The 72,089-nt window shown below is 39.8% G+C and overlaps 1 protein-coding gene across 1 annotated transcript; it reads right to left on the bottom strand.

Annotated features, from left to right (window-relative positions):
- Positions 1-22,704: 22,704 nt before the first annotated feature.
- On the bottom strand, positions 22,705-60,813 carry LOC120524040 (cysteinyl leukotriene receptor 2-like). The gene is given in 3 exon segments (XM_039745856.1): positions 22,705-23,809; positions 23,812-24,364; positions 60,721-60,813. Coding segments are annotated over 2 exon segments (963 nt in total). The 5' UTR covers positions 24,333-24,364; positions 60,721-60,813; the 3' UTR covers positions 22,705-23,367.
- Positions 60,814-72,089: the final 11,276 nt, after the last annotated feature.

Genomic DNA, 72,089 nt, shown 5'->3' with positions numbered 1-72,089 from the left:
AATAATTTAGAAAATCCTTCCCCAGTGGAGTTTAGACACTCAATTGATAATCCGGGGGTTGGGATACCCTACAAAGCATCAAGCAGCACAAAGTAATGACACACCATCAATGATCGAGGGGTTTAAGGTATTAGAGACCCCCATGAAGCAACAGGATGCGGTACACAGCTAAACCCCCTAGCGAAAATGTCAATCAAACCTCGAAACTGGTGGCGTTTCATGATCAGGGTTTGCACAGAAATCATTTTGGATTCAGTTGTTGATTTAAATTTTCTTGATCATTGAGCTTCTTTTTATCTGTTGTGAACACTAGGGGGTGCTACTAGCCTCAAACACCAGACACAACTCTGCCAAGCACCTTTCTAGGTTCAGATAAATGATATTTATTTAATAATAACCCCTCGACAGACTTACTTCAGTCCATTACAGTATAATTAATCTGATAAGCACTCTCCATCTCCGTCCAATCCTCCTTTGCGATTGTCTACCTCCTGACTCTTTCTGAAATGAAGGAGACAGAGCAGCTATTTTTAGATGGGACCCGGGAGTACTTCCAGCACCATTGTATTACACAGTGAAAGCACTTTGGGGCCACACAGAAGCTGCACGAAGCAGGAAAATTCTACAATACAATACAATTTATTTTTGCATAGCCAAAAATCACACAAGAAGTATCATAATGGTAGTTCACAGGCCTTGCCTTTTGACAGTCCCCCAGCCTTGACTCTCTGAGAAGACAAGGAAAAACTCCCAAAAAACCCTTGTAAGGAAAAAAAATGGAAGAAACCTTGGGAAAGGCAGTTCAAAGAGAGACCCCTTTCCATGTTGGTTGGGTATGCAGTGGGTGCCAGAAGGGGGCCAACACAATACAATACACAGAACAGAACACAAGCAATCCTCAATACAATAGAATAGTGCAATAGTAATACTACAAGTACAGAGCAGAATTCAACAGTAGGTGATATCACATAATACAATTTGGATTTGTTCAGAGTCCTGGAGACCTAAGCCAGCAAGCTGCCTCCCCCAATTGGTCATTCCACAGCTGAGACAGCACTGGGCCAGCCAATCTGAAGAAAGAACCCCTCTACCCAATGATTCATGTGATCCTTCATCAGAGATGACTTTACTTTAGGCAGGCAGAACAACTTGGCAGATGGGCAGTGGTGCCAAGTGCCACATTTGAGTACCGAGAAGAGAAGCAGAATAGGTGAGGGTTAGTAAGAAATTCTAACTATCATATTACTTGTGTTTTAGTGCTAATGACTGACAACAGAGAAGCAGTCTGTACAGTTAATCAGCAGCTCTAGTCAGGGTGTGCTAAACTGAAGTAGTGAGTCTTCAGCCGAAAGCTGAGACTGAAGGGGCATCTCTTATAGTAGCAGGCAGACCATTCCACGGTTTAGGGGCCCTGTAACTAAACGCTCAACCTCCCAATGTTATTTTATTAATCTTTGGAATCATAAGCAGAGCGGCATCTTGAGATTTTAATGTGCACTCTGGTTTGTAAGTCATGATAGGTTCAGCCGGACCTTGGCCATTTAAGGCTTTATATGTTTAAATTAGGATTTTGAAATCTGCCCTAAACTTAACTGGGAGCCAGTGTAAGGATTTAAGAACTGCAGTTATCTGTTCATAAGTTATGTGTTTTCTTCCCACTGCACCCCCATGGGGCCCAAGAGCCTCAACAGGGTCTCCCTTCCACACTACAATTCTTAGGCAACCCCCCTGTTGAAATCCAAATTCGGAGCAAGCCAGAGGAATACTGACACCTCTCGTACTGGGGGATGAATTGTTCACAATATTCAACCTCCCTCTGTCCATTCATTCATTACTTGTTCATCCTGACTGGGATAGAAATCAAAGATCATCCTAGCCAGGCTGCACCTCCATTCCTGTTGTTCTTCCATTATGGCCTTCTGGCCAGGTAGAGGTGCCTCCTCCACCCCATTTGGGATATCTGTCCACCCTTTCCAGCACTTACACTATGTATCTTTGTTTAAATTCCGTGTGTTTTGTGGGCGGTCACCCAAATGGCAGGGTCACCTGCCTATCTCCATCAAGGCACTGCCCTCAGTCCTATAAAGGTGGGGACACCTCACAGCTCCTTGCAGGTCACTGTGAATTAACTTTGGAGCTGGTATGTTTTGTTGATTTCTGTGCTTTTAATTACTGGATTTTTGTGATCTTTTGCTATATTTTTGACTTTGTCTTTGATTTCATATTGGAACTTTCCTTGCCTTGGATTTCCTTTATTGTTTCAGGCAACAGATTTTGCCCTTTTGCAAAATTTTTATTTATAAAGATTTTACATGGCCTTTTATGTAACTAGCCAGGTTTTTGATGGTATTTCCCCCTCTAGTGGACATTTTTGGTATTTTACGAGACTTTGTAGGCTTGAGAATTCTCAAGTTCATAAAGCTATAAAATGATCACATTCTTGTCATTTGACTCTAACAGCTGTTTCTAGTGTTCCAGGGTCAGATTTATACAACTTACGTACACACAAAATGAGGCTTAAAATGTGTGTATGTAGCCTTCCACGCATAACTTGAGATTTATAAAAGAAAGCTTGACAGGAAAGCTTGCATGTATTTTTAGCAACTCCGTCCCATCCATAAAAGACATTTTGGAGAATTGAGTTTTCCTAATGTAATTAAAGCAATTGACAGCACTTTGTGACAGTCTAGGTCATCTCCCCAGTGTGATGGTGCGGGTCCTGCTCCATGCTCCCTCTTACAGTTTTGGGAACGTCTTGAACCAGAATGAGATGGACAAATGAGGACACCACATGAAGCCAGGGGAAGATGAAAAAATGTACAGTGCTTCTATTAAAATAAAACAGTGACAGACAGTGTCCAAATAAACAGTGCAGTGCTCAAAGATAATCCATAAATAAATAATCCATAACATCAGGTGAAAAGTGGAGGTTAAAATCCAATAAGTATTTCCAATTTTAACAAGGGTCAACAGGCTGGCCTTCTCCTTTTAACTGGCGGCTCCTGTGCTTCTCCCATATGGGCCTTGCAACAGGGGAGTTGCCCTGTCCACAGGTGCAGTGAACTTTCAACTGGTGTGGCAGCCTTCCATCCCTTGGCTGCGTAAAGCTCCCTAGCCAGACCAAGACTCGGGTCCCCAGCAACCAGGACACTCACACTGAAGCTCTCCCTCCCAAGTCTCCTCGACTTCCCCTGCCTTCCGCAGAGTGCTGTCCATAATTCTGGTCACTCTTGCTCCTCCGAAATGCTCAGCATGAGCGACCCAATCCATCAGTCCAGAGTGTTGGCCATGCACTCCTCCATGGCTCTCCTCCCAGCTGCTTGCATTTGCTCCAGTGAGCCTGCTTGCTCACTTACTCACTTGCTCACTCCCTTGCTCACTCCCTCCCTCACTCATGCACCGGCTTTTACGGCCTCCTGCCTTCTTCTCTCCTTAACCTCCGTCCTTTTTCTCTCTTTTTCTTCCTCATCCACACCCATGCTTCTCATTTTTATATGGGGACGTGGCACAGGTGTGGTGGTTAGCAGCTCTCAAAATCAATTACGGCCACAGGCGACTCCGCACCTTTGCACTTGAGTGTGGAAACGCCCGTGTTGCATTGCGCCTGCCACGCTTCCACACCCCCCTTAAAGCCATGAGTGCTGCGATTATTTATTTAAAAATTGGCCATCAGCCACAGACCTCACTTTACCACACCTGGTCCCTAACATCTTGAACCCGGAAACGCAGATAATGAAACCGAGGATGATCCGGACAATCAGGACATACACAGTTAACAAGAGGTGGTGCAATGTGCTTTAGTGCTTTTACTAATGACAAACAAGGGAGCAAAAACAAGCTGGCTTGTTTTTAAGGTAACTGGCTGAACCCTCAGTTTTTCATGTGGCCTGTATTATTCATAGTAACAGCAATCATGTAATTACACAGGCCAGGTGATACCAGTGGATACCCACTCAAATGCCGGCATCTTATGCCTTTCCTTGATCCTTAGAGTGCAGAGGAGAACTGCTTCAATACAGTGCAGAGTGCACCATAGACCTCTTCAAATGCATTTGGCATTGGCTGGATTTGTCAGATGGGCGGCTGCTCTACCAGCCAATTAAAGCCTGCAGCATCGTGATTGTATACAGTAAACATATTTATGTGACAGATGTCAGGTCTCACTTACAGGTAATCTAACCTAGTGTGGTGGGGTACAAAATCTGTATATTTTGGTTTATATTTCCTTTATATTTTGTTTAAGACAAACCAACAAATGAACAAAATTCAGGACATATCAAAGCATATCCTCTTCCAAGTTGTACCTCACTTTTAAAACAACTGTTCCAATAAAGAAAGGAAGACATGCTGGTCCCTAAAGCTATTGATTAGTTTATAACCTGGGCATCTGGGACAAAAGTAGCTAAATTATTTTACAGCCTGGGAAAGGAAGACATGGCGATACCTCAGGCAACATCAAAAAAGTTTTATTGTTTGGGAAAATGGACAGTGAATTCATTCATCATATTGACAGCCATCCAATTAGAATATCTAACAATCACATCTTGCAAAACCCCCCTGTAGAAGTTTATAAAAAATATGTCTCGTCTAAAGAGTGACATAGGAGGGAGGAAGAAGAAGGGACAAAGACGTCAGGGGAAGGGAACAGAGCGACATCATAAGAGTGTGCCGGCAACGTGCGGCCGTTTCCATCTGATCATCAGAAAAGCATCTCATGAACAACTACAAGTTCTAGATCACAAGCCACCAGTGACATTCATCTGTACTTTTTCGTAAGCTTTTTCTAACATATATTTAGACTTTCCTATCTGTTCTATTTTCTATTATTCTTTGTTCTACTGGTATTCGCATTCCTGTAATAAATACTATACTGCTTTTAACTTTCTAGATAGATAGATAGATAGATAGATAGATAGATAGATAGATAGATAGATAGATAGATAGATAGATAGATAGATAGATAGATAGATAGTGTGATATATGGCCGGTCATTCATTCCGGCCAATACCAACAGGCCGCCAGATGAAGCCCTTCCTACAGCAGGGAGGTGCCCCAAATTCCAGCAGGGCATCATGGACATTGGAGTTTTCCTGTACTGCCCTCCTGGATAACATCGGGGCTGCCAGGGGACGCTGCAGGGAGGTCCAGAGACTTGTATTTTCCCTACAGCCCGGAAATACGTCCCAGTGACATGGACAGAGGAAATGACGTGTTTCCGGGTTGAAGAAGAGGAGTTTTTACCTGACCCAAAAGTGCTGGATAATCACATGGACTGAGGGATCAGAAGCACTTCCGGGTCATGGACTATAAAGGACTCTGGGAAATCCCAGATGGACGAGCTGAGTCGGGAGGAAGGGTGACAATGCGTCTGGGAGAGTGGAGGATTTATTGTTATTGGTTATTAATTTATATGAGTATTGTGGAATGGAGGGTGCTTTGTGCACATTATTACTTTAATAAAGTCAATTATTAGACTTTTATCTGGTGTCTGGCGTCTGGTCTGAGGGTTCAAGGGGATGACAGTGCCCCCTATCTGTCACAATAGATAGATAGATAGATAGATAGATAGATAGATAGATAGATACTTTACTAATCCCAAGGGGGAATTCACATACGCCAGTAGCAACATACTGATAAAAAAATATTAAATTAAAGAGTAATAAAAATGTAGGTAAAACAGACAGTAACTTTGTATAATGTTAACGTTGCTAATGTTAATGCTAACTATGCTTTGTCTTAATGTTAATACAGTGACTGAAGTAATAAGGTAGATTTCTTTAAGTACCTGGTGCAGCCAGAGATTTGCCATACACTCTGTGCTGCAAGGTTTATTAAGACTGAAGGTCAGAGCTTCACCCAATAGTAGGGAACAGTATGTAAAGTAAGGCATTCTTGCCTGATAAATGTCCTATAGTCAAGAGTGCTGAGCCTTTGTATGTTTAAATGTATTCCTGGAGACCAAAATGAATATTTAGGTTTGAGATATCTTTAAAACATTGTTATGTTGTTTGTGCCGATAATAAGTAAGTCTCTTGAATTGCTGAGGGAGTGACAGGTTGTGTTATTCCTAAGGCACTTGTGTGGTTTAAAGTGCTAGTGATTAAAAAAGCTGTGTGTTTGTCATTCATAGGGCACTGTTGAGTTTCTGTGTGTGTGCATATAGTTATGTATGCGTGTGATAATCTTAAGGTGTAACAGTAACAGTAGATCAACACGGTAACGAATCTGACAGTACACTTACCGTTGAAGAAAACAGGTAAAGGGTAAGTAGAGGGAAATACTATGATAATGCACCGTTTATCACTGTAATAGACACTGTTAAAATATTCTACTATGCCACCCAGTTTTTATTAAGAGACTAGGAATTCTGGAAATTTACAGATAATAGCGCACAGGATTCTTTAAATTGACTGGTGAGTAAGCACAGAATGAAATACACAACGGTAATTTCAGGAAAATCTACAGTAACTTCTATTATCCAAGACAATATAAAGTACATAAAAAATCTAACAGAACAAAATTCCTTTTTTTAAAAAGGAAAGTACACAGTCCACACTCTAAAAGTCCGTTAAAAACATGAAGTGGAGGATATAACCTTGAGTAGTGCAGAGTCCGGTTTTGCGCACTGCGTTACCCCAACAATTAATTGTCCAACTGTCCATGGATGCACTCTGTTCACCAGACGCTTGTTTCCCAACAGAAGTTTTGTCAAATCCCCGTCAGCGAGGTTATCAGAAATAAACTTAATGCACTAGGATTAAAAGTTAAGACGGAAGTAAAAAATTTAGGGGTAACCGTTGACTGTAATCTGAATTTTAAATCGCATATTCATCAGACCACTAGGACAGCATTTTTTCACTTAAGAAACATAGCTAAAGTTAGACCTCTTATATCATTGAAAGATGCAGAGAAATTAATTCACGCTTTTGTTTTCAGTAGACTAGATTACTGTAACGCACTCCTCTCAGGACTACCCAAAAAAGACATAAATCATTTGCAACGAGTGCAGAATGCAGCTGCTAGAATCCTAACTGGGAAAAGAAAATCTTTTCATTTCTCCAGTTTTGATGTCACTACACTGGTTGCCTGTGTCATTCAGGATTGACTTTAAAATACAGCTTATGGTTTATAAAGCCTTAAATAATCTCGCTCCATCTTATATATCGGAATGCCTGACACGTTATATTCCAAATCGTAACCTTAGATCATCAAATGAGTGTCTCTTTATAATTCTAAAAGCTAAACTTAAAAGAAGTGGTGAGGCGGCCTTCTGCTGTTATGCACCCAAAATCTGGAATAGCCTGCCAATAGGAATTCGCCAGGCAAATACAGTAGAGCACTTTAAAAAACTGCTGAAAACACATTACTTTAACATGGCCTTTTTATAACTTCACTTTAACTTAATACTGATACTCTGTATGTTCAATTCTTCATAATAACTATTCATGGTGGCTCTAAAATCCGTACTGACCCCAACTCTTCTCTTCTCAAAGCATCATGATGCACCAACATTGATGGACTGAAAGCCAGAAGTCTACGTGACCATCATCATCAGGTCCTTCTATGAAAACGCTAAATACAAAGAGGACTGTTTGATTTATGTTAGGTAGATTGCCTAGAGGGGACTGGGCGGTCTCTTGGTCTGGAACCCCTACAGATTTTATTTTTTTTCTCCAGCCTTTGGAGTTTTTTTGTTTTTTCTGTCCACCCTGGCCATCGGACCTTACTCTTATTCTATGTTAATTAATGTTGACTTATGTTTATCTTTTATTGTGTCTTCTATTTCTCTATTCATTTTGTAAAGCACTTTGAGCTACATTTTTTTGTATGAATATGTGCTATATAAATAAATGTTGATTGATTGATTGATTGATTGAACGTCTCTTTATCATCCTTTTTTTTCCACTCTGGGCTCCTTGTGTTGCTGCAACCCAGTAACGCCTTGCTTCTCGTCTGACAGCTTCGCTCGGTACTTCCATGCGGCTTCCCTTTCTCTCTGGACCCACAGCCAGCATTTTCTTGTGGAGCTGTCTCTTCCTCAGAGGTAGGTGTTGCTGTCCTTGTGCCTCACGTCATACCAGCCACGTACCCTGGACGATGGATTAAACAATGGCACATACCAAATTTCCTGGGCTTAACAAATAATGTAAACACAGATAAATAAAAAGTATTGTTGCCAGCTATCAATGAGTACAAATATGCTGATTAGAACCCAATATCCCCAGACATGTTCATTTCCAAGTCAGGTAAATACAAACATTTTTCGAGGAAGGAGCAGTTCTGTTATTAAAATTTTGTGTTTGTATATTTAAGCAGTTTAAACTTCAAAGTGGGTGATTCTTTTGCAAGAAAGCAAATGCCTATATCCTGTAGACAGCCATCACAATAATCAGTAACAATATTCAGGAAATTTGCCTTTCAACTTATCACCCCAGTCCCAACAATGGTTGCCTATTGCCCCTCCATCTACTGTCATTTAAATTTACATGTTTCTTTGCCTAAGAGAAAAAAGAAACCACCCAGTGTACAAAAAAAATATCCCCCTCTGATACAAGGTTCATTAGCATAGTCCATATATAGGGTGGTCCAAATCTAATTATGCAATTTTCCATCCATCCATTATCCAACCCACTATACCCTTACTACAGGGTCACGGGGGTCTGCTGGAGCGCAAGGCAGGAAACAAACCCCGGGCAGGGCGCAGGGCGTGCACACACACACACTAGGGACAATTTAGAATCGCCAATGCACCTAGCCTGCATGTCTTTGGACTGTGGGAGGAAGCCGGAGCATCCCCACACAGACTCGGGGACAACATGCAAACTCCACACAGGGAGGACCTGGGAAGCGAACCTGGGTCTCCTAACTGCAAAGCAGCAGCGCTACCCACTGTGCCACCGTATGCAATTTTCATTACGCTATAACTTATTAAGTTTATTACATAGAAAATCACCTGAAAAATCCTGGACCATCGAGAAGTGTGACAACTGACAACATGAAGAATTGTCTTCACGCAATCATCCCCGGATAAATCAGAGTCATCCAGACGATCTGGATCTGCATAATTAGATCTGGACCACCCTGTATACTGTAATTGTTTCAGGCTGGCAACCAGGCAAGGTTCACATACGCACATTTATAAGATGAATGTGAATTATAAAGGGTAAATTGTGTATGCCTGTGTTTTGGTTTTTTTGCCATGAATATTTTCCTCTTTATTACATGCAGTTTCTGAATGGTTTGGATATACATGTCAACATAAAAAGGCTATTTAAAAAAATATATATACTATATATATATTTACAGTATGTACAGTGCAGCACACAACCCCAAAGTCCCCAAAGTCCAGGCCAACACACAATGGCACTTCCAGTCTTCAGGCCGCCTCCTTATATATATATATAAAGGCTATTCAACACATATTTTCACGCCTGAATTGACTCAAAATTTTGGAAATTAGACCTGTGGTGACAGTTTTTAAATATGTCATTATCTGTGCAGGGTTTCCCATGTACTATGGTTTTCCTCACAATGTGTGATTGTTAGGTTAATTGTTGGTTCTAAATTAGCCCAGTGCCAGTGATTGTGGGTTATGGATTGACATTATATTCAAGGTTAATTCAACTTTGTGCGTAATGCTTTGTGCCTCCCAATATGGTCTCAATTTTATGAGTGCAGGTTTCTGTAGATCTTTAACCAAAGAAATTCATCATAGTCATTAACTTTTAATTATCCTGACTGGTGTATGGTTCTCGGGCACATGAATCAGCCCCCTGATTTGGATGGCAGTCTAAGGCAGTTCAATATTTCTAGCTCTGCTGATCAGGGTTGTCGTTGTCTGAGGAAGCTGGCAAGCAAGATCCTGGAGAGGGGCTCACCTCTGCTTTCATCTTTATCATGCCAGACATTGTAAGACAAAGAAAACACCACAATAAAGAATTGGTGGTGACCCCGTGTAATTAATAGAATGAAAGCAAAAGAAAAGGAAAGGTCTTTTGAGACATGAGTACAGGGCAGAACTAATCTAAGATGGCAGATCTTCTGGCTTTGAGGACTTCCAACATGAAAAGGCAGGTCCTGGTTGATGGACACCAAATGTGACATTGGTGGTGGTAAAGCCATCAATCTCCCAGTCTGCAGAAAGATGAAAAGAAGAGACATCATTACACAGTGTCAACCGCTGGAGTGGTGGGTTATTATAATTACCAGAGCCATTCAGCTGTCCCCTAATCACATGCACATGTCAATGTATAATACATACTCCTGGAGACAACCAGAAATGAATTGTGCTTAAAAGTGGGTCAGAACAATTAGACAGCTCACTGGGAGTCATATTTCTAAAATAAAAAATCCAACGCCTCATAATGGCGGCGCTCAAAGTAGGGGTGGTGATTTTGAACTGCAAAGTTCATAGTTGCTCTTGTTGACATAAGATTATACCTTGGCATTCAAAGACGTCAATGGAGGATTCTTGACAGACACCTGGGCGACATTTTCCAGTTCACCACCAACCAATATGGTTTCATCAAGGGCTGTAGTGCCACAGATGTGATCTTTGTTGCACAAATGCTAGTAGAAAGGCACCGGGAAAAAAGGAAGCTGTTGCATATAGCCCTTCTTGACCTCGAGAAGGCCTTTGACTGGGTACCACATCAGTTGATCTGGTACACGTTATGGGACAACGGAGTGTCTGAACAGGTCATCATCTGGCTCTAAATGCTCGATACGAGTGGCAGTAGTTTTTTGGCATTTCTGACAGCTTTCCTGTGATGGTTGGAATATGCCAAGGCGCAGTATTGTCACTGATACTCTTCATTCTGGTTATGGACACCATCACGCAAGACCTGTAACACAGTGTCTTTTGGGCCCTGCTGTATACCATTGGCATCATGCTTGCTGCCACCAATAGGGAAAAATTGGAACACCAAGTCCAGATATGTAGCGATTTCTTTAGTCAATATGGTCTCTGCCTCAACATGAACAAAACTGTATACCTGGAGACCATCTCAAACAACTGTATTATCCTGGTCAATGGTGAAGGCCTGATAAAGTCCAGTAGCTTCAAGTACCTAGGATCACGTGTGCAAAGCGATGGTGGTATCAATGACAAAGTGTGGGGAAGGGTGAACACGGCCTGGATGTGTTGGAAAGAAATAATCAGAGTCTTATGTGATAAATGCATAACGTGGACGGTATACTAGAAGGTACTCTGCCCAGTTGTGCTTTATGGAGTTGAATGCTAGCCAAACATCAAGAGTACAGAGGGCCCCATCCAAGCTATGGACATGTGCATGATCTGCGGGATTGTTGGCGTGACTCTCCTCGACCGCTACCATAATGATCCAATTTAGCAGCAAAGAGGGGTTGTGCCAATTGTAGAGAAAATGCAATATGTTCTACAAAGAGCAATCAGAACTGTTGCTGACATTACCTACCAGTTCACAGTTGTTGGCCAACACCCACGAGAACAGTCAATGCATAGATGGCAGGAGAAGATCAGAGCAAACATAAAGATTGCTCAACTACATCTGAGCCATGCACTTGATCGCACAAAATGGCATACTGCAATCTAAAAAGTGGACCCCCACACCAGTGGGACAATAAATAAGAAGAAAATTCAAAGACAAAAATAAACGACTGGTGAACGCAAACGATATGTTTTCTGGTATAGCAGGTGCTCTCTCCTCTTCACCATTACGACAGTAGTATCAGAGTTGATGTGAGTTTGAAAGAATTTGCAGTTATGCTTGTGAAAGTATGAACTGCAAAGTATGCATCTATACTAATAAAAGGCAAAGCCCTCACTGACTGACTGACTGACTGACTGACTGACTGACTGACTGACTCACTCACTCACTCACTCACTCACTCACTGACTCATCACTAATTCTCCAAGATCCCCGTGTAGGTAGAAGGCTGAAATTTGGCAGGCTCATTTCTTACAGCTTACTTACAAAAGTTGGGCAGGTTTCATTTCAAAATTCTACGCATAACGGTCTGTAATAGAGTTGAGCTGGATGGCCGTGGGGGGCGGAGTTTCGTGTGACATCATCACGCCTTCCACGTAATCACGTGAACTGACTATCAACATAGTACGTAGAAAACCAGGAAGAGCTCAAAAAAGAGCTGAAGAAAACATGCATTATATAATTGAGAAGGCATCGAAACAATAAGAAGCGAGCGAGTGACATATACAACCATATTCATGAGTGCTGCTACTTCAGAAACAAAGCACGATGTAAACCTAAAGTTTAAATTAAGTTCATAGACAGGCTGCCGCTGGCGTTTGTAATTTAGTGCCTGCCATATAAGGCCGTCTGTCAGCGGCAATCCAATAGAAACACTGCTGCTAAATATTCACGGGTGAAGGACTGTGCTTATGGAGAGGGAGATGAGATGGTCAGGGTGGTGTTTGGCACAAACTCAGCGAAACTGCGAGAGAAACTTTTAAGTGCCGGGTCTTAGCTAACTTTACATACAGCCGTGGACATCGCACGACATGGCACCAGCACAGCTGGGAAACTTCGATGCATGTACACCAAGCGGCTCACGTGAACTGACGCAGTGCACAGACAAAAAGCAACAGTTCCAAAGAGTGCTGAACAAAAACCGAATTACACAATTGAGAAGGCAGCAAAAAAATATAAAGCGTCTGATACATACAGGCATATTCATAAGTGCAGCTACTGCGGAAACAAAGCACACGGTGGAAAAAGTCAATGTCCCGCTAAAGGAAGACAGTGTAAAAAAAACCCATGCATGCAGTGTGTCACATCTCAGATAAAGAAGACGACGAGCTGTTTATTGATGCAGTAAGAAAAGAATCGATGAATGAAACCTGTTATCTTTACAACGATTGACAAACACGGAATGTAACTTGAACACAGCACATCTTACAAATACGACCCTGATTGAAAGAAATAATGATAATCAAATCCTTGATGACAGCAACACTCAATAACACTCACAAAACAATTACTGTATATTGACAATCATGTTACGTTATTTTTTAAAATGTTCCCTTTTCTTTTTCATAACTTCTTTAACACACTACTTCTCCGCTGCGAATATATATATATACCTCGATCTACATAATCTCAAATAGACAAGCCACACGCTGTGGCGCAATTGTAGAGGCTTCGCCTCTAGCACTGACATCCGAGGTTCGATTCCCGAGAGGGAATGCACTGAGTATGTACGCGCGCTTCCTGTTTCATTTTACCCTTGCATCTCCTTGGTTTGAAAAATATGCGGTTAACGCAGAATCATGTTACGTTATTTTTAAAATGTTTCCTTTTCTTAGCACAAGCACAGCTGAGAAGCTTCGATGCATGTACTCCATAACAAAAAATAACGCATTTAATCACACTTTCAATTCCAAGCAAAGGGGAACTTTTGTCAATGCATGATTTCCTGGTACATCGATTACACTGATGCACACATCACAGCTACAAAAATGTTAGAGTCGGAATAAAGAGCGTTTCATGACTGATTGGAGGAAAATTTCATTTCAAAAGACTACCCGAGCGAAGCCTTTATAAAAGCGTGGTTTTGTGCACAATGAAAAGCAAGCAAAATTAGATGCATTACAGAAAGCGGACTTTGTGGCTCTTACTGGGGATCATTGGACTTCCGTGACCGTTAGTAATTCTAATTACATCTAATTACAAAATGTTCAATGATCACACTGTTTTAGCCTAATGTACAAAATCATTTTGGCTAAGGTTACTCAGAGTTTAAAGATTAAGTTGGTCAAATTAACTTTTATGTTTCTGACTTATTTTTTTTATTTTTTTTTTTATTTATTAATTTTATTACAATCAATACATAGCAATCAAGTTTTTACAAAAAAAAGAATTATGTTAAGAACAGATCGATCCCCACCCCTGAGAGAGAGAGCAAGCCAAACGGTGTAAAATTTAAGGCTTGTAAAAATACCTAAATTAATAAATTCTCTGTGCTTTATAAACTTATTTTAAAATATTACTGATTAGATCCTGCCATGTTTTGAAAAAGTCTGCACAGATCCTCTAACTGAGTATTTGATTTTTTCCAATTTCAAATAATATAACACATCGGTTTCCCACTGACTTAAAAGAGGAGAGTTTGGGTTCTTCCAGTTTATCAGAATAAGTCTGCGTGCCAACAGTGTAGTCTTATTCTTAGTCTGACTTATTTTTTTAAGAAGAAAAACTGCACTTTATGTTGAAATTTTGGTTATTATTATTTAAAGACAATACCATTCTGAAAATGTACTTAAAGTACTTAAACTACCACTTTATTTTTAAGTCTGCCCAATTTTAAACAGGGATGATGTTTTTGTTTCTGTTTTGAATTCAAATGCATTTTAAAAGCATTTTTTTTTTCAGAAATTAAAACAGCTTGAGTTTACAATATTCATGTCCATGTCTATTATTTGATTCTGTTGCCCACTAAAACTCTTTTAAATTAAAAAAACATTTGCGATTTGGGGCAAATTTACGTGTGCGATTACATACGATTAATCAAGATTAATTATTACACAGCCTCTAATTAATTGGATTAATTTTTTTAATCGAGTCCCACCCCTAATATATATATATGTATATATATATGTAGATTTGTAAATATATGTGTATATACAGTATATATGTAGATATGTATATGTGTATATATGTATATATATATGTCTATATTTGTATGTGTGTATATGTATATATATATGATGTGTATATATATATGTTTATTTATGTGTGTGTGTTTCTGTGTGTATATATATAAATATATATATATATATATTTGCAGCAACACTCATGACAATGACAAAACAATTACATTGTCAATCATGTTATGTTATTATTAAAATGTTTCCTTTTCTTTTTACTTATCCGCTGCCAAGCGGGTATTTTGCTATATATATATATATATATATATATATATATATATATATATATATATATAGATAGATAGATAGATAGATATGACAACAACACTCATATCAATGACAAAACAATTACATTAACAATCATCTTACGTTATTTTTAAAATGTTTCCTTTTCTTTTTCATAACTTCTTTAACACACTACTTCTCCGCTGCGAAGCGCGGGTTTTCTGCTAGTTTGAAATAAACGGTGTGTCACACTCCGTCAAAAGGACTGCCGTTAAGAGAGTTGATAAGAAAAGCCAAAGGAGGTGTAGATTTCATACTCAGAACACCCGAATCAACAAATCTGCTTAGCAGAGCATAGACGAGGCTACACAACATTCACCTTCTGACTGTACCTCTAAACAATTAACTAAAATAAGTTAACATTAGTGTTTAATTTGAAATACAAACATGGCATGTGTGACAGATAGGGGGCGCTATCGCTCCCTTGAACCCCCTTGTCCAAGACACCAGACACCAGGAAAAAGTCCACAAGTTGACTTTATTTATATGCCACAGTGCACAAAGCACCCTCTCCTCCACTATACTCATTAAATACACAATCACAATAACAATAAACAATCCTCCACTCCCAGACGCGTTGCCACCCTTCCACCCAGCTCAGCTCTCCGTCTGGGAGCTCCCACAGTCCTTTTATACTTCATGACCCGGAAGTGTTCCCAATCCCCAGTCCATGTGATTCTTTATCACTTCCAGGTCAGGTACAAGTCCTTTTCTTCACCCCGGAAGTACGTCACTTCTGTCGTCGTTCCTCCTATGACGCACTTCCGGGTTATAGGGCACATATGAGTCTTTGGTCCTCCCTGCAGCTCCCTCTTGCGGCCCCCGTGGTATCCAGCAGGGCTGTGTATAAAAACTTCATTGTCCGTGATTCCCTGCTGGTCTTCGGGGCACCTCCATACTGCAGGGTGGGCTCCATCTGGCAGCCTGGGGGTATTGGCCGGTATGACAAGCTGGCCATATACCACACATGATAAAATAGGCACAGTATTTTAACATGTTGTAAATCCATAGACCGCAATGCTTATCTTAACTCTGTTTGCTGTTGTTATGTCATATGATGCAATAGTTAAAATGACAGAAGGATACCGTAGCAGAGAGATGCACTTTTCAAATGTGTGGTGGTCTACATGTTTGTGGGTCTACAGCATGTCTGCCTGTCTCCTCTGTCATCACAACATACAATCTAATCATTGAGCCTCAATTACCTTGTGCTGTTGAGTTCTTCATTAGATAACAGCGGTTTTAGCTTTTTATTTCCTTCCAGTGTCAAGTCTTTAATTCAGTTTTTCTAACTCTCTCCCTGAACCCCAATGGTTTAGTTTATTGCACGGACTGAAAGATGTAGTGGCGGTGTTCATTACACACTTTATAATAGGTTGTCCCCTTTTCCACATAATCAGGGTGTGTTTATGAAACATTATCTGGTTTTTGGAAATATTTATCTGCATATCTCATGACAGAACACATAATACAATACAATACAATACAGTTTATTTTTGTATAGCCCAAAGTCACACAGGAAGTGCCGCAATAGGCTTTAACAGGCCCTGCCTCTTGACAGCCCCCCAGCCTTGACTCTCTGAGAAGACAAGGAAAAACTGCCAAAAAAAACCTTGTAGGGAAAAATGGAAGAAACCTTGGGAAAGGCAATACAAAGAGAGACCCCTTTCCAGGTAAGTTGGGTGTGCCAAAAGAAGGGGGTCAATACAATACAATACAATACAATACACAGAACAGAACAAATCCTCAATACAGCATAAAAATAAAAATTTTAGAAGTACGGAGCAGAATTTAACAGTAGATGATATCACATAATACAATTTGGATATTTTTAGAGTTCTGGAGACCTCATCCATCAAGCTGCCTCCCCCATTTGGCCATTCCACAGCTGAAACAGTGCTGGGCCATCCAGTTCAATGAAAGGACCCCTCTTTCCCATGATTTCTGTGATCCTCCATCAGTGATGACTTTACCTTAAGCAGGCAAAACAACTTGGCAGGTGGGCCGTGGCACCAAGTGCCACATTTGAGTACCGAGAACAGAAACAGAATAGGTGAGGGTTAGTATTCAATTATAACCATCATGTTACTCATGTTTTAGTGCTAATGACTGACAACAGAGATGCAGTCTGTACAGTTAATCAGCAGCTCTAGTCAGGGTGTGCTAAACTGAAGTAGTGAGTCTTCAGCTGGGATTTAAAAGCTGAGACCGAAGGGGCATCTCTTATAGTAGCAGGCAGACTATTCCACAGTTTAGGGGCCCTGTAACTAAAAGCTCGACCTCCCACTGTTATTTTATTAATCCTTCAAATCCTAAGCAGACCAGCATCTTGAGATCTTAATGTGCGCTCAGGTTTGTAAGTCATGATAAGTTCAGACAAGTAAGCCGGACCTTGGCCATTTAATGCTTTATATGTCAAAAGGAGGATTTTGAAATCTGCCCTAAACTTAACCGGTAGCCAGTGTAAGGATTTAAGAACTGGAGTTATGTGTTCATATTTTCTTGTTCTTGTAATAATTCTTGCAGCCGCATTTTGGATTAACTGGAGGCTGTATAAAGAACAGTTTGAACAGCCAGTGAACACCGCATTGCAGTAGTCAATCCTACTAGAAATAAAGGCATGAATTAAGCAGCTGTGCTGATGGAGGAAAGCACATTAAACAAAATAGTTTGTGGTCTATTTGCTTCTTTGAGGCTCCTGAATTGATGTGTTTTAATCATGTCTGCTCTGCTGCTGTCACTCTCAGATCATCTGCGGTCACACGTGCGTGCTTAGGGAAGGGCTGGAGTGATTGTAATTTTCCACTGAGACATGAGGTGGCACTGTCTAAAAGCGACCTCTCTTCAGAAAGGAAGATCGACACCTTTCCATCAATGACATCACTTCTGGGGTCTGACCACCTGGACCCGCCTTTTACCTTCCAGAATCCTTGTTAAACAAAAGAACCATCATCTTGGGCAGTCTGAACGATACGTTTTACCACGTGCTTTAATTTCATACATCCGTTGAATTATATGTGGTCAGCCTTAAGGTGTCCCAAAAAATGTTATCATTCCTGCCTTTTGTTTTACAGTGTCTTCTTTACAAATATACTGTTGTAGCTCTTTGTGTCAAATCCTCCAGTTCAATACTCCAGGAATCATGGTAAGTGATGGTCATTTTCTACACCAGTAGAATGAGTAATAACACCCACATCACTGTCTGAGCTTTCTGGAATAACAGATTATTAGGCAACAATAGCAAATCTTTCCCAGCTTTCACAAAAGCGTGCATCAAATCCTTGGAACCTGCTGTAGCTTGTGTGGTCTTCATTGGCAGCTTTCTGTAGATGTATAGATGGATAGAACACAAACATCTAAGAAAGACTAACAGCTGAGGGCTTGAACATACCATGTGTCTCATTAATAGCTGAAAATTCGGAATATCTTGTGAGGATCTTGTCTTGTATTTACAGCTCCAAACCTTCAGATTACGAATGTTAGAGATGAATGCCTACATTCAATAATAATAATAATACATTTTACTTATATAGCGCCTTTCCCATTTTCACCTCGGAAATTCAAAGGATTTTTAAAGGAACTGAAAAGGAGACATCATAAGTGCCAGGAAGAGAGAAGACAACTGTTTTCGCTTTCTACCATCCCATCACTCATCAGCGTCACCGCTGAAGAAGACAAAGACCATAAAAGTTAAAGCTTTATTATACAGCACTTTGAGCACAGGAAAGGCACTACAGTATACAGGATGTCCATAAAGTCTGTGTGCAATTTAAAATAGTTGTGACTTTTAAGTATAAGTGATAGAATTAACTCGTAAAAAAGATTAGAAAGCTTGATGTATCTAGTTTTTTTTGTCTTTAGAAGTTTCATTTTTGCCATATTTGGGGAACTGAAAATCCACATGAGTCTGTTGAACATGAAAGAGATGTTCAACTCCCAAAGTTAATGTGTGGTGTGCTTTGGGAACAAAATCGAGTCATAGGGCCATTCTTTTTTGAAGGGTGTGTTGTTAATGGTGAAAGCTATATAGAAATGCTACAAAATGACTTTATTCCTCAACTTGAACAGTTAGGACTGATTGAGAATACAGTGTTTCAACAAGATGGTGCTCCTTGTCACTTTGCTTTGCATGTTCTACAGTTTCTGCTGTACATAAGAAATTTCCTAACAGATGCATTGGAAGAGGTGGACCATTTTCTTGGCCTTCATGATCACTGGATTTGACTCCATTGGATTTTTTTTGAGGGGACATGTAAAAACAAATGTTTATTCAACCAAACCTCGATCTTTAGAAGACTTGCAAGTGAGGATAACTGATGTGTTTGCTGGTATTACTGAAAATTTTTTCAGAGAACTACAGAATCGTATTACCCTTTGTATTAGTAATGATGGTGGACATGTTGATGTAAGTGTTTCTTCTTTCTAATCGTTTTTACAGATTTTTTCTATCACATTAACTTACAAAGTTACTATTTTAAATTGCACACAGACTTTATGGACACCCTGTATAAATAAAATGCATTACGATGATGATGATGATTATTATTATTAGGGGAGCAAGTCCCCCTGGCGCCTTCAGTACTCAACCCCCAGTTGAGGCCAGAATATAAGTAAAATCTGTAAATGTACAAAAGAAAAATGATTATTTATTGGAGTCAAAATCATGAAATTCTATAAATATGTAAAAGAAAAATTAACTATTATTTAACAGAGTAAAGATCACGAAATGAGAATAAAATATTTCCTCTCTTACCGATTGAAGTATTCCTGTTAAACTGAGGTCCATTATGCTAGATGAGTATTTATAAGAGACTAAATAAATGATCCATTCGCTTAACTGACAAAAACCACAACTTTCTTGATATTTATATATTTGTTTATAAATTAAAAACGGAATCTAACAACATCAGATTAAAGTACGATAAATTCTGAAAAGAATGATACCAAACATATATGTGTAGGTTTTAAAATAAGCCTGATTTAAAGCGTGACAAAAAACGGGTTTCGGAGGAGCAGCCGCGTCTCCTTTGGGTGCATTCAGCCCCCACTTCACAACAGCGCATAGCGCTGGCAGGGGAGAAGGGGTTGGTGAGTGAATCAAGCAGGGGGAGAAGCCCCCAAGTAATAAACAACAATTTTGATTTAAATCAACATGTTTAGTCAGGCAAGCATGTCATTTTGAGTGTTTTTCAAAGGAAATGTCCATCCATCCACTCTAGCCAGACAGGCATTGCCACATGGAAAGGCAGTGTTCAGTGTTGTAAGTTTCACTGTGTTTATCCAGCTGGTGTTCAGTAATGACCACAAGGTGGCGCCTAAGTGTTGTAAGAGTTCAATGAAGAGCTGCCTAACACTCCAGCCACTCTTGTTGAAGTAGTCTTTGTTTTGTTATTATTATTATTATTTATTTAGCAGACACCTTTACGTAAGGCGACTTAAAAAGCAAGCTATAACACATGCAAGAATGATTGGAAAGTGCAAGCATCAAATGCAACAGAGAATGAGATAAAAACTGGACAAGAGGGAGAAGGACTATAACTAGAATATACTGTAATTACAACTGCAACTTAATTAAGACAAAAGTCAGTATCTGTTGCAGAAAATACTCAATAAAGAAGAATCTTGAGCTATTCAAACACGGCGGTCCTTTATTTGCACCTGTTGGTGGAGCCCCCATGTACCTTCTTCAGAGCAACATGGCAGTCTGAAGGAATCTACCAGAAAGCTTCCTTTTATCAGTTAAGTTCATTTACATAACCAATCAGCTTTAGATACATGGAATAGTCCAGGTGCAAGAAAAATTAGACTTCTCATATGTAAACTATTATCACAGAACAAAGCATGATTAAATGTTATATCTCATTGATATACAGTATCTATCTATCTATTTATCTATTATATAGTGCCTTTCCTTCCTATCTATCTATCTATCTATCTATCTATCTATCTATCTATCTATCTATCATATAGTGCCTTTCATATTTATCTATCTATTATATAGTGCCTTTCTTATCTATCTATCCATCTATCTATCTATCTATTGTGCCTTTTCTATCTATCTATCATATAGTGCCTTTCATATTTATCTATCTATCTATCTATCATATAGTGCCTTTCATATTTATCTATCTGTCTATCATATAGTGCCTTTCATATCTATCTATCTATCTATCTATCTATCTATCTATCTATCTATCTATCTATTCTATACTGCCTTTTCTTCCTATCTATCATATAGTGCCTTTCCTATCTATCTATCTATTATATAGTGTCTTTCATATCTATCTATCTAGTGCCTTACTTTGAAAATTTCTAATATCACAAACATTTACACTTACAGTGCTGCTAGTCCTCGGTTTTCCCAGAGCCGTCCACTGTTCATCACATTTTGCAAGCAGCTTTACAGCAGACGTCTCCTTTCAGTCGTGCACGCCATTTTCATGGATGACATGCCCTTCCTTTTACGTAACATTACTCTATAATGACGGTCATCTCACTAGGACAGAGCACAATGGTGAGCTCAGATTATCCTAAGGCTGATCTGATGCACAGGCTGTTTAAATGGCCTACTCCAGGTCACTGTGTGGGAGTCAAACATGTGGTTTATGCTGTGGATTCAGAAAGTATTGATTTGTAATAAATTTGCTAGCCTTATTGAAGATGTTTTTTATGTTGCCATTATGGGTTATTGAGTGTGGGTTGATGAGAAAAAATGGCAAATCCATTTAAACTTAAACCTATAACACAATAATGTATACTGAAAGTGAGAGGATCTGAATAATTTCTGAATCCACTGCAAGACTCATGTTGTCACAAGTATTGAATTCAGTGACTTTTTTACATACAAAAAATTCAAAAGTGTAGTTTCAGTTACGACATCTAGCCATTTTACCAACCTTTAGGTAACTTTTGCTTTTGACTGATCAGATAGTCGTGTGGTTTAACGTCGAGTGCCTTACTGTCTGCCAAGTGAAGGAAGGAAGCTGCAAGCCTGTAGCATAAGGCAGGTCGCGAGCAGGTTATGTACCTACATGCCCCGTAACGATTCTCTCATTTTATATAAACATTTTTTTTTGATTGTAAGGTCACAGGGTTTGTCGAGAATGCATTGGGCAGAAGAAGCACAACAAATGAAACTGATTATCTCCATTGTTGTGCATGAAGACTAACCGGTTTTCACTGTAAATTATTGCGGTCTCCAAAAAACGGAATCTCTGTGAGTGTCTGTTTATTAAAGAATAACGGTCTCTTTCATTACATTTTTTTACTTATTTGTACAGGCATTTGGTAACTTCCTTATAGTTTGACTATTTTCAGAGAAGGTGAAAGGTGAAGATGAAGCCCTTTTTTCACCTTCCTTCCTCATACCTGGATATTTTGCAGTGAGTTCTGATAACACAGTGACCACCTGTGACATACCCGGTGAGGACATTTTAAACATTGAAGGACTGAAATAATGAAATAAACTCCAGTAGAACATGTCCAGTTCTGGGAAGAACCAGGCATGTTAGATTAAATCTTGCCTCAGCAGTATAAAATCTGAGGTCGGAGTCTGGTTACCGAATTCTGCTCTGTTGTTAGCCCACTGGATCGAGATGGTGACTTTAAAATGAGTTCATCAAGAACACAGGGACCCAGATGGAAACTTGTTCAACATAAATTTTGCACATCAGGCAAGATGTAAAAGAAGGGGCCTGAGTTGCCTCGAAAGCTTTCATATTGTAATCTTTTTAGTTAGCCAATAAAAGGTGTCATTTTGCTTGACTTATCACTACAGGCTTAGTTAGGGTTAGGGTTATGATCTCCCTTGGGGTTTTAAAGTACGCAGATAAACATAATTTGTTAGGGGAGTCAGGAAATAAATTCATAAAAGATCAGGGGCTTAGCACAATGTATTGGGGGATGCTCCTCCCTTGTGATGCTGCTGGTTCTACTGGTTCTTGTGGTAGGACCTCATGACACTATAAGGTCAAAAGTGGATACAAAAAACAAATGTATGGACATTTATAAATGCACTTCACATACAAAACAGAACAATACATTTAAATCATTCAGAAAAATTATATTTGACAAACAATGAAAGTAAATATTTGCAACATTTCACATATAACCACCTACAATATTTCCTAGTAAAAGCTGATATAATAACTCGACTCTTCATATGATTAGCAGCTTTGCAGATCTGACCAAAGATGCGTCTGAGATCAAACTTTGTGGAGGACAAGTACACCCCAGTCCGCATTCATCAGCCTTGCACCACATTCTGAAACTCTTCGGCTGTAGGTGGCTTATCTTAGTGCCTCAGTTTACTGTTCAGACAAATAAACTCAAATCAAACATGCAATCAAATGGCCACTCTGATGAATTAGGTAACTTATCTCGACCACCAATTTTGAAGATGAAGGTAGAAGTTTCAGCCCCTTGCTTGTTCCTCCAATTTATTTCTGGTCTTTTAAGTTCATCTTGCCCAACTCTTCTGATTGCTTTTGTTTTCTCCACCAACTCCTGAAATTCTCACCAACAAACAAATAAAGCAGAGGGTCCAAGCAGCTGTTTGATGCTGCTAAACAATGTGCGAACACTGCTGCCTTCTGGACAATGTTGAGAGGGCCACAAGTATCATAATTTCCATTTATGTAGCTTTTATATATTTCCAAAAAGACAGTCCTTATAATGTGGTAAGGCAGGAAGCAAATAAGGAACATGCAGGTGACGATGATAACCAAGGCGATCGACTTTTGGTGATGTAAGTTCTTTTTGTGGTTCTCTTTATGCTTCTGCAAGTTTTTAACAACAAACCAGTAGCAGATGACAATCGTCATAAATGGAACCAGGAAACCAGGGACGAGCACCACGTAGTTGAGCTTTGAAATCATCACCACGGTCACAGAATTGAGCTCAAGACATTTGATTTTTCCTTTATCCTCAAAGCTGCGAAAAACCAAAAATGGAATAGAGATGGCCCCACAGTGACCCAGACTATCGCACACACAATTTTGGCTCCGTCAGTGTTTCGTATCTTTACGTACTTGTATGGGTGCACAATGGCCAAGTAACGCATGATGCTCAGTGCCATCAGAAAAAAAATGCTGCTGTACATGTTGACGTACAGGGCAAAAGATAAAATCCGACACATCATGTCTCCAAAGATCCAGGTGCATTCCATCAGGTAATAAACTATACGGAAAGGAAGACTGCACAGGAGCAGGAGGTCAGAAACTAGCAAATTCAGCATATAAATGTTGACCGAACTTCCCTTCTTGTAGGACTTCAGGAAAATGATCAAGGACAGGCCATTGCTCAAAAAACCCACAATGCAGATTGTTAGGTATGCAACGGGGTAAACCTGGCCTTTAAACTTGCTAATGGAGCAGTTCATGGGGTCTATCGACTTGTTCATCATTCTGTCCTCTCTTGTCTGTTGCTGTTTATTATCTGTAAATGAGAAAACAAAAATAAGGCATTAAAAATCAATAACACAAGACCCATAATCTTTAATGGAAACAAGATGAACGAATAAGCTTTGCAGTTCATGTAACCCGATTTCTTCAACTATGAGGAAAGATACAGACTCACCTCGAATGATGTTATAGTTCTGTTTTGACAATTTCTGCATAAGTAGAAACTGATTAAGTCAAAATTAACTGGTGGATCCAGCAGGGGTGCTGTTTCTCCCCTGGCATCTGTTTCTTGATGCAGAAAAGATTAGAGCCAATACCGTTCCTTTTGTAACCATGGAGGAAATAATTACACAACTGCAATATGGTACAAAAAGAGATATATGTATTTAACTTGCTTTAAATGATTCCCATAATACAATGCATAATGCATTTTTGCATACATATGCAGGCTGGAGAAAAGTAAAGGAACAATGCAGCCAACAAAGCCAGTTCTTCAGATGGGGAAACTCTGTCAACTGTACGTCCGTCTGGCAGGAATGCTTGTTGGCATAGAGGTGCTTCTGACTTTGTGCTGGATACTCGCCATTATAACCATTCACATATTTACATATTCATAAAATTCTGCCAGACGGACTGTCTGTACCCAAATAATACCTTCACCTGTTCTCATCATCTATCACAGATTGTGGGTTTTAAAGATATTGGTCAAGCACTGTGTGTACTTTACTGTGTCTCTTCAGAGAATCCTTGGTTTGACTTTGTGTTAAATGAGCGGTTGTTCATGGAGTCACGAATGAGACACATTACCTACATTGTGAGGGGGTGTCAATTACAGCACTATGGCCATGTGGCACAATCTCCCGAGGTTGATCCGCCTCACAGGATCCTCATAGTTGAGGACCCAAGTGGATGGACCGGACCAAGGGGACACCCACATAATGCCTGGCTGCTGCGGATAAAAGGTCATTTCCGGAGGGTGAGACTGGACCACGTGTCTGCCCTGGGGGGCTGCCAACCAGGTTCCCGAGCTGTTTTGTCATTTGGTGGGTGCGGCAATGCATTGTACCAGTGCAGACTTCCCAACCTGACCTGACCTAACCTGTACTTGACATGTTTTCTGTCCATCTCTCTAACCTGCCTTCCAGTTGTCATTTATCCATCTCTTTGCCAACCTCTCTCTGTCTTTTTCTCAGCTGAATTGCATGGCTCTAAAATAAACCTAAAGACAATGAGTTAGGCCTGATTTAATCAATGCAAATCCCATTGGCCACGAACCAAATAGGGCAACTATCCTGCTGTGACGTCTTCCATTTGTTTGTATCATGAATTTCCCACACCACATCAACAAGCTTGTCTAACAGACTTTTCTGTCAGCTGGCTTACCTAAATGGGTTTGGTTTCTGGTCTCTCTGGTTTCTGCTCATTTGAGTAAGATCTGATAAAATGAAATAAACTTTACAGATCAAAGTGACATACAGCAAACGTTGGCTGCAGACAGACCCCACACAGACTACTCACACCCCAAAGGCAGAAGAGGGGGACCCAAAAATTATCAGAATCAGTCATTAGCATGGAAGTAGGATGTAGTTATCAAATATGCCTCATGGTATCGTATGCCTACAGTCCGGTTAATAAATCCATTTAATTGCATCATGCTGGGCTGATCGAATCCATATTTCTGGTGTTTATTTTGTAATTGTGTGCGGAACTTGAGCAATATGTTTTTCTCCTGGCCAAAATGACAGATTTCCAATAGACTCTAATAATGATTGTGTTTTCCAACATTTATGAACAAGTCCATTAACAGTTTGTTCCACAGTGGGTAGGCCTCTAGTCAGCGACATTACACTCTTGAAAATATTCATTCTTTCATGGCACTATTTGTTTTTTTCATTGGGTTGTGTGGTTCCTTGTTGAACTGTTACTTGACGAAGCAGCATTTCATTAAATGAAGGGTTCTTTACTGTACATATGAAGTTAATCTTTTATGTATGGTAGACTCAATAGCAGGACACTAACAGATTAAGAAAACTTGGACTGTTATGGTATGCAGCGAGAGTTATTTTAAAATCATGAGCTGTTGGTATTTCACAGATCTATTCAGATCTACAGGTACTCTTTGACTTATGACCTATGCGCTTTACAACTGTCCGACATAAAACTGCTTCCGCGTCCCGATCTCTGGCAGTGTGTTGCTAGAACAGTTTTTGCCACTCCCGCTCTCTTCTTCTTACTTTCTCAAGTCTGCATTACTGTATGCTGTGAGTCATTCATCTCCATTTCAGTTGATTACCCTTAGCAGTTTCGTCTACGTTCAGTTTATTACAATCAACATTAAACAATAAATTCAAACAATAAACACTAACACCAAAGTCCAAAACAGTCCAGTTTAGCAGGAGCTGTTGATGATGGATGTATGAATGAAAAACACTGTGAACAGCCTTCTGAAAGTGAGATGATTGGAGAGCGCTCCCTCACACAAAGACGTATCCAATCAGTGTGAACTCACACACACGGGTAGGACAGCACATACATCCAGGCAGAAAACTGTAATCCAGTGGTAAGTATGAGGTGTATTCACAAACAGACAGAAGATCACAATCTTTATGACATCTTTAAGGTTCCTTTTTAAAGGTCCCACCTACTCAATCTTCTTCCCAGCAGCCTTTGCACCCACCAAAGCTGTCCAATAGGATTGCAGATGCCCTTATGACTGGTCAGTCAATGTTGTAAGTTGACGACTATCTGTCAGTGTTGTGTAAGTTCACACCTCACAAGAACTAGCTCAAAGTTTAGTTCACACAGATTAAAATTAATAAATTCACATTCATATCTCACCATTTAAATTTTGAACTAGTTCATATTCAGTTTTATTTTGTGATTTTTAAGGAGTGAGAATAAATGACCCATGATTTTGCATGCCTTATATTAGGTTATTACATTGAACTTCTTGAATAAAATACAATACCTATCAAGACTTCTTTTATTTAAATACACTTTATTGAGTTATACCCAGCAACAAACATGTTAGGTCATACAGTTAGGTCCATAAATATTTGGACAGAGACGACTTTTTTCTAATTTTGGTTCTGTACATTACCACAATGAATTTTAAATTAAACAACTCAGATGCAGTTGAAGTGCAGATTTTCAGCTTTAATTTAGTGGGCTGAACAAAAAGATTGCATAAAAATGTGAGGCAATTAAAGTATTTTTTAACACAATCCCTTTATTTCAGGGTCTCAAAAGTAATTGGACAATTGACTCAAAGGCTATTTCATGGGCAGGTATGTTCAAGTCCGTCGTTATGTCTTATCAATTAAGCAGATAAAAGACCTGGAGTTGATTTGAGGTGTGGTGCTTGCATGTGGAAGACAACATGCGGTCAAAGGAGCTCTCCATGCAGGTGAAAGAAGCCATCCTTAAGCTGCGAAAACAGAAAAAACCCATCCAAGAAATTGCTACAATATTACGAGTGGCAAAATCTACAGTTTGGTACATCCTGAGAAAGAAAGCAAGCACTGGTGAACTCAGCAACGCAAAAAGACCTGGACATCCATGGAAGACAACAGTGGTGGATGATCACAGAATCATTTCCATGATAAAGAGAAATCCCTCCACAACCAAGTGAAAAACACACTCCAGGGCTTGGTCTGCGTATCGATATCCAAGTCTACTATAAAGAGAAGACTGTATGAAAGTAAATACAGAGGGTGCACTGCAAGGTGCAAGCCACTCATAAGCCTCAAGAATTGAAAGGCTAGATTGGACTTTGCTAAAGAACATCTGAAAAAGCCAGCACAGTTCTGGAAAAACATTCTTTGGACAGATGAGACCAAGATCAACCTCTACCAGAAAAGAGTATGGAGAAGGCGTGGAACAGCTCATTATCTAAAGCATACCACATCATCTGTAAAACACGGTGGAGTCAAGCAGTGTGATGACTTGGGCATTCATGGCTGCCAGTGGCACTGGGACACTCGTGTTTATTGATTATGTGACACAGGACAGAAGCAGCCGAATGAATTCTGAGGTGTTCAGAGACATACTGTGCTCAAATCCAGCTAAGTGCAGTCAAATTGATTGGGCGGCAGGCGTTTCATGATACAGATGGACAATGACCCAAAACATACAGCCAAAGCAACCCAGGAGTTTATTAAAGCAAAAAAGTGGAAAATTCTTGAATGGCCAAGTCAGTCACCTGATCTTAACCCAACTGAGCAGCATTTCACTTGTTGAAGACTAAACATCGGACAGAAAGGCCCACAAATAAACAGCGACTGAAAGGAAAGCCGCTGCAGTAAAGGCCTGGCAGAGCATTAAAAAGGAGGAAACCCAGCATCTGGTGATGTCCATGAGTTCAGGACTTCAGACTGGCATTGCCAGCAAAGGGTTTTCAGCCAAGTATTAGAAATGCACATTTTATTTGCAGTTATTTAATTTGTCCAGTTACTTTTGAGCCCCTGAAATGAAGGGATTGTGTTCAAAAAATACTTTAATTGCCTCACATTTTTATGCAATCTTTTTGTTCAACCCACTGAATTAAAGCTGAAAGTCTGCACTTCAACTGCATCTGAGTTGTTTCATTTAAAATTCATTGTGGTAATGTACAGAACCAAAATTAGAATAAAGTTGTCTCTGTCCAAATATTTATGGACCTAACTGTATGCTAATATCCTCCCAGTCAAAAAAGAAATGAAACAGATGCAAGTATACATATAAATTACCGCTCTATTTCCAACTGTGTGATACAAATGGTGACCATGGAACCAGTGTGTAGGTGAACTAAGTCATTAGGCTGATGGTCAAAATTTGTGTCACATATTGCATATCCAACAGGGAAAAATATAAAGTGGCCTCACGTTTTCCAAAAAGCGAAAGTGGAGCTTCACCACATGCTCGTGTCACCGGAGGTGCAGCTTAAGCACAAGCAGGCAGACACAGACGGTGCCTATTTGATTTGATGTTATTTTTTCCGAATACATAAATGGCAAAAAATTCACACACAATAAATATTTGTAAAAATCCACTATTTGTGCTTATCTGAATACCGTATTCCGATTCGGCTCCACCTCTTCACTACAGGGTAAGGCAAAACGTTTCATCTGGACCTAAACCAGAACCGGAATGTCACATAAAACTGAACCAGCTCACGTTCATATTCTTCACTTGCAAAATACGTTATGTTAAGTTCACCATTCTTAGAAAAATGAGCTTGTTTAATGAACGTGCTCTTTTGAACGAGTTCATGCACAACACTGCTATCTGTATTCATGGGTATTTGCAATGTGGAGCTTGTTACAGAACTAAAGGTCCCACCTTAGTTCTTTCTGGAACTTTCTTGTGGATAGGTCTTTTGGGAACTAAACATGGTTTCCCTAAGGCATCTCTCTGAAGAACCGCTTTGGCACCTTTATTTTTAAGAGTTTATATTGAAATGCTGAAGCATCAACAGGAAAACCTCCTGGAAAGATAAGTCCAAAGAAGTGGAGACTGAAGGCAAGAAGATCTGCTACCATGGAAGGAATTCAAGAAAAAAATGCTGGACGTGCCAGAGATGGTAACAAAAGATGAGTCCAGGAAATGTTTTCCAGGAAGGGGAGACGCAGCAGGACAAGTGTGTTGCATTTCAAGGAGAGTATTCTGAAGGTGACTGAAAGGGACTTACGGTAAGTTTTATAATAAAGGACTCTTTTTTAACAGTTCTGGGAATTTTTAGGTCTCGTACATCCAAACTAAGTTCTCCTTTGTTCAGACAGTGTCAGACTAGAAAGTTTTTATTTTTAGTTTTTTGCAGATATTCCTTGGCCTCTAAAAACACTTTTATATATTGTACTGGAGGCTTCTGAGGCCAAGGAATGAAGTGATTAATTTTTTTGTTTCAACAAATTTTTAACAATGTTTAAAATGAAATGCAGTCTTCCATGACACCATGTTGTTTACCTTATGGGCACCACCATCTTGGTACCTTTCTGTTGATGTCTGCTAAGGAAGGTGAATTGGAAGTGTGCGGCAGTCATGTTTCAGCTAGGGGTCCTCATCTGGCAAGGGTTCAAGTTTCATGTCTTTTGTGTTCATCTGAGTGCCGTGTTAATGTTGCTTTTTGTTTCTTTGTGTTTGATCTTATCTATTGCTGTTCTATGTGTTTTGTGGGTGGTCCCCCAAGAGGTGGGGCCTCCTGCCAATTACTGTCAGTAACTGTAAATCCAGAGGGGCTTTCACAGTTCCTGGTGGTTCATTTCGAATGCGCTAGGGAGTTGGTGAGTTTATGTTTCATCACATTATTGGATTTCTGGATTTTTGAACTTGGTTGCTGGGTTTTGTCTTTTTGTCTGGATATTTGGATTGGGACTTGTTTGCAGTGAATTGTTTGTTTGTTTCCTTTGTGTTTCACAGAGTTTGTTATTGAAGAGCATTTTGAGAATAAAGTTATATTTTTAAAAAGATTTGGTGCTGGCCCTTATTACTAGCCAGTGTTTGACGATAATACCCCCCTCTAGTGGGCTTTTTTGGAAGGTTTTTTTGGAACTTATTGGGATTTATGTGTTTTGGAACTACGGGGCTATGACAGCAGAGTGTGACATTATCAGGTCAAAGGTATAAAGGTCAGCTAGTTGAAATGAAATGTTATAATTATTTTGGTTTTCAATTCCTCCAGTAAGATTAGTTATTAAACACAATCTAAAAAAAGAATCGGGTGGCACAGGAGCCAATCCCAGGGCACAAGGCAGGAAACAAACCCCGGGCAGGGTACCAGCCCACCGCAGGGCACACACACACAAAGGACAATTTAGGGTCGCCAATGCACCTAACCTGCATGTCTTTGGACTGTGGGAGGAAACCCACGCAGACACGGAGAGAACATGCAGACTCCACGCAGGGAGGACCTGGGAAGTGAACCCGGGTCTCCTAACTGCGAGGCAGCAGCGCTACCACTATGCCACCCAATTCTTTTTTTAGATTGTGTTTAATAACTAATCTTACTGGAGGAATTGGAAACCAAAATAATTTCTCCTAACTAGAGCCAAAACATAACACAAAAGTTGTGGTAAGTTAACAAAAGTATTCATTGCCAAAGATCAGACTGAATAATTAATTTGTATCTTTTCTTTGTTGTGGCATCCCTACATGTTATACAACCAGGAAGTGCACAATGCTGACCTTTATACCTTTGACCTGATGATGTCACACTCTGCTGTCATAGCTTACATTATCTGTGCTAAAATTTTAACTTTGAAAAACTGATTTTGTTTTTGTTAAAACTAGTAGTTTGATAGTACAGTCACAAATAATAGGACGGTAGTAACGACACACACACACACCAACTTAAGGAAACCCGATTTGGACATTTCATTTCAAGTTCCTTAGGTGGGGGTTAAATCTTCATGTCATTTAGCCCACAGGAATCACCCTCTGAAACATCTGACCGATCAGTCAGAGGAAGGACCTCACTTCCCCTGCTGTACTCTGACTCTGCCCACAGTTGTGCTGTCAAATTTTGCATACAAGTTGATAAATATCTTGTATGTCTTTATATGTAACTAAGGATAAACAATGTAATATTAGTACTTCATTAGTTAGAAGCCTTCATGTTTACCCACTAGGACTACGACAGGGTCGGTGTGAGTGCCTCAAAGCAGTTTGGCAAATGTTTCTCTGCAGGGCTCTCTCAGTCAACCCCTCCAATCTGCCTAGTTGGCAAGCTTCACCTTAACAAATGGTTTTGGGGGGTGGCAGGTGTGAAGGTATTCTGTCCCCCATTGGTCTGAAGTATGGCTGTTTGGAATTGGCTTGTATCAGAAGCCTTTAAGTACCATGATGCCCTATTGGCTGTAGGGTGTGAACAGTGAATCTATACATTTGCTTGCTTTACCCCTCCCCAGCTCTCTCTCTCTCACCATACTGATGAAAGACCATCTCACACACCATGAACTGAAAAGGACAACACAATGAAGAGCACAGCTCGGCAGCCATATTGAGATAGGCATGCGGCCTGTTCTGAAGACAGCTGACCACAAATGATGCCTTATCTAGAGACATTTTAGGTAACTAACAAGTCTGTGTGCCACCTGAAAGTACACTTCAGTATTTATCAGATTGTATGGTTGACAATATTAAATGTACTTTGCATATTGTTATTATTTATGAATATTATGAATAATACATTATTTAAAGTGTAACCTTAAGTCCTGCTTGTCTTTTACTGCACCTAATTGCCTGAAGTTATACATGTAGAAGGGAAGGTGGGGAGAAGTTATATACAGTGGGTACGGAAAGTATTCAGACCCCCTTCAATTTTTCACTCTTTGTTAGATTCCAGCCATTTGCTAAAATCATTTAAATTATTTTTTTCCCTCATTAATGTACACACAGCACCCCATAATGACAGACAAAAAAAAAAAACTTTTGAAATTGTTGCAGATTTATTAAAAAAGAAAAACTGAAATATCACAAGGTCCTAAGTATTTAGTAGAAGCACCCTTTTGAGCTAATACAGCCATGAGTCTTCTTGGGAAAGATGCAACAAGTTTTTCACACCTGGATTTGGGGATCTTCTGCCATTCCTCCTTGCAGATCCTCTCTGGTTCTGTCAGGTTGGATGGTAAACGTTGGTGGACAGCCATTTTTAGGTCTCTCAAGAGATGCTCAATTGGGTTTAAGTCAGGGCTCTGGCTGGGCCATTCAAGAACAGTCACAGAGTTGTTGTGAAGCCACTCCTTCGTTATTTTAGCTGTGTGCTTTGGGTCATTGTCTTGTTGGAAGGTAAACCTTCGGCCCAGTCTGAGGTCCTTAGCACTCTGGAGAAGGTTTTGTCCAGGATATCGCTGTACTTGGCCGCATTCATCTTTCCCTCAATTGCAACAAGTCGTCCTGTCCCTGCAGCTGAAAAACACCCCCACAGCATGATGCTGCCACCGCCATGCTTCACTGTGGGGACTGTATTGGACAAGTGATGAGCAGTGCCTGGTTGTCTTCACACATACCACTTAGAATTAAGGCCAAAAAGTTCTATCTTGGTCTCATCAGACCAGAGAATCTTATTTCTCACCATCTCAGAGTCCTTCAGGTGCCTTTTAGCAAACTCCATGCGGGCTGTCATGTGTCTTGCCTCTCCTCAGTGTGTGGAGATAACCAGGCACTGCTCATCACTTGTCCAATACAGTCCCCACAGTGAAGCATGGCGGTGGCAGCATCATGCTGTGGGGGTGTTTTTCAGCTGCAGGGACAGGATGACTGGTTGCAATCGAGGGAAAGATGAATGCAGCCAAGTACAGGGACATCCTCGAAAAAAACCTGCAGCCACTGCGGCCCTCCAGGGTCGTGATTGAGGACCCCTGATTTAGAGTATATGGTGTTTGTATTAATATTCCAATTAAGATTATTATCTAGACACATTCCTAAGTATTTCTTTTCAGTCACTATTTCTACCTCCTCCCCAAGACCAATGATAGATGAACATGCAGATTTTTGTCTCTTAAAATCCAATGTCATTTCTTTGGTCTTTTTGATGTTCCTGGTAAGATGGTTCTTATTGCACCATTAGAACACATTCGAGATGAGAACAGGCCATTCAGCCCACAAAGCTCCTCAGTCATATCCACTTACTTCTTCTGAAATAACATCAAGTTGAGTTTTGAAAGTCCCTAAAGTCCTACCGTCTACCATAGTGCTTCCTAACCAGTTTTTGTTCCAGCCAGCCTCTGTTTTTAATTGGACTCCTGGGCTAATTAAGTGATGTGTTATTTTCCCAAGTTCTGTGTTTTGGGGACAATATAGAAATTATAAAACTAAGTTTGGTGTGTATGTGTGTGTGTGTGTGTGTGTTTATATATATATATATTCATAGCATATCTCCGGTGAGGGGTGCATCGGAGTGTGTATGCCTGATGACCCCAAATAAGGGCAAAACACATTGCATACTCTTTGCATTTTTTCACAGTTAATTATGTAATATATACAGTGTGTGTATATATATATATATATATATATATATATATATATATATATATATATATATATATATATATATATATATATATATATATATATATATATATATGTTGTGGACTATGGCCGGCCAGTCATCCCAGCCAATACTGCCACAGAGCGGCGCTAATAAAAATAATTTAGTTCCTATTCCAAATATCAATAACGCACATAGTATTCATCTCTGCACCTCCGAAACATTAAATATGGCACTATTAAATGTTAGAGCTTTAACTAACAAAACGTTTTTATCAACGATCTTATTAGTGATAAAAATAGATTTTATTGCACTAAATGAAACGTGGCTTGTTCAGATGCGCGCAGTTTTAATCGAATCTGCGCTCCGGATTACAGTTTTACTCGTGCAGACCGGCAGGGAAAAAGGGGGGGCGGATTGGCTAACATTTACTCGAGCCGATTAAAATGTAAAGATGTCAGTTTTGGTAAGTTCAAGTCCTTTGAGTATCTCGCCGTTGTTATCCATGGAGATTCTCAAGTTCTAGTACTATCCGTGTATAGACCTCCTAAATATAACGCGTCTTTTTGAGGAATTCTCTGACTTAATGTCAATTTTAATTACTAACTATGACACACTCCTAATAGTTGGCGACTTTAATTTTCATATAGATAATCAGTGTGATCTAAAAGTAAAAGAATTTATGAACCTCCTGGATTCTTTTGATTTGAGACAACTCATAAATCAGCCTACACATAAAGCAGGTCATACGTTAGACTTAGTGATTACTAAAGGACTGAAAGTTGATATAAAACAGATCATTGATATTGGTCTATCAGACCATTTTCTTCTACTTTTAATATAGAAATAATGATAAAAACACTCATGAGAAGCATATTGTTAAAAACGCTTCTTTGACTCGCAGCAGCTTTAAAACTTACAAACATTTTAAGCAATCAGTCCGTTTATAGTGCCAGCTATAATAGCGAGGATAATGTAAATAGTAAGTTGGAAAGATTTAATTCTAAAGTGGGAGCTGCTGTTGACATAGTTGCACCTGAAAAGACAGTGAAAAAATCTTCTAGCATTGTATACCATGGAAGACCCAAAGAGTGTCTGATTTAAAGAGAACATGCCGTAGAGCTGAGCGTCAATGGAGGAAGACTAAACTTACTATCCACCACGAAATATTAAAAGTCAAAATAACAGAATACAATAACACTGTCCGTCTTGAGAGACGCTGCTATTTCTCAAGATTATAAATAACAATGCTAGTAATCCCAGAGTCTTATTTTCTACAATTGATCGCCTACTAAACCCAGGTAGCTCAAAGGAATGCCTCCTAAGTGCTTCCAGTGAAACCTGTGAGGCTGTCGCTGTATTTTCAATCAAAAAATTAATGATATTAGAAATAACATAGTATATCTCCCCAACACTAAGGATCCTCCTAAACCCCAGCATCCTGTTATAAACAAATTAAACTCTTTCACTAGGATAGATTTACCTGATTTAAAGAAAATAATCTCTCAATTAAAACCTCCACCTGCGCCCTTGACCCGATACCAACAAGGTTTTTCAAAGAAGTATCAGGCGTGCTAATTGATAATGTTCTGACATAGTAAATTCGTCACTAGATACTGGGGTCTTCCCAGACTGTCTTAAGACTGCTGTAGTTAAACCCCTACTTAAGAAACATAATCTTGACCCTCAGCTCTTGAAAATTTTAGACCCATCTCTAACCTGCCTTCTTAAGTAAAGTTCTAGAGAAGGCAGTCATTATGCAGTTAAATGACCACCTAAATAAACATGCTATTCTTGATAAATTTCAGTCAGGTTTTAGAACAAATCACAGCACAGAAACTGCACTCGTTAAAGTAGTAAATGACTTGCGGGTAAATGCAGACAGAGGCCATTTATCTGTTCTCATCCTCTTAGATCTGAGTGCTGCATTTGACACCATTGATCACAACATTCTTAGAAATCGCCTTAGTCAATGGGTGGGCCTCTCTGGCAGTGTCTTAAATTGGTTTGAATCCTACCTGACAGGGAGAAAATTTTTGTTAGTTGTGGAATTACAACTCAAGACACATGATATCCGATATGGTGTTCCACAAGGCTCTATCCTGGGTCCGCTGTTATTCTCAATCTACATGCTTCCGTTAGGTCAGATTATCTCAGGGCACAACGTGAGCTACCACAGCTATGCTGATGACACACAGCTGTACTTATCAATAGCACCTGATGACCCCGATTCTATTGATTCACTAACACAATGTCTGACTAGTATCTCAGAATGGATGAATAGTAATTTTCTCAAGTTAAATAAAGAGAAAACTGAAATCTTAGTGATTAGCAATAATGGATACAATGAGGCTATTAGAAATAAACTGGATACATTAGGATTAAAAGTCAAGACGGAGGTAAAAAGCTTAGGGGTGATTGTTGACTGTAATCTGAATTTTAAATCGCATATTAATCAGATCATTAGGACAGCATTTTTCACTTAAGAAACATAAGTAAAGTTTGACCGCTTATATCGCTGAAAGATGCTGAGAAATTAGTTCACGCGTTTGTTTTCAGTCGACTAGATTACTGTAACGCACTCCTCTCAGGACTACCCAAAAAAGATTCATGGTCTCATGGTCTGGAGCCCCTACAGATTTTATTTTTTCTCCAGCCGTCTGGAGTTTTTTTTGTTTTTTCTGTCCCCCCTCGCCATTGAACCCTACTCCTATTCGATGTTAATTAATGTTGATTTATTTTGTCTTATAATTGTGTCTTTCATTTTTCTATTCTTTAATATGTAAAGCACTTTGAGCTACTGTTTGTATGAAAATGTGCTATATAAATAAATGTTGTTGTTGTTGTTGTTGGAGGTGCCCCGAATGCCAGCAGGGAATCATGAACATTGGAGTTTTCCTTCACAACCCTGCTGGATACACTGGGAGCCACCAGAGGAAGCTGCAGGGAGGCCCAGGGACTGTTATGTGCCCTATAATCCAGAGGTATGTCTTAGTCACAGCGACAGGGGCAATTACGTACTTCCGAGAAGAAGAGGAGTTTTGATCTGACCCGGAAATGCTAGGAAGTCACATGGACTGAGGGTTCAGAAGCACTTCCGGTTCACGGACTATATAAAGGACTGTGGGAGATCCCAGAGATGAGCTGAGTCGGGAGGAAGGGTGGCAACGCGTCTTTATTTATTTAGCATTATTGGTTATTGTATTGTATTGTATTGTATTGTATTGTATTGTGAGTTATATGAGTATTGTGGAGTGTAGGGTGCTTGGTGCACATTATTATTATAAAATAAATAATTATTGGACTTTTATCTGGTGTCTGGCGTCTGATCTGAGGGTTCAAGGGGACGACAGTGCCCCCTGTCAGTCACAATGTATATTATGAAAATGTATCAAGCAGTTATATGGGATTAATGTATTTACTAATTAGTGGGTCTGATGCTAAAGTAGTTGCAGACTTTGACTATTCAGTGTTGTTTGCCTGGTTTTAAAATCAATAGCAAAATCAGAAGTATTTCTAAATGTCTTATAAGTGTAAAAATCAGCCTGCTGTGCTTTTCTGAATGTAGAATAAGAGAAATGAATTAATTAAAGCTAATTAAACGAGATCAGTGTTATCAGATGTTTTTACTGATTAGGAATCTGGTTGGAACAAAAACCTGCAGCCGCAGCGGGTCCCCAGGACCGAGGCTGGGAAACACCGGCCTACCACACTACTTGATCTCTTATTCCAGGTGTCTATGGTTCTCAGTTTAAAGAAAAACTTTCTAATGTTTGTGTGAAAGTTACCCCTAAGAACTTTACGACTGTGTCCCCGTATTCTTAATGAACTCATTTTAAAATCACAGACTCAATCCACTGCTCTAATTCCCTTTTACTTAAACCAATTTACCAATCAGTTCACTTCATTTAAATAATGGCGTTCATCCTCCCCTGATATGATATGATATGTCTCATCAATGTACTTGATAATGGAACAGTAGTCATTGTTAGGCTTCAGGTCACTTGTGTACAGAGTAAAAAGTAAAGGTGATAAGACACATACCATGTTTGAATAAATGATTTTTGAAAACAAACGTGTCCTGCGCTTGAAGTGTCTGTGAACGTTTTAAAAGAAAGTCCTGAATCCTTAATGTAATAAACAAGTTAACATTCATTCTGTTCAGTTTCTCAATCAGTATGTGAGGCTGGATGGTTCTGAACCCTGAAGAAAAATCAAGAAATGTTGCTCTGACGTAGGAAGCAGGCTTATCAAGAAATGGTTTGATGTAGATTTGAAGTAGGACAACCAGTAGAGTATCTTCCACACTTATGTTTGCACAGTAAGCAAATTGGTGATTATCTTCAATTGACTTCCTCTCTGTTAATAAAACATTGTTCACCGAGTGTGTTCAAAGCATTTCATTGGAATGGAGGTGAGTGCCATGGGACTTTTACACTGCTTGATCTGGGGACCTTAGGAACTGGGGCAAAGACACACTGTTTCCACATGCTCAGGTACAAAACCACAGGTAAAAAGCCTAAGGCAGGACTTTAGGAATCGACCCAGTAGTGGACCTAATCTTTAAAGCCCTGAAGTTTAAACTGTTATGGAGTCCTCTTTGCAACCAGCAGCAAGGTCTGGGTAACCACTGTTATCTTCTTCAATGGGTTTGTTCCACGAGAGATCACCACAGTTTTCTTTTAAAACTTAACCATTACCTCTTAGATTTTGATTACAATTGCTGTGCTGAAATACACTATATTTTTATCATTATTTTTTAAGACACCTTCTTATACTGTAGACACCCAAAATGCTTAAGCAATCCAGACTAAAGTCACTTCTGGGAAACCCCCTGGGATTAGCGGCCCTGAAGCTTCAGCTTCATTATTTTCATAGTAGATTCACCCCTGAGCTGACTTGATAGGCCATCTGGCCCCACTGCCCTGTTGGTCTTTACCTGCGCACACCTTTCTACACTTCAGTTAAACTGACGTTCGTCCCAGCAGTCTTTATGTTGATTTTTCCATAGCACCCCAATTACTAGTACATTTTGGGTACTGAGATCATTGTCCTTATTCTTCTTGACATTTCATCAGCTTTCCATTCTGTTAACCTCTCCTTGCTTATCTCGTACCTTTGATAAACTTGGGATCCGTGGTTCAGGTGTGATTCAAGGATCAGTGTTCGGTCCACTTCGCTTTTCTTTCTACAGTACATTTGCTTGTCGTGAGATAGGGAACCATGGTGGTGCAAGTTCTAGTTTAAAAATAGTGCAGCATCTCAGGCTTGTAGATGTGGGAGGGCTCCATTGCAGGAATTTAAATGGGAAAACTTGCTGGCCACGTATTAACGTGCAGGTGCAATCAGCTCATCTGTTTCCCATCGACATTCAGCGGGTCGTCAGATGGAACAGCACGCCCACAAGGAGTATAAAAAGAGTCTGAGCTGAACAGACGGGGAATGAAAACTCTAAAGAAAGGAAAAAAAAGGTCAGAACTGTGGCAGCACAGGTGTAATAGAGAGGAGGCCCCAGATGGAGTGAGCAGATGGTGCTCCAGGGTAGGGTCACTCCTGCTGAGTGTCCAGAGTAGCAGGAACAACCAACTGCTCCAAGTGGGTTGCCACTGAAGGCTGAGGGCTTGGCGGTTGGAGAAAGGAGCAGGGCCTTTGGGTTCTCATGGACACTGAGGAATGACGACGAGAGCACAAGCTCAACAAAAAAAGGTTGACCACTTTTCTGAAGAAACCTAAAGAGTGAGCCGAGGAGATGCTGTTTCATAAAGAAGCACAGAGGCTCAGGATTTGTGTTTAATGGAAGATCCTGACTTGATTTTAACCCTTGATTTGAACCTATTAAGTGGTTAATTTGTTGATGGCTGATTTTAACATCCATGAACTGTTTTATTTTGGATTATTTATTTACTTGAACTTACAATGCTCTTTGTTTTTGGAACACTGTGTTGTCTAGGAATAAAAACACTGCAATATTTTGCACCTGATCTTGTTCTTATGTGTCCTCATTGCCTATTCCATCCTCGGTCCATGACTATCTATGTCCTAAGTTCGAGGGAGTATGTCAGTTGAAGCCAGGCAAATACAGTAGAGCACTTTAAAACACTGCTGAAAACACATTACTTTAACATGGCCTTCTAATAACTTCACTTTAACTTAATCCTGATACTCTGTATGTTCAATTCATCATAATAACTATTCACAGTGGCTCTAAAATCCATACTGACCCCAACTCTCTCTTCTGTTTCTTTTTCCGGTTTCTGTGTGGTGGCAGCCTGCGCCACCACCACCTACTCAAAGCTTCATGATGCACCAACATTGATGGGTTGAAAGCCAGAAGTCTACATGACCATCATCATCAGGTCCTTCCATGAAAACCCTAAATACAAAGAGGACTGTTTGACTTGTGTTAGGTAGATTGCCCAGAGGGGACTGGGCGGTCTCGTGGTCTGGAACCCCTACAGATTTTATTTTTTTTCTCCAGCTTTGGAGTTTTTTTGTTTTTTCTGTCCACCCTGGCCATCGGACCTTACTTATTCTATGTTAATTAATGTTGACTTATGTTTATTTCTTATTGTGTCTTCTATTTTTCTATTCATTTTGTAAAGCACTTTGAGCTACATTTTTTTGTATGAATATGTGCTATATAAATAAATGTTGATTGATTGATTGATTGAAGCCAACCGGGAGATCACATTGCTTCTTAGGGAACGTCATTTCTTCTTATGCATTCTCCAACAATCTCTGTGCTGATGATGTACAGAACTCCTCTCCTTTCCTTCTTACAACCCAGAGGTTTCAGCCCAGATCTCCAGCTGTCTCTCTTATATCTCATCATGGATGAATGATCATAACCTGAAACTTAACCTTTCAAAGTCAGATATCCTGTACTTGCCTTCTGATCCGCCTTCCTCTCTGATTTGTCCCTCTTTCACCATTAGTCACAGCCAGGAATCTCAGCACTACTCGTTTCATTCATGGAATATATTTTTTCAACAACCCAATCCTATCATTTTTTTGTTCATAATATTCAGACGATTCCATCCTTCCTTAGGAATTATGTCACGTAACTCTCTCAACAATGTTGCTCTCTCTCAGCTGGACTGTTGCAACTCTCTCCTGATGGGGCTTCCTTTAACTGCTATCTGACCACCCCAGCTCCAGTAGAATGCAGCTGCTCGACTGGCACTCTCTGTTCCTTGTTTCACTTCTACTACTCCTCTGCTTTGGTCTCTTAACTGACTTCCTGTTGCTGCAAAAATTCAGTTGTAAACTCCTAATTTCTCTGATTGGTAATGATAAGAAATGGTACAGATAATGATAAGAATCTGGATGAGATATTGGGGCGGCAGCTATTAGCTAAGCATACAGGCTTGATGGACTGAAAGGTCTCCTCTCGTTCGTCAAATTTCTTATGCTCTTATGTAATATCTCCAGTCATTGGTCTCTCCACATGACCAACCCTCCTCTTGGTTGACGCGCCAAGACTGGACAGTGCTTCTCTCTTCTTGCTCCAAAGCTCTGGAATGATCTCCCTTTGGCTATTTGAACTGCATCATATCTACTTTAATAATAATAATAACCTCATCTACATGGACATTCTTATCTTCAACAAATATATTTGTATTCTGTGGTGAGGCCAGTCTTTTTATTGAGGTGTGCGTTCTGCTGCAGGCACAATGCCCCTACCAGTTCTGGATTGAGTGAATAATTGCATATGGCAGGAGCAGGTGGAGTCGAAAGGGGAAATGATGTTGGAAGACTTTTAAGTGCAGCAGCAGCAGGTGAAGAGATGGGGATTAAAAAAAGGGAAGTTGGACAGTTTTGGAAAGAGAGGGAGCAGAGTCGCCACCAGGTTGAGGCAACCATGACACCTGTCATTGTGTGAGACTAAAGCTACAGCAAATGAAATGGAAATCCCTGCAGTGTTCAAATCAGGTTGGCATCACAAAAGATCAAGACATCTTATTGAGTCTGACAGATCTGACACAGAAGCGGATGATCAGAAATCCCAAGATCCAGAACTAAAATTTCAAAAGAGTCACATTTAACATTATGATGGATTCCTTAATTTCAGAATTTTCCGGCCGTTTTGAAAGCCTAAACACCATATGTCACCTTTTTTGTCCAATTTTAAACTTTAGGAACATGACCACGGAGGAGATCTCAGCCTTTTTTGCAAATTTAGATGCAAAATATTCAAAGTCGAGTTGAAAGACGAGGTGACTCATATCAAGAAAGTGTATGACGCAAAGGTTAAGGTCCAAAGGTGGGCACTGTGATCGTTGATATCATATCATGAGATACACATACAGAAATAGAAACGTTGCAAAAAGATACAGTACAGTGACTCTGTTAGTTATTTTAATTCAGAGCTATCAGATCCTCCATATGATATACTGTATTATAGAAATTTAATTATGGTTGTGCAAAATTTCAATGTGATTGACGTTAAGCTTGAGTGCAGCATTGGCACGTCACTCGATCAGCTTGGGGAGGCAAAATTATCGTAGTACGGAGCCAGGGGGCCCAGGTGCTCAGCCATAATTGTCAGGGGCCTGAGATTTCCTGGCAGTGGGGCTGCAGGGAGATGGATGTGATCATGGTGTTGGAGGACCGTGATCTACAGATCAGGAAAGAGACAGCATTTATTTATTATCCAAAATTTAAAGTGAGAAGTTGAGATGAATGAGTAAGGGTGAAGCAAAGGGTCCCTCCCAGGAATATGTCATTGTAGTCCTGAGGTGGGATGTACGGAGCCCTGTTGGGAATACAACAGACAAAGCTGAGATGGGAATGCTCACCGAGAGCCGTTGCAGTGATAAGAATGGCTGCTGGGAATGCCCTCTAATGGCAGAACGTGGTGAGGTGACCCTGCTGGGAATTCGTGGGGTCCACAAGTGTGTTGGAGTTGAGGCCGGAGCAGATCAGACAAGGGCAGTGACAAGAGCAGTGAGGGGAGTAAATCTTTTGATAATGATGGTGGATGGAGTCACCAACATTGAGTATCTACAAGAGACAGTGTGTTTCACTCATGCAGGGTTTTGGATTTGGATATTTTTAAAGAAACATCTTTTTAATGAAGAATTTTTAGAACATTTGCTGGTTTTAAGACTTTCTTGAATGTTATCCATTTTATCTGTTTGAGTTGTTTAGAACCTTTTAATTATTTAATATCTGTTTACCTTATTTAATTGCCTATTTGCACAATAAACTGTGTAATCCCTTTTGCAAGTTTTTAATGACCAGACCCAGTTTATGTCCCTCACACGCTGCTGAGCCCATCTTGATTACGAAATACTACGGGGTCATTTGAACGATTTAAGGACGGGTATTCCACCTGGACATTTACCCCTGACATAATCCTTCTTGAAATCTAAGTTGGTCTTTTGCCATTTCTGATTTTGAATACAACTACTCCTACTACTAAATTTCATAATCATGCACTGTCAACACATGTGGATCAGATGATCTCCTTACAGGTTCTGTTGAGGTATGTAATAACCCAGCGGGCTAGAGGGGGTGCTATCACTAACATTGTCTTCTGCTTCTCCCCACCCAGTCAGAGCACCAGACTCCGGCCCCTCTGGTTCCCGGTCCATATAATTCCCAGAAGGAGGCGTCATTTTTATAAGGCAAACCTCCAGATGGAGCTCCTGATAACAGAGACCTCTCAAGGAGAACGTTGTTTTTGTTAATTCCTTCGATCAAAATTCAGGGTAACAACGGCAAGACGTGGGTTTCTTTTGTTTGTTTTTCAATTATATTAAACGGGACAATCGGGCTGGCAAACCAGATTTTGCTCCGTCCACAGCACATATAACAAACTACACCAGCATCTCAGTTTTATCCTTTGCCTGCTTATTTCTCTCTCCGGCACACTCTGTTGGAAGCAGCAAGCAAACACCCTACATTTTAAAGCACTTTGCCACTTTTTATTTCTGTGCTCACTGCAGCGCAAAACATTCTGTTCCACCGAGGACTATCTGCACTTGCAATGTACAAGATTTTTTCTCTAAGATAAAAATTTATAATCTTTCAAAAAAATCAAAGTAAGTTTTCTTAGCTATGTGGTTGAAATAACGGATTTCCTCAAGAACTGCGCTCGACTGGTTGACCTGCTTTCTTTAGCTTTCTTTCTGCTGAGACCGAACAGATCTTGTCTCCCTGAAATGTGTCTCTATGATGACTGAAGCCTCTATCCTTCTTTAGCATAATCAGCTTTCATTTTGACTCAATTCATTCTTAAATACCAAAAATCAAAATTATTACAACTTTCATTGTCTGACTTCAACAAATGGGCCTCCTGGTGCCCCTCAGACACATCTAGAAGCCATCAAATTAACAGTGAGCATGAGGTCTCTCTCTGTTTGACCTGAAAGCCTCCATGTTCACCCTTAGATTTCCACTGTGACCGGCAGCAATTATGTTTTTGTCACAACTCCATGTTCCCAGCCTCTCCCAAGATACACGAGGAACTCTTCCAGAGGTCAGCATTAGCTTAATTCCAAACTCAGACATCTGCTTGTTTTTTCCAACATAAATTAGGGAAAGTCCAGCAAGGACTCAGTCTGCCTGAGCCCCTTCATCACCAAGTGGTGATCAGATGTCACCATAGCACCTCTCTTTACCTAAGAGTCTGGAACGTATGGTGTCAGGTCAGGTGACACAAATAAAATGTTGATCACTAACCTTTGGCCAAAGTATTCTGGTACCTGAATCTGATGGGATTTTAACAATTATGTTGAAAGAAATGAAGATGAAGTTTTAAAACACTTGGCCACGTTTGAGCAGTCACTTCAGAAAGAAAAAGTACCTGAGGACTGGAAAGTTGCAAAGGTGATTCCAGTCTTCAAGAAGGGAGACAAAATGGGTCCTGGTAATTTCAGACTAGATGTGGAGATAGTGAATCAGGAAGTGCAACAGATTACCAAGGAGGACGTAAGGACAGCTATGAAGAGGATGAAGAATGGAAAGGCCGTTGGTCCAGATGATAAACACCTGTGTAGGCATGGAGGTGTGTAGGAGAGATGGCAGTGGAGTTTTTAACCAAATTGTTAAATGGAATCTTGGAAAGTGAGAGAATACCTGTGGAGTGGAGAAGAAGTGTACTGGTGCCGATATTTAAGAATAAGGGGGATGTGCAGGACTGTAGTAACTACAGGGGGATAAAATTGATGAGCCACAGCATGAAGTTATGGCAAAGAGTAGTGGAAGCTCGGTTAAGAAGTTAGGTGATGATTTGTGAGCAGCAGTATGGTTTCAAGCCAAGATAGAGCACCACATATGTGATGTTTGCTCTGAGGATGTTGATGGAGAAGTTTAGAGAAGGCCAGAAGGAGTTGCATTGTGTCTTTGTGCACCTGGAGAAAGCATATGACAGGGTGCCTTGAGAGGAGTTGTGATATTATATGAGGAAGTCGGGAGTGGCAGAGAAGTACGTAAGAGTTGTACAGGATATGTACAAGCGAAGTGTGACAGTGGTGAGATCTGCAAAAGGAGTAATGGATGCATTCAAGGTGGAGGTGCGATTACATCAAGGATCGGCTCTGAGCCCTTTCTTATTTGCAATGGTGATGGACAGGTTGACAGACGAGATTAGACAGGAGTCCCCATGGACTATGATGTTTGCTGATGACATTGTGATCTGTAGTGATAGTAGGGAGCAAGTTGAGGAGACCCTGGAGAGGTGGAGATATGCTCTAGAGAGGAGAGGAATGAAGGTCAGTAGGAACAGAATACATGTGTGTAAATGAGAGGGAGGTCAGTGGAATGGTGAGGATGCAAGAAGTAGAGTTGGCGGAGGTGGATGAGTTTAAATACTTGGGATCAACAGTACAGAGTAATGGGGATTGTGGAAGAGAGCTGAAAAAAAGAGTGCAGGCAGGGTGGAATGGGTGGAGAAGAGTGTCAGGAGTGATTTGTGACAGACAGGTATCAGCAAGAGTGAAAGGGAAGGTCTACAGGACGGTAGTGAGACCAGCTATGTTATATGGGTTGGAGACGGTGGCAGTGACCAGAAAGCAGGAGACAGAGCTGGAGGTGGCAGAGTTAAAGATGTTAAGATTTCCATTGGGTGTGACGAGGATGAACAGGATTAGAAATGAGGACATTAGAGGGTTGGCTCAGGTTGGGTGGTTGGGAGAGAGGCGAGATTGTGTTGGTTTGGACATGTGCAGAGGAGAGATGCTGGGTATATTGGGAGAAGGGTGCTAAGGATAGAGCTGTCAGGGAAGATGAAAAGAGGAAGGCCTGAGAGGAGGTTTATGGATGTGGTGAGAGAGGACATGCATTTGATGGGTGTAACAGAACAAGATGCAGAGGACAGAAAGATATGGAAGAAGATGATCTGCTGTGGCGACCCCTAATGGGAGCAGCTGAAAGAAGAAGATAAAAATAGACCTCTGCCCTTATTCATTCTGTAAAAGACTACTGTTATGAATACTCCCTCTTCAGCATTTACTGAAGAGAAATAAAGGACACAAAGGACAAGTTTCCTCCTGCCTGGTCTCCAAGTCTGAGGTTTTATCAAAAAGGTCCTAGTCTAAGTACAAGATTTCTTTCTTTAATATATTTCACTTTCATTTCTAGCACGGAGGCCAACCAGGAAAAATCTGGGTTGCTGCTGAAAGAGGTGTTGGCAAGGCCAGAAGTGGTCTGTGTGGGGATCCCAAAACCCCCGTGCAGTGACAGGGACACTGTGCTGTAAAAATGGTGATGTTCTTCAGATGAGATGTAAAACTAAGGTCCTAATTCTCTCTAGTTATAAAAGATCCCTTGGCATCCTTTGTAAAGAGTAGGGTGTATCCTGATGTCCTGACTAAACAACTGCTGTGTGGTATTCAGTGATGTTTTTATTCACTTATTCAAATATAAATACTACACAACCGGAATTATTTTTCATAACATTCAATAATAAACTTACATTTATCCAAAGTCTCTGGAAGTCTACTCAGATATTTGCTTATATTTGGCAGTAATGAAGATATGTGAAATATTTTTGATTGAAATGTTCAGCCTAAAAAAAAAGTGAAATTGGAATATCAGAACCCTAAGAGGGAAGAAATGAAGCTTTGCTGAAACAAATCTGACCAAAACCACTAAAAGCTTCCTAGAAGAATGCCATATGTTCTTGTGGCACAAACAGCATTATCATGGCATCTTCTTGGTCACCTCCATTGCACTTTGCCTTCGTTTCAGCTGAGACCAATGGCTGGTAGCACTCAGCTTTGTGGCTGACAGAACCTCATCTGCTTTATTTAGTTAGGGTATCTCCTTAAAGCAGGATGGCTCTTGTACAGGTCTTCACATTCTCAGTGTTAATAACGTATATGAGAAGAGTGAACTTCTGCCTTGTACACAGCAGGACTGATATTCCATAAAAGGAAAGGAATGTCAGGAAGCAAAACAAAACAGGAAAGTATAATCACTCCGACTGCATGGCAGCACAGTCCTGTTTGGGATCTCAGCCTGTATGCACACTCCTCACATTCTGACGGGCTACTCTAGGTGCTCTTTGCTGTTTGGCTCCTGTCTACCAGGTTTAAGGAGTCAACTCCTGTTATGATTCAATCCACATAAAAACCAAGACACCTTCAAATGGAACAGGCATACCAGCAGTCAACTCTAGAGCCAGGCCTGGAGCGGGATGTGATGATACCTGACCACACTCAGAAATGGGAGCCCCCATGTACACTCACCTCAAGGGGAGAGGTTAATGATCCTGATGGACATTGATCCTGAAGAAATATTCTGCCAGGTTTAAAGAAGACAGTATTTAAAAGGACATAGAAGGACTTGGGGAAGAAACATCAATCAAGCTCTTAAACATTCAGGGCTAGAGGCCAAAGGACAAAAGAAACTGATTGCCAAAGACAAAACTGTTATGATCTAGAGAGGTCCAAAACATGTCCTAAAAAGTACTCAATATGCCCACTAGAGGGTCAATACCATTAAAACCTGGCTGGTAACAAAAAGGGCATCGAAAAACCTTTAATTATAAAAAGATTTATTTTAGCAACAGTTCTGCTGAATGAAAAAAAGTTCTGAGGAGCAAAAAGGCACAGAACACGCTATCTTCAAAAATAGACAAACCTAAAAGCAAACAAAAAAAAAATCAAAGAATGGTCAAAAGAAAGTAATTGGCAGTAATACATTTGCCATTCCAACAGATGATGCATCACAAACATTGGCAGCAATTGTATTATTTGTCATTCCAATAAATGGCACATCAAAACCATTAACACACTGCTTTTACAAATCCTGTAACAAATGGCATAAGATAGAGACATTTGCATTGCATCTTTCATTCCAACAGATGGCACATCACAAGCATAAATGCTGCTTTTACAAATCCCATATCAAATGGTAAATAACAGAGACATATGCATTGAATTTATTATAACAAACAGATGGTCCACCATAAACATTTGACTTATAAAATAAATTTCACTTGTCATTCCAAAAGATGGTGCATCACAAACATTAACACCGCTTTTACAAATCCTGTGCCAAAAGATATATGACAGAGACATATGCATTGCATTTGTCATTCCATCAGATGGCACATCACAAGCATAAATACTGCTTTTACAAATCCCATATCAAATGGCAAATAACAGAGACATATGCATTGCATTTATCATTCCAACAGATGGCACATCACAAAAATTTGCAATAATAAATTGCATTGCATTTGTCATTCAAAGAGATGGTGCATCACAAACATTGGCAGTAATGCATTTTATTACTACAATTATTTGTGACCTGTCATCTTTTGGAATGGCAAATGCAATGCATTTTATTGTTGCCAATGTTTATGATGTACCATTTTATTACTTTATAAAAATACATTCCAATAGATGGTGCACTGCAAACATTAACGCTGAGGTCTATATTAATTATTTAGATTTGAACCCATCTTAGGTGAGTAGTATAGCTAGTGCAATATAAGATGATGCAAGAAAATTGAGTAATACGAAAGCAAGCCTAAAAGTTTTCAAAATCCTGAAATGACATACAGAATAAATACGTCCAGTCGTTTCATTTCTGGGGGAGCAAAAAAAAGTTCTGTCTGCCGTGGACCAAAGATTGAAATGTGGCAGCCGGGTGGTTAAAGAGCCAGCAGAAAAGAGAAAGTGTGAAGTAAATGTCGAGTTTGACAAGGTCTAAGATGTCATGAGGGGTTGTGCCATAGATGGCTTTGTTCACTGGCAAAGAAGCTTTAAATGTAACATGTTCAGTGTAGTTATGAGAGTACAGGTGTGATGCGATGGTTCAAGTCCAAGCAGCACTGGAGCTTTTTAAGAGGCTCTGCTGGTAGACTGCAATAATCTAAACGAGAGGTGAGGAAAGCGTGAAAAAGCATGTGACAGAAATTGAGTGAGCGGAGATGAAGGAAGGGCTGTTTGGCAATATTTTAATGTGTTCCTCAAATGTGAGCTGACTGTCAAAAATAAGCCCAAGCATATGGGCATTAGTGGTAGGGGATACCAGAATCCCTTCAACTAGAATGCGTCATTTTGTTGTTTAGACGAAGGAGTACACCACAGGCAGTTGAAGGATACTGTGTTGCATGCATGACTTTATTCCTTGAAGCCGATCAGTAAGGAGAGTGGAGATGGATATACTGGCAGGTTGGACACCATTATAGATGATCTTTTTACCTTTTTATCTCTATTTTTCTCTATTTCACTGATCACTTCTACCACTTTCTTTTATGTGGGTTTCTTTGTGTCAGTATACTGCTGCTAGATTATGTGAATTTCCCCTTGGGATTAATAAAGTATCTATCTATCTATCTATCTATCTATCTATCTATCTGAGTGTACATATTGCCTTACAATTTGCCCTAAGGGTAACATATAGATACAGACTGAACGGACCCCAGAACGGAACCCTGGTGGACATCATGCTGTACTGGGACAGAGTGAGATCTGCATATCATTAGCCATGAGGACAAACTGAGAACAGCTTGATAAACAGGATAAGAACTGCTCCAGATAGCCTCAGCCTCTTTCAATGTGGTCCATGAAAAGGGTATGGCAGGCCGTGACAAGGGCAGCACTGAGACAATGCAGCACTAAGATGATGAATGTTCCTGAATCAGCTGAAATAAGGAGGTCATTGATAGGTGATCTCACTGAGGTGGGTCTGATAAATTATGATTGTGTAATTGAGTAGAGACGAGAAGACGTTTTAGTGAGAAACACAATTTTAGAGATGGGTCTATAGTGAGAGAGACCACTCCCATCATGCTCCGGCTTCTTGGGGACTGGAGTGATTGCAGTGGTTTTTAGTTGAGATGGAGCAAGTCCAGTGGTGAGAGGGCTATTCATAATCAAAGTGAAAAGAGAAAAAAGACTCCAGCCTCACTAGGTCACATGTTCTGGGCCTGCACCAAATGAACATTATTCTGGACAAAAATCTTTAATTACCTCTCAGACAGCCTTGGACTCACAATCCCTCCTAACCCATTAACAGCTGTGTTTGGGGTTCTTCCAGAGGGGCTTAAAGTGGAGAAGGACAAACAAATTGTGATTGCATTCACTACACTCTTGGCACGCAGACTCATTCTGATAAACTGGAAGAACCCAAACTCTCCTCTTTTAAGTCAGTGGGAAACCGATGTGTTATATTATTTGAAATTGGAAAAAATCAAATACTCAGTTAGAGGATCCGTACAGATTTTTTTCAAAACATGGCAGGATCTAATCAGTAATATTTTAAAATAAGCTCATAAAGCACAGAGGAAGCAATTAATTCTGCATTTCTTTTTCTTCTCCATTCATCTCTATTGGCTTATCAAACTCATCAGTTTAGGTATGTTTACAAGCCTTAAGCTTTACTCTGTTGGCCATGCTGTCTCTCTCAGGGGTGTTCTCAATCCTACTTTTTGTAAAAATTGATTTGTATGGAATGATTGCAATAAAATTAATTAAAAAAAAAAAGTGAAAAGAGAAGATACACAAGGATGGTAGTGGGGAGTGGGTCAAGGATGACCGGTGGTAGACCTCATTTTTGATACCAATTTGAAAATGTATTCCACATCTACAGTAATGAAACTTGAGAAAGCAGTAGGAGGAGGACTGATAGGATAAAAAAAGGAAGGGCTGGATGGAGAAGAATTACAGTGGTCTGATTATTAATGTGTTTACAGGAGGACAACTTGAACTTGATATTAGCTTGAACTTGAACTCTACCAGTTAGTTAAAATCTGACTCCTTTGCTTTGATTCCATGATGATGAATGATTCTCCTCTTCTGAAAAGTGGCATCAGCGCCCATCCCTGGGCACCAGAGCTAAAAGGAAGGCAGTGGATTGATTAAAGAAGGAGACTGGACTGAGAGATACCAATGAGCCTTTTACGCTGGGATTGAAGAGGTTCATGCAAACCACTTAATGATGCAGAAAGAGCAGTCAGGTGTTGCTCAAGATTTTCTTAGCAGTGTTGGTGAAGCAATGACCTCAACTTGGTGAGCTATCAGATAGCACAACTCTCCTAGAAAACAAAACACGGATCATAAGAGCATGAGCCGCTCGGCCTCCTGGGCAGTCGCTGTGACCAGTAGGCAATTACGAAGGATGATAAATGGTAGCCCTTTGGCCAAACAAGCCCTGCCAAAGGAAGCTTCTCCTTGTGGTCACCAATACACCGTATGGAGTAAACAAGACTAAGGCCAGAAGGCAAAATACACAACCTAAAAATATCTCATGCCTAAACTACAATAACTAAAAAGGCTCAATAAAAGCAAAATGCTAACAACTGCAGTAGAAGACTCTGATGGCAGTCTAAAATGGATCAAAAGAACTGATGGCGCATCTCACCTCAATGACAGGACCACTCTGAAAGTCTGTGACAGAACAGACTGACTAGGTGACCACATTGTGGTGGATTTATTGAAGGTAAGGTTGCCAGTAAAACAAGACAAGAACAGAAGCCAAAGTAAACATGACAAAGAGCATCAAAACGGCCCATGATGAGACATCACGAGATGAAGGCAACACATCAGATATGGGCCCTTCTCAGAAGTCTAGTGGAGTTAGGTTCATTTCTGTGGCCTCTGTGAATCAAATCCCCTCAGCGGCAAGGCTCTATGGGTGAAGCCCAGACCACCCTCACTCACTCACTAAACCAACGAATGAGGAAGATCTGGGACACCATCTAATCTGAGCCTTCAATGATGGTATGGAACCAACAAGCATGAATGGAAATCTGTTGAGGCTCATTCGAAGTGTGTTTCTGACTGGTAGACTCTGTTCTGCCACAAAGAATGAGGCAGAAAACAATTTAGAATGGGACCGGAAGATCATAAAAAAATTCATTACCGGGATTCAAACGCAGTGGTCAATCCAAAAATCAGTCAATATTTTGTTTGCAAGGATTTGTTTTCCAAGAACACAATCAAAAGTACAACACGCCCATCTCCTAGTTTGCATCTCATAAACTCACATGTATGGGAAGTGTTTGTTGTGATCTTTATACTGATGATCAGTGATGTCACAGGGTCATTTACCTAGTTATGTGATAGTGACTGCTCCAATGTCGACGCCCATGAAAGACAAAATGCCACTGAAAGAAATTAATAAATAATTACCTGAGTTACATTAAATTCTAATTAGGAGAACTGTTATCAGAATTGGAATCTACATGTTCGAAACTATGTCCCCTTTAAGGTACACTTGTGACCCTTCAACTTTGGCCTTTTCTCGGCATGCTATGCTAAACCTTTGAACTACTGGGGAGCTATTATCATGCTGCTCACTCCCTCTCCCGTGCAGCAGTTTAGAAGTACCGCGCAGCCGCTATTGAACCCTTCACTCTTTGCCAACGCATCTGCGGCTCCTGAAATGCCACAACAGAACAAAACCGGTCTGTATCCATGTGCTGCTGCTTCAGAGCACTCGATACTTTACGGGAGACACAACATCAACTGCTCGAAATTCAAATTCAATCGTAAACAGTTAAGTATCAGCTCATGTGTTGTTCAAATTCGCTCATCAGTGCAAAAAAATGAGAGGGAACTCTGGTTCCAAATCTAAAATAAAAATGAAAAAGTCCACCCTAGAACTACAAGAAAGCCAAAAAATGTAGAAATGAACTTAAATCATAATAATCAACAGTGTCCATGTAATAAAGGACTCTTAAAATCAATAATATTGGCAGAACAGTCATGTCATACATTAAGGATAAGCTCCCCAGGTACCTCAACCCGCTCCAGTTCATTTATGATTTGGCTGCCATTTTGTTTTTTGTTCAGTTGCGGTAAATTGGCAGGGTTTGCTCATCAGGGGCGTGGCTTCATAGGTCGTGAGCCTGTCAGTCATTACTCAACAGGTTAAAAGCGTCATTCTAAGGTCACTTCCTTATCTGTTGACTCCATGCAAAACCCTTCTTGCACTTTCATTTCTTCAGTTCGTATTTGATTTTTCTGGTTTTGAACCTTGCAATTCTTTGTAGCTTTGTTCACATCTCTTGGTTTTTGGCTTTGATAATCGGTGGGTTTGTATTCTCCTGGTTCAGACCTTACATTACAGTCTTTACATCCATTTGTTTAAATTTTCTTTTGTCCTCTGGGTAGAATAGATAGTTGGCCATAGACAGTCTGCAATTCCACTATGGGCCTGTAGGTGCTGCTGTATAAAATCCTTAATTTTATATTTCATCTCCAACTAACACCATTTATATGTCATTCTTGTTTCAAAGCTGTATATTAGTTGGTCATAGACAGTCTGCAGTTACACTGTGTGCCTGTAGATGTTGCTGTATAAATCCCTTAATTTTATATTTCATGTCTAATTGACATGATATACATGTCCTTGGGATTAATAAAGTAATTAATAAAGTATCTATCTATCTATCTATCTATCTATCTATCTATCTATCTATCTATCTATCTATCTATCTATCTATCATTCTTGTTTCAAAGCTGTATATTAGTTGACCATATGCAGTCTGCAGTTCCACTGTGAGCCTGAGGATGCTGCTGTATAAATCCCTTTATGGTTGAAACTGACATTCAGAAGCAGGGCTGAAGTCATGTGTAGCTGATTACTCGGGTGACAGGTCTTTAAGTTGAGGAGGCTCATCAAACAAAAAATATTTCTGTATGATTATCTTTAAACCTCTATGTGCCAAAGAGAAGACCCTGATTTATGGGCCTTTTTGTCAAAAATATGTTTTATTTCTTTTTTCTTTGGTGCTGGAGTTAGGGCTGGGCTAAAGACCGCTGGCAAGAATTCAACAGTGAACAGAGCAGAGGAAGTGGCAAAGGGAAAAATCAGAGTAGGAACTCATTAACAAAAAAAAAAATCTAATGTTATTCTAACAAACAATCAGACTTCCCTAAAACAAAGCTCACACAAGTGGTGGCTGCAAATGTCATCCTTAAATTAAATGGTGACTGACATAGAACACTAGCACACACAAAAGGGACTTTGGAACCATAAGCCTGTCCACAAGAACCACAATAGATGTGGATTAAGACTACATTCACACTACCAGGCTGAAGTGACTCAAATCCCATTTTTTTGCCTTAATGTGACTCTGATCTGATGTTTTGAGGGCTGCATGGACACAGAAATCTGATCTTTTTAAATCAGATTCGAGTCATTTTCGTATGTGGTCTAGTTTTGATAGATAACTGATTTGTGGCATTGCACCATGAATGGGAATGGTCAGATCGGAATTCACGTGTTATTTTTTTTGGGCTGAATGCTCTCATCATCACCCAGCACTAGCAAAAAAAAAAAAAAAACAATGTAGGAGAACTACAGTACAGCTGTGACAACAATCAGGGTCCTACCATTGCTGGCTCCTTTCTCATTCTCACACATCTTTTGATGCAGCAATGCCAGCAATAGGTAAAGAAACAGGAAAATCAAGCCATCTGAGTTTGTTTCATTTTCTTAACCTAATCATGTAAAGCCAACAAACTGTTTGCTGTCTCCTGAGCAAATTGCAATGCATACACTAGCTACTAGCGCATCTGTTTTTGTCAGTTTTAATACCATAAGTTGTCTCATGAATATAAAGTTTTCTGTTGTTGGCGACACAGATGACTCGTGTTCAAACGTATCAATGTGCGTATATGTGCCGTTTTGGAGGACAGATGAATTCACATTACAGTTAGATACAGGTCAGTCCTACTTGGGAATGAGAGCTGTCAAGATAGGCAAATCCAATCGGAGCAAAATAACTGAACTGAGCAATGAGGCTGGTAATATGAACGTAGCATTAATGTGAGCAGTAACAAATATGGTAAAAATAGACCGTACAAATAAAAAATACAATCAAAGAATACATCTGAGCAATAATTACATTGTCATAAATTGAAACACACAGCTATCAATACTAAGCAGGTATTAAAAATGAGAAAAAAGAAATTCTGGAATCACAAACATGTCTCCTTGAATTAGCAGCACCAGAGAGACACCACTTGGAAAACCGTAACAGACACTCACTTCAGTGTAGGATGGACACTAAACGCCACAGGCTTGATTATCTGAGCCCCTCAACAAACTATTTGACATCAACAAATATGACCAAGACCACCCAATTACATGACCACACACACTGAGTTACGGACTCACTAGAAGTGGGTGATATGTTGGCTGATCCATTATACCACATTAAATTCTTCTTGTGGTAAAGGCTTTGAAAAAATATCATTTATAGTCAGGCTTTTTTCCCCAACTTGTCTTTGAATCATTTATTTCCATATGCTATTTGTTTTATGTAAATTTAGTTTTATTGAATTATTATTTTTCATATGCTTTTGTTTTATGTACATTTTTATAATATTGTCATCTTCAAAAATAATTGCATGTGTTGTGTATCTAAGTTGTTTTCTTGTGCCCCTTGTGTATTGTGGGTGGAGCCCCAGGAGGCGGGTCCACCCTGACATCACAGCTACTGGGACCGCCCTCTACTTTTGAAATCTGTTGAAAGAGTTCATCCAGCAGAGGTTCATTGGAGTTTGGGAAGCACAGATGGGGTTGATTGTACTGAGTTTTCAGTTTTTTTGTATGTTTGAGACCTTTTTTTGCATTCTTTTATGTGTGAATATACAGTAGGTGTTCAAGATTGCGGAATTCAATACTGTGGTTACTGTTAATCTTGTAGGTTATTCTAGAATGTTTAGAATTATTTTTTGAATACTCTTTTGAAATTCAGTTATTGTGTTGCTAGTTAATTGAACCTAAAGCATTTGGTTTTCATTCCTGGGATCAATGGTATAAAGTCCTTCCCAAACATTTCCTTAACTTCAGAGTTTGCAGAAAAATAACAAAAATAAACAACTTCTGTTCTACAATTTTTTAACTACAGTACAATTTTGCATTTTTTCATTTTGGCTTTACAATAGTGTTTATTTGGCTTTCTGGATACAATTCTTTGCTTTATTAATTGACTTAATCTCTTCTTCTGGTCCTTTCTTAAATAACTGGATTGTGGATTTGGACTGGCTTGCTTTGGACTGCCTTTTTACATAACTCATTGTCCTTTATTTTGTCTTCTTAATGTAGGTCTCACCCCAAGTAGCCTGACCCCAAACTAAATAGGCAAGCTTTGGCACAAAAAGATCCAAAATGAAATTCAGACTTTCAAAGATCCAAAGCTTCAACAGAAATTAAACCATAAAGTCTCTAGTGTGAATAATAAGGCCAACAAAGAATTTTGTAAATGAAGGATTTCTTAAGAATCAAGAAAAAGAGAATAAGAATGGAAAAAGACAAAATGATTTGACTAAAATTATAGTTCTCACCTCAACATTGAATTAATCAAGTTATAAACCTTGTAATAGTAATACCACAGGCAAGTCATTGAAAAGACATACAACTGAAGTCTTTCAAAATGAAAAAAGACGAACGTTTCATCTGTTTTATTGTTATTGTTATGATTGTTTTTAAATATTCTTTTTTCTGACCAAGTGCAATATTATCTTAATTCACGATTTTTGACCCTGCTTCTCAAATACCAATGTGGTCATGGGCTGTGTTTTTAAAAAAATGTGTCAAATCCACACCTCTTCTGGCAAATGTACTTCTAGATAGTTTGATAGCTTCTTCCTGTTCTGTCTGAAAGTGATGTACATCATAGCTTTTGTATTAAAATTATTTTACACTCTATTTTTATATTATATACTTCCGTTGTTTGTATTTTCTTCAGCCTGCTTGGCCACCCTGGCCCAAAGTTGCTTGTGGCTTCCTCTTGTAATTTATCTCTTGTATGTCTTGTTGTCTCATTGGTCTTACCTTCCTGTATACGCTTCCCTAAATAAAGGGAAGCAACTGACTGCTTCATCTTTACCTTTGGTGTCACTCTACTTTATACATACAATTTCTGAAATTACTTTTAAGTATTCATTAAACATTGTACTACTTTCCATCCATCTCCCATACTCACAGTCAATGTATCTACAACTCTACTGTTCCTTAACATCATTTGACTTTCCAAGATTGAAAACATCTTTATTAGAAGTCAACTGACTCACATAGCAACCTCCTTTACAGCTCCTTCCATCCTCAACACTCTAAAAGATCTCATTGTTTTTAATGCTTTGCTGCCTCTGAAGAAGAGCACTTACATTATGAAGCACTGAGAATGAAGAGTTTGGTAATTGACGACGAATATCCTGGTCATATTGGAGATCAGGCCTTCAGACAAGCCAGGAGCAGATCTCACAACATCCAACCAGACACAGGCACCAAAAATGAAACCCGTATTCCTCTTGTCCTTCCTTTCCATCCTAATACCCTCAATCTCCTTCCCTCTCTGTCACACAGGTTGGATCAGCCTGAGATTTCAGTTTTTGACTTTAATTTTCGGCGTGATGATGAATCAACCCTCAGTAGGTTGGTGATTTTGGTTTCCATTGACACAGTTGCTACCTCATTTTGTTCTCAACGAATTACACAAGATTACTCAGTGAAGATTTTCCACTTGAATACTTTGGTCAAGTTCTGATGTGTGATTTAAGTGTTCCCTTAATTTTCTGAGCAGTGTTTACAGTATATATCATATTTATATATATAAATATTGTCATACACGCTCGATTAGGGGGCAGCCAGAAGGACTAACGGAGCACGAAAACTCACCGGACGGGAATACAAGACAGCGTACTAATGCTTCTCAACTTTTTTCATCAGAAAGACCAAACACCAGACGAATTCCGATACGTAAAGTCTCCGCTAATACACAAGCACGTACAATAAGGAACTTCCGCATTCTTGCTGTCCCCACATGACGACTTCAACCTGGTCGCCCTCTGCTGACATCATCTCTGTCACATCCTGTTCACGTCATCTTACTCCAATTTCCGGTTCATCTGCCATAAAACCAGTCACCTTTCCAGTATCAATGGTGAATGTATATGTTAACTCTTGCAGTGCTGTACAAAAAGCAAATATTTTGGTTCACCTACAGTATATGGGGATGGTTCCCCAACCCTTAATCTGTCTCTCTGGTCTCTTTTTCACAATATATATAAAGAATAAGAAATTTTGAACTGTGCACATAATGAAAAATGGCAGCAATACATGGCGCTTAATAGATGGCGCTTACACAGCGAGCATAAACATCATCAGTTGTGCGCCCAAGTCATCTCTCGCTCTCACTGTAAAGGAATGCCTTGTGTTAATATATATATATGCGTTTTATATAAATATATATATATATCCCCTATCTATTAACCATGACATCCAAAGGATTGAGTCGAAAAAGGAACTTATTGTGAAGTACAGTTATTTGGTGACCCCTCCTCTTAACATTGCTCTTCTCTCTACCAGCCACACGGGACATCACCACACCTCACTGAGGTAAAATAAATGCAATTTTCATTTCATTATCTGTCGTTTATGTATTTTATTTATTGTTTTCATGTTTAATATATTATTTAGAGCATTTAATTGTGTTATTTTTACCTTAACATATGTGTATTTGCTTGTTTAAGTTTATTGAAATGAATATTCTTTAGGGTCTGGGAAGGGATTAATTCACTTTACATTATTTCTAACGAGTAAAATTGATTTTCACTTCAAACGGCCTCCTGAAGCAAATTAAGTTTGAAGTATGAGGCACCATTGTGTTTATATATATATATATATATATACAGTATATATATGCACACAATGTCTGTATCTTAAACAATCCAGCTGGAGGCCCCAGAACGTTACTTAGCACACTTAGGGCAGGAGATCACCTTGCAAGTTGAGGTTCACCGGATCCCAAGATGTTCCATGCACAGACGTACAGAGCAGTGCAGCAATCATGTAAGCACATTTTGAAGAAAATATGTTAGAAGGAAATGACTGTTTACATTTTTCATGTGAATGTGTAATGTTTGCAGAACTGCTGCCATATACAGAAACTTCAGCAAAGAAACTTTCGCCGTGGATACTTTGTTGTTCTTCTGTCAGATGCTAAAGGCTTACATGTTAGGCTGATTTGTGATTCTAAATAGTTCCAGTTTGGACGTGTGTGTGTGTGTTTGTAGTGTCTTAGAAGGGATGGTCTGCTTCTTGCCCTGTGCCAGTCCCACCAACTCCTAATGACTCATCCACTTTTTGATCCACCAAAGCTCTTCGTTTACAGGGGAGCTGGAGGTGCAAGGCAGGCGAGAGCCCAGTCTGGGAGACCATCTCCTGATCCTGCACTAGAAAATGGGGGCACAGATCGAACGCTTTTAAAACCCATATGGGAAAACATCCACCTCTATGATTGTCTTATCCCTATGAAAGCCCCTTAATATTTTTATGTCACACTCCATTTCAGAAATGACTAATTGCAAATAAGCAGATTCTTGTCGGCAGCTATCATTTTGTGTATACATTGCTAAAAGTTTGCCAAAGGCTTTACAAAGAATATGAAGCTCCTTCCCTTTGGTGTCTCTCTGTTCTTTTAGAGTAGCCAACTTGATCGTTACCTACTCATTTGCATAAACTTAAAAAAGACAAAACGCTCTTTACAGACATCCAAAGATAAGAACCAACAGGCAAAGGACAATTTAAATATACAGTAGCAGATTTAACAAGCAGTACAGGAACAAATATTAGCCATTTACATGGTCGTTTCTGGGCTTTTCCCCAAAGTTTCATGCAGCGTTATGAAAATAAAAAGTCAACTTAAAGATGGTATCAAGTTTCACAGGAAGGGGGTTACATGTCGTCTGTTACACCACAATCAAAACTTACCAAGCTGTCACCCTGAGCCTAGTGCGCGACACTGCCTTTCAGCCTCTGTTAGCCTGCTTTGTTTTAACACACCTTTCATTATGACATACAGATAAAGCAGAACATATACCTTGAGGCTGTTTGTCATTCACTGATGGGATATTTAATTCCTAAAGGTCATAATTTTCAATCATTTATTCCTCTGTTTCTTTTCTTGGCTAATTTCCATTTTCCTTTTTAATTTACTCCATAAAAGCCCATACCTTGAAAAGCTCTCCTTTCTTCTCCTTCCCTTCAGATCGGTCCACACAGCACACGTTCAGTCCAACTGTTGCCTCCTGACTGATGAGAGCTCAAGCAGAGCGGAGGAGACCACAGCTGGTGGGTGGAGCCAGCAGCTCAGCTCGGCTCAGCTCAGTGCGTCTGACTCTGTCATGGCACTCTTGAGTATGAGGTTTACTTTGGAATTTCTGAAACTAAAAATATTACCTGTACATGTTGTACATGTCCCAATCAAAAACTGAAGGTGTGGGGGGAATTCTAAAGAAAAAACCCAAAAGCCAAACACTGCCAAGGAGGTTCAAAGAAATGAAAGAAAAGGGGATTTATTACCAATAAAGCCAAACAAACAGAAGAGTACAAGGTGTTGTAGAATACAGTATCCAAATAAAAATGTTGGACCACCATAAACCTGAAGTCTCTCTAGGTCTTCTGCCGCAGAGGTTTGAACCCTACCTACCACCCTAATATATAGGGTTGCTGGTCCAGTTGTCCATTTAACTGCCACTGTAACTCCTCCTGGGTCCCTCCACCTTTTATCCTTCCCTACCCTTCACTTCACGTGCCTCTTGCTAGTCTTCTGGCTCCAACACACTCACAGCCAGAAGGAATACCAATCCATGGTCAGGAACTACTTCTGAGGAAAGACCAAAAGTAGAGGTAGTTATTGTGGATGAACAGTAACTTTCTCAAGTTAAATAAAGAGAAAACTGAAATCTTAGTGATTGGCAATAATGATTACAATGAGGCTATTAGAAATAAACTGGATACATTAGGATTAAAAGTCAAGACGGAGGTAAAAAGCTTAGGGGTAACTGTTGACTGTAATCTGAATTTTAAATCGCATATTAATCAGATCACTAGGACAGCATTTTTTCACTTAAGAAACATAAGTAAAGTTAGACCTCTTATATCTTTGAAAGATGCTGAGAAATTAGGTCACGCGTTTGTTTTCAGTCGACTAGATTACTGTAACGCACTCCTCTCAGGGCTGCCCAAAAAAGACATAAATCACTTGCAACGAGTGCAGAATGCAGCTGCTAGAATCCTAACTAGGAAAAGAAAATCTGAGCACATCTCTTCAGTTTTAATGTCACTACACTGGTTACCTGTGTCATTCAGGATTGACTTTAAAATTCTGCTTATGGTTTATAAAGCCTTAAATAATCTCACCCCATCTTATATATCGGAATGTCTGACACCTTATATTCCAAATCGTAACCTCAGATCCTCAAATGAGTGTCTCCTTAAAATTCCAAGAACAAAACTTAAAAGAAGTGGTGAGGCGGGTGGCCTTCTGCTGCTATGCACCTAAAATCTGGAATAGCCTGCCAATAGGAATTCGCCAGGCTGATACAGTGGAGCACTTTAAAACACTGCTGATAACACATTACTTTAACATGGCCTTCTCATAACTTCACTGTAATTAAAATCCTGATACTCTATATCTCCAACTCATAATAACTATTCATGGTGGCTCTAAAATCTGTACTAACGCCTACTCTCTCTTCTGTTTCCTTTTCCTTGCGCCACCACCATCTACTCAAAGCACCGTGATGTTCCAACAATGATGGATGGATTAAAAGCCAGAAGTCTGTATGACCATCAACATCAAGTGACTCCGTGAGAACCCTAAATACAAAGCGGACTATTTCATTTATGTTAAGTAGAATGCCCAGAGGGGACTGGGCGGTCCCGTGGCCTCAGAACCCCTGCAGATTTTATTTTTTTTCTCCAGCCGTCTGGAGTTTTTTTGTTTTTTCTGTCCACCCTGGCCATCGGACCTTACTCCTTTTCTATGTTAACTAATGTTGTCTTATTTTAATGTCTTATTTTGTCTTTTATTTTTGTTTTCTTCATTATGTAAAGCACTTTGAGCTACTTTTTGTATGAAAATGTGCTATATAAATAAATGTATTTGTTGTTTTTATCTCAAAGCACAAGGTGAGCTACCACAGCTATGCAGATGACACACCGCTTTATTTATCGATAGCGCCTGATGACCCTGACTCTCTTGGCTCTCTGATCCTGTTACTTGTATTTCCGAATGGATGAGCAGTTAACTTTCTCAAACTAACTAAGAAAAAAACAGAAATCTTAGTTATTGGCAAAAATGGATATAATGAGGGTATTAGAAATAAACTTGATCCCTTAGGATTAAAAGTCAAGACGGAGGTAAAGAATTTAGCAGTAACTATTGACTCTGACCTAAATTTTAAATCACATATTAATCAGATTACTAGGACTGCGTTTTTTCACTTAAGGAGTATAGCTAAAGTTAGACCTCTTATAACTTAACAAGATGCTGAAAAATTAAATTACGCTTTTGCTTTCAGTCGATTAGATTACTGTAATGCACTATTTACAGGATTACCTAAGAAAGATATTTGTCAGTTACAGTTAGTGCAGAAGGCAGCAACAAGAATCTTAACTAGAAAAACAAACATCTCACCAGATTTAGCCTTGTTACATTGGTTACCTGTGTCATTTAGAACTGACTTTAAAACACTACTAATGGTTTACAAAGCCTTAAATAATCTCGCCCCATCCATCCCATATTTTGGAGAGTCTGCCCCCTTACACTCCAAGTCGTAATCTCAGATCTTCAAATGAAGGTGTAACAATCAACTATTCCCAAGCTGAGTTACTAACATACCAAGGTTGAATTCTAGAATGTTCAAAAAACTATGGCCCTTTAATTTATGGTGTGAAATAATCAAAATATATTTAGAATTGTAGAATGAATGCATCAATAACTACAAACACTGGAACTACATATCTATGGATACAGAAGTACAGTGGTACCTCGGTTCACGAACATCTCGGAACACGTACAAATCGGGTTATGAACAAAAAGTTCACCAAATTTTTGCATCTCTTCACAACCACCCACTCAGTCGACGAACAAGCCAGTTTCCCTTCCGGTTCATATGCGCCAATGATTTCCACACGTGTTCAGTCTCTCCCTGTACTGTACATTGTTCTCGGTGCACCACGCAGAGGCACTCTCCCTCAAAACTGTAACCTCCTCTCAACCCAGCTTCCTCCTGTGGTTTAGCGGGTCCACAGCTCCCGTCAAAAAGGCCAGTTTTAATAAATAATCACCGCACTCACAGCGTGGTGGTGTGTGGCCGAAGCGGTTCCTGAGGAGTTTGTGATGTGGGCATTTCTCACCTAAGTGCACAGGTGAGAAGTGGTCCGCATCTGTAATTGTTCCCAGGAGTTACTGATTGCCACGACTACCACGCCTCTTCATAAATAGAAGCGCGAGTCGGCTAAAAGGAAAAAGAAGAGAACAGGAAAGAATGGGAGGTTGCAGGAAAAGGCAGGAAGCAGGAGGAGAAAGCCAGTGCAGGAGAGAGAGAGAGACAGCGAGAGACAGACCGAGAGCGAGAGAGAGAGAGAGAGAGATAGCGAGAGTGAAAGAGAGAAAGAGAGAGAGCGAGAAAGAGAGTGAGAGAGACCGAGAGCGAGAGAGGAAGTGAGAGAGACAGAGAGAGCGAGAGCGTGAGAGAGAGTGAGAGAGAGCGAAAGAGAGACCGAGAGAGAGAGAGCGTGAGAGAGAGTGAGAGAGCAAAAGAGAGACCGAGAGCGAGAGAGAGAGAGAGAGAGAGAGAGAGAGAGTGAGAGAGAGCGAAAGAGAGAGATAGCGAGAAAGAGAGTGAGAGAGACCGAGAGCGAGAGAGAAAGTGAGAGAGAGCGAGAGAGAGAGAGCGTGAGAGAGAGTGAGAGAGCAAAAGAGAGAGTGAGAGAGAGCGAGAGAGAGAGAGAGCGTGAGAGAGAGCGTGAGAGAGAGTGAGAAAGAGAGCGAGAGAGAGAGAGACCGAGAGAGAGAGAGGGTGAGAGAGAGTAAGAGAGAGTGAAAGAGAGAGAAAGAGCGTGAGAGAGAGTGGGAGAGAGCGAAAGAGAGACCAAGAGCGAGAGAGAGAGTGAGAGAGGGAGAGCGAGCGAGCGAGCAGCTGAGCAGGGAGCCTGGGTGTTTGTCTCAGTGTTATTCAATGTTTTTACGTTTAGTTTACTATTACACTGTGCATTCTATGGTATAATTAACTATTTTTGTGCTTAAAAATCTTTAAAGAAAATATATTTACATACAGTTCATACATCTGAAATGGATTAATTGTATTTACATACAATCCTATTGAGGGGGAAATTACTTTGGGTCACGATCAAATCGTTTTGGAACGAATTATGGTCGTGACCCTAGGTTCCACTGTACAAGGTTTAAATAAAATCAAGATAAATGAGTCTTATTTTCTACTTTTCCAACGACCAAGGGAATAGTCTCCGTTTTCATTATAAAACAGGACTGATCTCATCCATTCCTTGTGGACCTTCTTAACTCCATCCAATGCTGGTTGTTTTTTTTGTCTTTGTCTAAAGTGAGGGAACATGCAGTAATTGTCATCTGTTATAGTAGTTATCTGGAAACTTCTCCATTCCACCTAGAACTCCACCACCACTCTGTAATACTTTGTCATCCTTTGTAATCCTTCGACTTGTCCCAACAGCCTACTTTCCAGGCCTGATTTCCCCAAGATGGAGGATCTCCTCACTCTTCTTTCTTCCAGTTTTTCTTTTTTTTCTCTCCCTTCCTCAGGATGATGAGCTCCCTGATATACATTCCATCAGCATAAAAGTACTTCCTGTGTTCGCCTTATCTCTGCCAGTCTTTTCAACATCAAAGCCTAGAACAAAATTGGAGTTTTAGTATCCCCCCCAATCCCTTCCAAGTGTGAAATTGTGGCTCACTGTCCCTTTGTCACATAGATCTGCTTATAACTCCAAGAGCCAACCAGGAAAGAAGTGGTGAGGTGGCCTTTTGCTGTGATGCAATTAACATTTGGAATACTTCACCAATAGAAATTCACCAGGCTAATACTGTAGAACAATTTTTAAAACTGCTAAAAACCCATTATTTTAAAATGGCTTTTTCGTAACAACATTTTTGTTGTATCCCTATTACACTCTATTGGCACTGAATCATCATTTTCCTCTGGGTTCTTTAATTCCATACTAATCTGTACTTTTCTTTGCTGTCTTTTCCAGTTCTTCTGTACCACCACCACCTGCTGCTCCCTGTTTTTATGGATTAAATGGTGGATGTCCCAGATGTTCATATGACCATCACCATCAAATTCTTCCATGTGAAGCCTGAAAACCATGAGGACTAATTTAGAACATCTGCGTAGATGTAAGTAGAGTGGGCTGGGTGGTCTTTTGACCTTGGAACCCCTGCAGATTTTGTTCTTTTCTCCAGCATAACTGGAGTTTTTTGTTTGTTTTTTTTTTTCTGTTCTAATGGCCATCCCACCTTACCTTTACTTTGTCACATACTAGCCAAGCAAAATGACACCTTGCTTTTCTCTACAATCATAATGGCTAACACGGTACAACACCCTAGTACTACTTTGTCACATACTGTATAGTATTATTGCCAAATCTTATTTTTTTTCTGTTGTGCTAAAAACCGAGGCATAAGCGAATCCCAAAACCCCTGAACATGAACACACAGTGAGTCCCAGGTTCAAATAACAGAATGTTTATGAAATTCATCTCCACAAAGTAACAAAAGCACAAAGACAGGTTGTCTCTCTCCACAAAACACAATTCCTCTTCCCAATTCCTCTCACCACTGCACTGCCCTCCTCCAGTTGAGTGTTGCTTATGTCCCCCCAGCTCTGACTCACCTGGACAAGGGAGTGTATTCCCTTTTATTAAGGACCCGGGAGTAATTCCAGTGGCAGAGCCCTGCCCGATGGAAGTACTTCTGGGTCATACAGAAGTCCCACTTATTAGGGAGCTCATCTCCCTGCAGTACCCCCTTGTGGCTCCTATGGTCCACGGCAGGGTTGTGTTGCTGGACTACATTTCTCAGCATTCCCCGCTGGCTCACAAATGGACACTGATACATAGGGCTGCTGCCATCTAGCATTCTGGGGTAATAACTCATCCCCTGCAGTGTCTTTCATAAGTGATGGTCTGTCCGCCCATCCCTTCTGGCCATTTCCTTTTGGTCTGGTTCCTTCCTGTCCCCAAACCGGAATGCCATCCAACCCATGTGGCACTGACAATGTTTTATATTAACTTCCTTTTTATTTCATCTTGTAAAGCACTTTCAGTTTCCTTGTTTGTATGAAAATGGGCTTTATAAATAAATGTTGTTGTTGTTGTTTTAGATCACCTATGACAAGAACCATGAAAGGAACCAACTAACCTCTGAAGTTCTGTTCCTAATGGGGATGTAAGAAAATATAAGAACTAGCTATGTAACTGTAATGGACAGATTCCACACTATGGACCTCTACCAGTAGATTGATTGGCTGATTGGTGCTGCCTTGACTTTCACTTCTTTACTTCAACCAAGTTTACCACCAATACAGAGCTTCTCAAAGGTGTCCCATTAAGTTACCAAAGCTAGACAAGGAATAGACAATCTTAACTTCTTAGGTCACTGGTAGAAATTACTCAGAGAGACAGGTAAGAGGCTACAGGTTGGTAATGGTTACATAGCAGGTTTTGACCTCCAGACCACCCAACATTTCAGGTTTGTTCTTGGCTTTGGTGAGAGTACATTTTGATTTCCTAGTTCAGAACTTTCCATTTTCCAAAACTGATCGGATTGATTCCATCATTATAGATTTGGATAACGTTTTACAGTTGGATGCCCTTCCCTCCACTAACCATCTCTATTTATCCAGACTTAGGACAGGCAACAGGTTGACCCTAATCAAGTAAATTGACTCCTCATAGAAATGGGAAAAGAGGACGAGGAAGAGGTTCAAAACTTTCCATAACTCGTTTTGACTAAGTTTCATCTCCTGTCTCCATGTTTAAGTGTCTCAGAGTAGGAAAACAATCCTAACTGACTCAAAAATCTCAGTGACGCAAATTTGGTTCTACTCTTAGGACTACAAGTAAAAGCATTTTCTCAGTTTTGATAATTTAAGAAACTACTCCTGACTTCATCAGGATTTAGGAGAGCTCATGAGCACCAGAAGATGGTGTTCAGGCAGAGATCAGTGTGCACACCCCAGTAAAAATGGAGAGTTTTAGCAACGCTAGACAAAAATGAACCTGTAAAACATATAGCCCAGACAGAGACAGAGTATTATTCATATAAATCTTGTAAGTTACATGATCGCTCCATCTACGCAGAGAAGTCATGTTCTGTTAGCTAAAATGAGTGTTGCATTTTTTAGCCACAGGAAAGATGCAGCTTTGCAAAACCAATTATTTGGATATGTCACAACTGGCCATTTCTTGAATTTTGCACCAAACTCTGAATGCCCTTACACCATGTGATGTAATGCGCAGAATTTTACATTTCCCTGCTACAACACGTGAAGAAATGCAAAAACAAGCTGCAGTCATACAAATCACTGGTTTTGGTGCAGTTGTTGAGATGATTGGTGCACACATACATGAATCTCTAGCGAGACATCAATGCAAACTGTACTGTAGTGGCCAGCATATTAGTTGGGGATAGATGAGTGATTGACAGCAAAATGTCACACAGGTATGCTGGGTGCTGCAGTCTACATTTGCATCACACTGTACAAGCCTGTGAAGGTTCAAGAAGGCAGACAGACACCGGGGCATTGTAAAAATGCAACCTCACAGAAGATAAGCGGGGAGAATGGACATGGTGTACAGCATAGTGGAAGACAACTGGGAACACTGGACAAGTGAAGGCGACTTTGATAACTATATCTAGCAGGGGACGCTAGCATAACCCAAAACTACAGCAGATATTGTATTAAAAGGCAATGCCCCTCCCTTAGTGATACGACGGTAAGAAATCACATAGGAGAAATAACTTAGCTTTAATGATGATTTACGCTGCATAACAGACGAAGGAAGCCATGACAAGACTATAACCGAAGTGGGAGTTCGATGTATAGGATTTTTAGGATCGGATGACTTTATCTCCCATCCGTCCGTCGGCTTTAAAGGTGTGCCAGGCAATGTTCCAAGGCTTTATACTCTTTGTCCATGTGCAGGCTCCCACTTAGGTATATCATGCAATTCCATAAAAGGCAATGAGAGCATACAATGTCATGCTGACTCTAACACATAGAAATAGTGCACGTTGCCCATTTGCAGTTGTTCTTAACTTGTCTTGTCTTAAAATGCTTGCCGAGCAGTTCTAAATGATGAGCTCCTGTGTGCTAAATCTGGCTTTGTGTTAGCTGTACATGTGAGAAGAAGCAGATTTATAAAATACTAGCAGACCTCGTGCGCTTCGCTGCATTCGCTGTAGTTGGAATAATTATGTATCTACATGCGACTTATAGAGCTTATTTATATACAACATTTTTGGTTTGTCCTCCTGGAGCCAAAATATATAAATTTTCTCTATGACTAATTCGTGGACATGCTACATAAAAAATAGAAACGGGAAAAACGGCAACACCACTGGGAACAACAGTAAAAAAACAACAGTAAATGAGATCAAGTAAAAGTGTACTAAACACTAAAGTACAAAAACGGAGTAGAAAGTAACAGTAAACCGCAACATCGCCGGGAACACCGGCACACCGCATCTACTAAACACTAAGACACACTAAGTAGAAACACTAAAGGAAAAAATACTATTCAGTAAGTACTGCGTCTAGTAAACAGTAAATCAGTAAAGGAGAGAGGACTACACACTAAGGAAAAAGAACGGTAGACTGTGTCAGCTGCGGAGCTCAGCTTGGAGTGAAATGAAGTGAATGAAATGACGTGAATGGGAGGGGAGATGATCACGTGACTCCCCCACCCGCCTTAACTCTCCAGCCCTCCACAAACACAGTCTCTCGGACCCAACTCTCCTTTATATGTATAGATTTTTTGTACAGAGCACAGTGACATATTAAACACATAAACTTATTATAATAACTAAGTAAGAATAGCCATGGTTAGTTTGAGTATAGATGTTACTTTACGAGACATTTCCTGTTGGTCTAAACAGTAGGAAGGTGATTCTTCTGAAAGCACTGTGGTGGATCATTCACTGCTACATAAGTGTTCCTGTTATCAGGCTTGGGCTTTCAGTCTCGGCACTCATTAGAGTATTATTCTTTATGTTGTTGTGAAGGAGCAACAATTATGTGTAGCTTAGTGCAATATTCTGCCTTGTTATGTTTTCATTCTCCTTTTCCTTCCTTGAATATTATCATTATTAAGTTTATGGTGAAACCTTAGCATTAGTATCAGAAAACTATAAAATGTCATCATGATTTCCAAAGAAGCTACAAAATGTCTTCATGAGTGCCATTTTGTGGTCGTAAAATTGTGACCTCATTCATTCTCAAATGTGATCTCATGGGTATCGGACACTTCACAACTACTTTTCATGCCCTACTCTGGAGTGGACTAAAAAAAAGTAAGTGAGTTTAACTGCTGAATATCTGGTCAGGCAATATAACTATTATTATTTTATCTGTGGCAAAGCATTTGGGTGGCAAGTAGATTCATGAGAATACTCAAAAATAAACAAAATCTCAAGTCTGAAATTCAATCTCACATCCTAAAACCATAGCAGAAAATCAAAAACATGAACTTATAGTGATTGAGAATGAAAAATTAAGTCCAAGAAAAGAGCCTTTATATACAGTAGTCTACAATTGCAATGTAGGAGGGCCCCGTCTTCTTGGGTTTGATATATAAAAGAAAAGGTAAATCATTAACAGAACTGATACAGTATAACATAACAATGCAAAACAATACAGAAATAAGAAAATACTGTAAAGGGGCAGAAATGTTGCACCAGCTTGGAGAATAAGAAACAAAGAGTATGAGTGGGTGTTTTATCATGTGAATGAGTAGTTTCAGCGCCAGCTGCAGGGAGCCTGTAAGAATACAAGCCTATCAAAGTGTCATAAAAATTACAACTAGTGTGGCAATAACAAAAAAATCTTTTAAGGATATAAATCTGAAAGAACGATGTAAACAGTAAGAATTCACTGGCAATCTATGCTAGAACTAGAATACTAATGATATAACAATACATAGAGAAAATAAATTAAGTAATGTAAAACACAAAAAGATTAATAAATAATAACAGAGAAATGTAAATAAACAGTATAGAGATCGTTGTCATAAGCAGCTTGCTTATAGCCATGTACACAAAAATCGAAATGGCTGCAACAATGATAAAGCAGTAATAGTTGCAGTGATATTGTCAAGTAAATAGAGCACATTGTCAAGTAAATAGAGCACAGTGAAATTCTTACTTGTACATAGATCCAACATACATTAATATTCACCAAAAAAATTTTGCTATTTACACAAAACGGAGCTGTGTTGAATTCCTGACACAAGAAAAGTAACAGTAAATGAAGAGGTGAAACAGATGCTGGAATTGGGTGTAATCTGAAAAAGCAAGAGTGAATGGTGTAGTCCAGTTGTGTTAGTTCCAAAACTTGACAGAACCATTAAGTTTTGCATAGATTGTAGATGTTTTATGTTTCTCTACCTTGGATCTAACTAAGGGACACTGACAGATGCCTCTTGAGCAATATAGTTGTGAAAAAACTGCATTTTCCACCCTGGGTGGTTTGTTGGAATTTGTAAGGCTCCCATTTGGGCATCATGAGTCCCCCTTGACGTTTCAACACATGATGAGTCAAATGCAATGCACTCATTCTGAGTATTCTGGTGTGTATCTTGAGGATGCTGTAATTTTCTGAAATGACTGGGATTTCCTCTTGACTCACCTTTAAGCAGTACTAAACAGTTTGAAGGAAGCTGGTTTAACTGTTTATCCAAAAGAATGGGTATGTCAGTAACTCAACATCTTAGTTATTTCATGGGTAAAAGTTTAATCGAACCAGAAAAAAAAAATATTGGTGAGGTGCTTGCTCGGTCCAAAACACAGAAGCACGTATGTCCTTTCTTATCACAATTTAAAGCTAATTTTGTTGGTCATGCTGCCCCTTTAGCTGATCTGACAAGCGGTGATAAAAATTATAGTACTGCCTGGTAGGAAGCTCGGGGAAAAGAACTTCTATGGATTTCACAAAAACCATTTCCTCTTACCCTGTACTACAAAACCTGGACCTATTCAAAGATTTCATTTTGAAGATGGACACCAGTGCTTCTAATTTGGGGGTTTTCATATCTCAGGTTATTGAAGATCAGGAACACACCATTATGCATTTAAGCCGTAAATTGTTGTCTGTGGGATGTAATTAGTCCACTATTGATGACAAATGTCTGGCGATAAAATAGGCCCATGTTTTTCAACCAGTGTGCTGTGGCACAATGATGCACTATGAAAGCTACCCAAGGAGCCATGGAAATTACAGCCTGAGAAGGACAAGCTCCACAGGAGGTGAACACCTATCAAAGGTAGACAGATGGCTTG

Source organism: Polypterus senegalus, chromosome 2 (assembly GCF_016835505.1).
Source record: "Polypterus senegalus isolate Bchr_013 chromosome 2, ASM1683550v1, whole genome shotgun sequence".
NCBI lineage: Eukaryota > Metazoa > Chordata > Cladistia > Polypteriformes > Polypteridae > Polypterus > Polypterus senegalus.
The sequence above is the reverse complement of the archived record's forward strand: the minus strand, read 5'-3'. Positions and strand labels throughout refer to the sequence as shown.